Here is a 52,205-nt window from a genome sequence, read left to right on the forward strand (position 1 = left end):
AGGGGAGGTTGTGTTTTCCAGACATTTTCATAGGATTAAAATGGTACAGTATGTGGGGTAGCAAGTATAGGCACTTGAAAATCTATGTGAAAGTAGCTATGGGCATTTAGTGTACAAAGTGCCAATGTTGTACCATAGATAAATAAATTGAGTCATTGTTTTGCCCTAGGGCCAAGAATGAAAACCCATACTGTAGGTATACAATGTAACTCAATGTCATCAGTTTTGCACTTTTTTCTATATCTAGGGCCTTATTTAAAACTAATGAGCATGCAGTACAAACTTTTAATGGTCCATTCATATCGAGAACACGTATGTCTTCGACCCTACAAAGTTTGGGCAGGCTAGGAATAATACTTCTCAAGATATTAATGCCCAAACATGGCCTCCAAGTTAAGGCATTTATGAGAGCAATTGTTTATGAAATGCACACATTTGCACAAAACAAATGCAAAACATTGGAATTTAACACAAATATTTTACAGGTCTTAGTTTTGGGACCTAAATAGGTAGACAAACTTTGTGCAAAATCTGAGACGGTGCAGAAGCCATTTTCCTGGATTTTGTCTGATTTGACATGGAATGACTGGTGTTCATTTGCAGTGGCATTGCATACTGTAAGCACTTGCCAAACCAACACTTGCCATTGGCACTGGATGTGAAAAGAAAGTTGGGGAGTTAAAATAGCATAAGTGGCTTAGTAAGCCTCTCCAAGCCTTGCATGGTTTCAGTGCTTGTCTTTTGGGATTAGCACCCGACAATAAGTGTTGCAAATGTATCATCCTGACACCGGGGTGGAGTGTGTGCATCTGTCTGCTGTATTATCCCAACCTGTGAACGCTCCTGTCTGAGTCTGTGCTTCTGCTTACCCTCTTCAGCCTGCAGCGTCCTCCCTGGAGGAGCAGGGCGCTGACTGTGACGTGCATGTGGCTCCTGACAACACAGTGCACAGCGCAGCTCATCTGAGCAGGCCTGGAGCCTGGCCCAGACTGCACTATGGGTCTGGAGAGACTCAGCCCGGCCGCACCTGCTGCCTCCCATGCCTCAGCCCCACAGTGCTGCTCCCTTCCCTCTGTGTTCCAGGGTACATCTGTTTGAACAACATTCACTTAAACCATGCCATGTTATTTGAGTTATGCCTTTTCTATATAGAAGCAGACTGTAGACTGTTGTAAAAAAAAATCTCTCCTTTAACTGCATTTATTTTCCACTGCCTTTAACGTTTTATGTTTATTTCATTTATTTTTTTTATTTCATTTTGTTTTATTTGTATTTTATTTTCATATATCTCTTGATTTGTTTTTGTTTTTAATCATTATTATATTGTTTTTGTAGTGCTGTCTACATATTTCTTATTTTCATCATTGATTAGATAAAGTGCTATGTGTCACTGATCAGATAAAGTGCTATACACATACATCTAATCTTGAACTTGAACAACAGCAGCCTGTTGCACCAGTCAAGAGTAAGTTTGATTGTAAGTTTAGGTGTAAGGTGTGTCTTAAGCCTTACGTTGAAACCAACTAACGGCAAAATGTTTTTTCCTGCATTAAATATCCTGCCTTGGACGTCAATCTTGCCATTAAACTGTGCCGGAAAAACTTGTGATCCATGTCAGGATGTTGACTGTATATTTTTTTGGAGCTACTCACATGAGATTAGCATTTGATTAATTTCAAACATCCCCCTCCATCCCTCCTGGGACCCTGTTGTTCTGGCAACACCTCCCTGCTCTCACAACAGGCCTGTTAGTCTTTTAATTACCTTTTTCCACAGGCACTCTACAGAGCCGCCTCCTGGGCGCCTGTGTGTCTCTATAGGCCCCAAACACTCTGTATCTTTCTTTAACCGTTGTTTATAGGCCATAGTTTACAGGCCGTCACTCTATGGCACTCACTCCTCTGCTGATCTATCTATCCATCTATTTATCTATCTATTTACAGTATCTGTCTATCTATTTATTTATCTATCTATCTATGTACAAATCTGTATTTCTTAGTTTTTTTAGGTGTCCTTATTCTATGTTTGTTTTCGCTGAATGTTTTGCCCACTGATTCCCCCTACTCTTGGGTGGGATGACACAGGCACTCAGTGGCTCTTAGCCACTCCAGGCCTGCTGCTGATATGGCATGGTAATTGCAGGTACACGAAGCCAGTGGGAGTGAGGACAGTCGAGATAGTGGGAGAGAGCAAAATAAAGTGCTGGATTTGGTCTTTAAAGAGGATTTAAGTGTGTGTGTGTGTGTGTGTGTAGGGGGATGGATTATGTCACTTGTTTTCTGAATACATAACAGATAAATGCTTAATTATGTGTGTGTGTGAGAGAGAGAGTGCTTGGGAGAGAGATCAAACATGGCAGGTATACATGAGCTGAAGAGGTTTCTCTGTGTCTGCCAGCTTAAGATGCAGCAGTGTCTTGATGGGGCTCAGTCAGTGCCTGACTTTAGGCCTCTCTCTTTCTGTTCAGCATAAACATCATTTCTCTCCTTCTACTTTCCCTCAATCTCAATCTCATGTTTCTCAATGCATACCCCATGGCAACAGGATGGAGATCATTTTTCTCTACCTCTCTCTGGTTCGCCTCTTTTTCCTCTCATTCTCTCTTGCTCTGACACATGTTCACATTATTTGTTATGCTCTATTTAACTCTGACTCAGCAGGGCTGGGAGATGCTCTTGGCTGGCATGCATTTTTCACAACGTGCAAAACACACATCAGAGGATAAACGTGTGTGTGTGTGTGCGTGTGCGTGTGACCATGTGTCCTGGAAGTGTACTCATATGCATAACATTACCTATCTGTGTCTGCCATGCATGAAATGAATATAGAATAATAGAGGATGCACATATAGGTTCCCCTATTAAATGATCATATTCTGCATTTTACAAGAGACAAACCATCTTGATTCATGACCTCATGTAAAAGTCTGCTGTCTGATATGGTCCAGCCAACAACACCTTGGTTTTCTAGAGAGACATAATCAAGGGAGTGTGCTCAATTGATATTGGTATCTTCCTTTCTTTGAAAATGTTTCAGAAGTCAGATTAGACCTGATCACTCTTGACAATGCCATGACAAGAGAGATAAGAGAAATTAGCATCAACAACAAACAACAACACACTGCATTTATATAGCGGTTTATTAGATTCTACCCAAAGAGCTTCACAATAAAGGGGGCACCTCACTAACCACCACCCACGTGTAGCACACCCACCTGGGTGCTGCACGGCAGCCATTATGCCCCAGAACGCTCACCACTTAAAGGAACCGTATGTAAAACATGCATTTCAATTAATCATAAAATGGCCCTGATATGTCACTAGACATTAAGAAATCATGTTAATTTCAAATACTTATATCACTGACAACAGTAGTCCGGGCAGGATATTGTCATTTAAAAAGTGAAGTTGCAGCCCTCAACTGATGTTGATGTTGTGTTTTGTTATGTCATGTTGTGTTTTGGCCTGATGCAACACTCTTTACCTATCTACTAATCACAAAGTCAGTAGTGTTTCGGCATCCAGGTTTGCAACCTCGAGTCAGCCGGGAGGGGGAGGGGATACACCACTCTACAGTAATTTGAAAGTGATTGCAGTATCAGTGTTGGCCACAATCTTACATATGGTTCCTTAAAAGCTTGAGGTGGAAAGTGTTGGAATATGGAGAGTGAGTGAGGGACCATGTGCAAATTCAGAGGTATGTTCAGGGCAAACATTGTCTGAGTCACAATCACTCTTTTGATTCTTTCTTTTGGTGTTCATATTATGTGAAATCAATCTTTAAAGGAACCATATGTAAGATTGTGGCCCAAACTGGTACTGCAATCACTTTCAAATTACTGTAGAGAGGTGTATCCCCTCCCCCTAGCCCCTGACTCGAGGTTGCCAACCCGGATGCCGAAACACTACTGACCTGTGATTAGTAGATAGGTGACGCATCAGGCCAAAACACAACATCAGTTGAGGGCTGCAACTTCACTTTTTAAATGACAAGAACATTGGAATTTGCCCAGGACTTTTCTAAAACTTCTCGCTATCACCCGCACACCGCACTAAAATGACGAATTTAGCAGTCAAAATCCTAAACATCTAAACATGTCGGAGGGGGGGGGGGATGAGAATCGTCGGACATCCATTATTTTTGTTATTCAGCACCCCTGGTAGGTTCCCGCGCGCCTGTGTTTATTGTAGCCTACAGAAAATAAATAGCCTATCATACTGTCAGTTAATTGCCTACAGTGCAGTGAAGAGTTTGGCGAGTAAAGTTATAGGGCAACTTGAAGTTTTATGAAAATAATTTACGAACCAGAACATAAAGATCATGACGCTTCTATTTCTTGCAGCTGTTAAAACACCAGCTAGATAATTTAAATAGGCTACCCACCAACATTCGTTTTTGCAGTACAGATTATTTCTAAAAGTTATTTGTCTACTAGGCCTATGTATTAAACGAGTGCTTTCTCGTTCGTCCTCCGCAAACTACAGGTGTTTCGGTAGAGAGCCATTGAATAAGCGATGCCAAGCAATTTCTGTAACACTTTTTGTGACATTCAGCAAATATCTCCTCATTTAATGTAAGTTCCTTCGGACAATAGGCCTACGTTCTACTCTACGTGCAGTTGTCCTCCATGTCAGTTGCATCAGTTTTCTAATTTTGAAGGTTCTAAAACATTATTATGCTTCACTGAATCCTTCTCGTTTTCTTTCATTTGTCCAGCTAACTTTTCCATTGAAACTAGCCATTTATGATGGATTACACACTCGACATTCTGAAATGTCCTGCACAATCAAGGTTATCACGCAGCCACTGTGTCAGCAGCATTAGTGCTGACGGTGACGGTGCGTTTCTGATGTCAGATTATTATGTAGGCTAGCCTACTAGATTGTTCTCACGTTGCAGCGCTTTACTTATATTAAGTAGCATTAATCAATATGAGGGGCAGAGGGGGATAAATGTTGTCCCCACTGGGGATAATTTAGCAGAGGTAGGGCTAGGAAAACCAGAGGGGGGAAATCCTCACCATCCCCCTTCTACAAATCGCACCCTGAATCAACAAGTTTATAGAACAACATGCAGCTACTCAATAAAAATGGCTTTAAAATAGCCTGGTTAACACTAGACCACTTCTCAAATCTCAAATGAGACTGAGAGTGGGCCTGGAAAGGCTTCATTGACTTATGACTTCAAAGAGTGTAACCGGCAGTGAAATTAAACCATTGGTGCATGAAATTCCTCTGTGTTTTCATAGGCTAGCTTTAAAAGGCTTCCTCACAATTGTGTAATTATATGCAAACAGAAAATAGACGATGTTTCCCAGATTCTATTTCCATTCTGTACATCTTATATTGTTTAAACAGCCGTCATGACAGATAACGAAGAGAAATGTAGCCTATATTCCATAATATGTGTCATTCTGTGTTGAGATATTTTGAATCTTTAAATACAATCCCAAATCAGAAAAAGTTGTGTCAAATGCAAATAAAAACAGAATGTGATAATCTGCAAATCTCATAAACCCACGCTTCAACCAGCCTACTAGGCCTACAGGGAAGATTAGTTAAGATAATCAAGAATTATCGCATAGCCGTCTATGAGAACATACAGACGCCTTTCACACCCTCTCCATTTCCGCAACGGATCCACCGCTCTGCTGGTAATTAAAATGACGTGTTTCTTTTTGGCATACCTACCGGGTGTTAATTGAACAGTCCTATCCCGAGCTAAGCTACCCCGTCTTGCTATTGCGACAGGGCGGCAGGCTACATCAATAATTAACAGGCTGTAGCCTAATATTAATAGAGCAGCCAGCTTGTAGGCCTGGTGGTATAATCTAGAATAATGCATGGGGTATTTGTTCTTCGTATTTGCTTATTAGGCTTACGTCAATAAATTAGGGTTATGTAGGCAATGAGAGAGAGAGAGAGAGAGACGAGGGTGTCAATATGCGGCAGGCAGCTTCCTGCTATAGGCATACATTAACCTAACATGTATGAACGAACCGCCTATCTGGTATTGAACAGAAGCTGTGAAGTCCCTGGTTTAAGTAGGCCTAAGCAATATGCATTTCAAACAATCCAGAATAGTAAAAATGGGGAATACATTTCACATTATCAACATCCATTTTCTTTTTCTCATGTTTAGGTCCAGAATATGGTATACACCTGCTATTTAAAAGTCTAAAACAGATTAAATTAAAACTAGAACAGGCTATTGACAATACTCTCCTTGAATTATTTCATAATAATTGAGTTGAATATAGTCATGTAGTACCTTAAGCTTCAAATGATTGTAAAGCCAAAATTGATTGGCTAATTTTGCTCCCCCTGAGGCAGTGTGCAAGTCAATCAATGTCCGAGCAGTTAGGCGATACCGGTCAGTGAAAACTGGAGGGATAAGCACAGGGGAGATTGACCAACCAGACCCAGAAAAATCTACCATCAACCACTCCACTCAACCCTCATCATTTTAACCAACGTGACCTAGTTGAAGTCAATGGCTCTGGTTCTTTAAAGCTAACCGCATAGATTTTGTCCACCACCATCAATCCCTCATTCATCAATAAATTAAAGCCACGCCACACACCTCCGTCACCATAGCTACATCACTTAGGAGCATTTCTGGACAAGTCGTGTCAGGTCTGGCGGTTACGCAAATATTTGCATCATCCAACCCCTCCCCTGCCGACTGTTTATTTCCGTGCAAAACAAGAGGCCCCAGACGGGAAGACTAGTGCACAGCCCCCAGATCACGAGGTTTACATTCCACTACGATGTGGCCCAGTATTTGCCACTAGCAGTAGGCCTACAGTCTACTAACACAAACACTCGGATAAGCGCAGAATCGAAGTTTATTGTATGGAGCTGGAAATAGAGCAAGCAGGCATTGTGTAATGTGTAGGAACCTCACTGCGTCTCTCCCTTTGCTTAACTCCAAGCGTTCAATCAATAAGATGGAGGGAAGAGAAGAAGCGTAGAGGTTTGAGAGTTCACCAGGAGTGACTCAGAAGCCCGCGAGCAGCCCGGCTCCGTGCTCAAGGAGCTGGCGGAACATAAACAATCCTGCCCGTCCTAGTGGGTTCTGCCGGTGTGCTCTCTCTCTCTCTCTCTCTCTCTCTCTCTCTCTCTCACACACACACACACACACAGGGATGTAAACGTAGCAGGAACTAACCCTATATAAAAACGCACGATTCCTAAACGCACAGTGCTTTGGCAGCAATTAAAGTAATATCAAGGCACGTTGTCTGGCCAAGATGCATTGTCTGACATCGTCCCTCATAAAAATGCATATTGTTTAGTTGTCTGACTGTTACTAAATGGATCTTAGGCTGGTTTATATCATCAACCTCTAAGGTAGGCTAGCCTACTATGCCGTGTTTCTGCATTAAGATATGCCCTAAATTATTATCTTCATTTTAAGAATTAGTCTTGCCAGTCATGGTAGCCTAATCCACATCCACAGATATCCTATCTTAACACAGTCCATATAGACTTACCGCCTATAGATGTTCAGAATATTGTTAAGAAGGTTATAACAAGAATGTTTATTCCATTAGGCTAGTAGGCCGAATAGTCTTAGGATAGCATAGGATATGGCAGGATTTGAACAAAGATAATTGATGATATTGAAGCATTCCGAAGTGCCTTGAGTGCGTCAGGTTTAGAAACTGAAATACTCCATCTTAACAACAGCACACTTTTACAAGGACTTTTATTTGCCTTGTGGTAATATACTGCAGTACAGTAAGTTTCGTACATGGTCATAATAAAAAGTATCTAACAGACCTAAAAGTTGGATCGGGCCAAAGGCATGTACAGGGTTTGCTCTAGACTAAGAGCTATGTACATGACCAAATACACAATACATTTACATGATTATATGCACATACCTGAGCTTTACTCAATTAGGGTTCCTGGACCTCAGGAATCCTGATTAATTAGTATACGAAGATATGTAAAACCAAATGCAATGTGAAAAGCGTTTGTTACACCGCTGAAAATATGTTTTCCTTACATTTAATATTAGTTTATGTCATAGCCTATATTTGCATGTCTCTTGTTTTAAAATGCAACCGTCCTTTCAGTAACAATTGCCTGTGGTGACCACGAGATCATCATAGAGAAGTCCATATGCATCGGGTTGCTAAATGTCCATAGCCTACAGCATTATCGGCCTTGCTATCATGTCATTACAAGGACGTGCAATAAGGCAAAATAATCGTAGGCCAGTGAGAATTAAACGACAAAACCGAAAACAAATAATCGTGGCATCAAATGTCAGCTGTGTATTCCTGTTGTAATACATATATATTGATGTATGACGTGTGGGCCTTATAGTGTGTTATCAAGAAGTTTGTACGTGCATTAAGTGTGCGCATCCTCTAAAGATAGCATCCTCCGCGTTCCACAGTTCCATGGAGATTGTTACATGTCCGACCCGCGGCGTCTGTACTTTTTCCAACACTACTTCAACCGAGGAGCGACTTTTAGGGCCTGGTCAGTTTTTATCTGTGCGCTGTCCTTTCTTGTAGGTAGCGGAGGATGCGGGGGCCGACGGGGCAGCAAGTGAGGATAGTCGGGTACCATCCTCCGCTGCCTGTGCAGACTGGCGCTCTTTCCCAACAGCTGTGGTCGTGCGATGCACATCTTTTGATTGGTTTTGATCGTTGGCAACTGGCACCAACGTGTCATAGATATGCTCTCCATCGTCCGAACGGGTAGCAGATGCTTGCCCTAATGCTCCATGATTTCCTGTGGCTTGCGAGGGCGTGTAGCCGCGAGGCGCCGTGTAGAGTCCTCTCGGTTGAGGATGCGCATCCATGCCCTCTGATACAATTAGGCTTCTAACTTCTGACTGAAAAGCCTGTACTGAAGTCGCATTTAGTCCATTTGACCCCGTGTCGTTGAGCGCTATATCCAGGTGTGTGGAGTTAATGTCTGGAGCGTTTGTGGCGCTGGTGACATTTGTAGAGATGTTAGCAGTGGTGGTGGTTTCGGGCAGCTTACTGCCAGTAGAGGAAGCGGTCGTCGGCTTCCATATCAGGCTGTAGTAAATGGCCAGAATTATAGCTGCTAAAGACACAGATAGCACATAGGCAAAGACGGTGGCCAGCCTTACCCATTTTTTGTTGGTTTTCGCTGCCATTTTCGCCTTTTTGTCCCCCGTGTACGTAGCGGGTTTACCTCTTTCCATGTTGGGCATGAAGTCCCGCTCCCTCATATTGCCCCTGTGTTTGCCTCGATGCTCCAGCACCCCGTCCGTCTTGAAGGTTTTTGGTTATCCACAATCCAAGAATAGGTGACAAGACGCAGGATGAGGAGAGGGGAAGTGATGTGCCGCGGTTCTATTTTGCTGCTAAATTGATCCCTCTCTAATCCATCTCGCCTTGGAAAGCACAGCGGTCTGTCTTAGAAATCCATTACGGCATTGCACCTCATCATGGATGTTGACCGTTCTTGCTTGCCTCTGGTGGTTTCCAGGCATCCAGTCACAGACCCGGTGCGTTTCCAGTATTTGTTTCCAGTGTTCGTTTCCAGTGAATAAACAACACAGTTGATCCACCAGAAGTAAAAATTGTATGTGATTTATTTGAATGATCAAGCGAAACCACAAGGTACACACTACTGTCCGTCTTATTCAACAAATGAAGTGGCTTGCTCAGCTAAAAATACAGTAGAGGGGGCGGGAGAAGGTTCTTAAAGGGGCGGCAATGGCTAAGCAGGGTGCATTAACTGATGAAACGGGTAGCTGACGAACATCGGTATTTATGCACTTAAGTGGGTTGGAGTGCTGCTGCTGCTGCATCTTTAGGAAATTGTGGGCAATTTTGGCAGTGCTTTAAAGTCAATCATTCAGTTTGGGTTTTATTATTTTGTTACTAATTTACAGTCCTGTGGTAGCCTATTATTTAAACATCTGCAAACATTGACCTATTCTGAAGTACGTTACCTCTGTGATGATGACTGTATAATAAGTGTGGAGCACATTAACTTTGTCCTCTGTTGGTTCAGTGGTTTTATTTAGCTTACACTAACGCTGAGCTCATGGATTGCCTTTTATACATCCCATATGTCTTTAGAACTGAAACGACAGTAGCTGACTGGCTGTCAGTAGGCTATGTGCCCTCTTACCAGACTCTCGATGAGGCCTACGACACGTCTGGCCCAATCAGGACCTTGGACAGCGCCGCATCGCCCACCTGTTCATTGCAAGGGGAAAAGGTGAACCACTCCCGCTGAAAAGGTGAAAACGTCTTTTTAAAAACACACGCTGACTTCTCTCTAAATGGCAGCTAATTCTGATTCTGATTCAGAGATGATTCTTCTAAACGTCTAGGTGTTATGAATAAATTACGGGATTGTTTGTTAAACAAATACTTTAAAGAAGTAGTTTAACTTATATTTCCTTGGACCTGCCAGTGGACAAATGCAATACCCTAACCTCTTGTCTCTTGAGAAATAATACTTCACGCTTTCTTAATTTTACACATATGATGTGAAAATGTAGGCTACAGGCCTTGCCAGTATGCACATTTTGAACTGATTAACTCAGTTACTCTTCATACTGCCTGTATAAATGATAAATGGAAGTCACATTTTTTTTTTCAAATTTAACCTGAATTTTTGGGACTTTGAGAATTACTTTTGGGGAGTCTGGCTAAATAATTTACACACAAGCTGTTTTATAAATGTTTGACATCTTATGAATTAAAGTGCTTCCTCTACAGTATGCCTTACAATATCTTACCAAAGTAATTAGTAAATCCACTGAAAGGTGTTCAGAATATAATTGTGCTTTGATAATGTATTATTTCTTTGGGAAGATGACATGGTGTGTCTTACGTAATATTCATAATGCATATTGACAATTGGTCAGCCTGATTGTCGCCACATCCAGACACGACTTTTTTTGTCAGACATTATGAAATGGCAAGTCAAGAACAAGCTAAAAATCTATATTTTAGAATCAATACATGACCTGATTTTGAATGTAAACATTTCCACCACCTTAAAACCACCATATGTTACATCCTTTAGATGTTTAATATGGAATGTTGAGTTTCACTTAGATAATATCAAAATACATATTGTAGAACTTGTATTGTATTCAACTTGTAGAAGTTGAATAATACATTCCAAAAACTGTGCAGCACTCTATAAATTGTCAGGTAATGTTGATAAAAAATCTCTTCCCTGTAGAGCTCCACATATAGTAATGCATTAACATAGTTAGTACACAGGTCCATGATGATGATCTAGGTCCATATTCCCCTGCTGAACATGCACTGACCTGCCTGCCATATATGGAGACAACAGCGCTGTTAACCCAAAGCTCAGTTCATGTATGTGGCTGAGAGAGATCTTAGGGAGCCGAGGAGTGGATGAGGCCTGCTTGAAAACTCCAGTGAAATGCTCATGAAGTCTGCCCGGTTGGAAAGCCCAGTGAAATGCTTATGAAGGCTGCCCTGTTGGAAACCCAGTGAAATGCTCATGAAGGCTGCCCTGTTGGGGGTATTGTTTGTTCCTGCTTTGGTTCTTGCTCTGGGCAATTAGGATATTAGCTTTACTTAGAACCCACATACAGTACGCAGGGCACTTGCAGTCTTGCTAGTGAAGCCTGCTAGCATGAAGGCTGCTTCATTGTTGATTTCATGTTTGCTTTGGTTCATTGTTGTTGTAGATGTGTAGTTGTAGTATCCCACCTTCTGGCAGGTGCAGGACAAAAAAACTTACTCCAGTGAAAAAATATCTAATATATTTGGTGACCATTTGCCTGAAGAAGACCCAGCAGGGTCGAAACATTGCGTTTGTACATTAAATATGGGAGCTTAAATAGTGTTGCGGACATTATTTATTTTTTCACTAGTTGTAGTATCCCACCTCATGTTTGTGTAAGGCGTGGTGGTTGCTTGGCCACAGTGGGAACTGCTTCATCTATAGCACAGGGGTTCTAACATCTCTTCTGTGTATACCAATCTGAAATCCTGCACTTTGTTCATTCTTTTAACGCTGTATTCTGTTCTAATTATCTTCTTTTAGTATATTCTTCATTCTTCTCTGTGTAATGCACATTGAATTGTCTTTTGTACTCTATGAATAAACATGCATTGCCTTGAATCAATAAATCCCATTGAAGTACATTGGCAAAGGCTTTGATGTGACAGCTACCAAACACTCATTGGACCAATCATGATGGGACACAGACCTAAACCCCTTCTTAGATGGGCTTCTGAGAGGTAGCAGAGACTTTCTAATGAGGAGACACAGCACTCAAAGAATCTAACATAGAATGCAAACGTGATGTATGTGAATACATCATGACAATCATGTGGTATTTTGTAAATATGTTGTTCCAAACAGGTGTTGTGATCTAGCAGCTGGAGCGAGGTTGGTGTCGTGAAGCCTTGCGCACGCGCATTTCTTCATGTAAGGGATACCCGATAAGTGCCCAAAATGCACTGCAATATGGCCGCCAAGTGGAGGGACTTGCCTAAAAGGACTTTGGAAATAGGCATATTAAATTAAACATATTAAACATATTAAATACATAATATGTTTAGAACACTGGTTGCTTGAAGTCTTTGTGATATAAATCTGGAGGAGACAAGGAAAAGCAAAAAGTCTCTTAGTTAGAGCAGCTACAGCCTACTTGTTAACTTAGTTAGGGCAGCCGTGGCCTACTGGTTAGCACTTTGGACCTGTAACTGGAGGGTTGCCGGTTTGAACCCCGACCAGTAGGCACGGCTGAAGTGCCCTTGAGCAAGGCACCTAACCCCTCACTGCTCCCCAAGCGCCGCTGTTGATGCAGGCAGCTCACTGTGCCGGGATTAGTGTGTGCTTCACCTCACTGTGTGCTGTGTGTGTTTCACTAATTCACAGATTGGGATAAATGCAGAGACCAAATTTCCCTCACGGGATCAAAAGATTATATATACTTATACTATACAGTATGAGTCATGTCATCTCCATGATACACAGAGGGATTCTTGATTGTCAGACTTGATTAAGAGATTATTAGTCCAGAAAACAATGAGTCATCTCATGATCATGCAGACAAGTATTGTGTTAGGCTCAGTTTGTCAGGTTTCAGTGATTTTAGCTCACAATTGCAGCTTAATGACTTATTATACAAGCAGGAAATAGCATTTCCTATAGAATAAAAAGATGAAAAATGGTAATGAATAGCCTACACAAGCACCTCTTACACAGTGAAGCACTTCCTATCTAGGCGTTTCCCAGTCCTTTTTCCTTCTCTCTCGTGGTTGTGGATACTGCATTTCTTGAAATGCTATGAACATAGAGGTATTTTGAAATGTTTACATTTGACATGTGAAAAAGTATAATAGATTAAGGAAATCATGTGGTATAATGGGCACACAGACCTACACACATACACAGACATTCAGATACACATGAGTATGTATTTGTGCCAGTCCTTCAATCTTTCTCTGTCTGTGTGATTTCCATATGGAATGGCTCACTAAGTGTACATTTGAATACAGTATAACCCTGACCACAATGGGCTGGGTAGCCTGACTCAGCTCAAATAAATGCTGCTGCTTGACATTCAGCTTCATGTAAAGGCATAACCACCAGTTACAAATCGATGCACCATCATTAATGCCTCATAAATAAAATATCTTCATTTACACATAACACATTTCTAAATATTTCTTATGATGTTGCACCGTAATGGGTTTAAGTGGATGTCTTTCTGTGCAGTTCTCACGTGTGAAACCTATGCTTCTCTCATTTGCAATGCATATTGTTGTGTGGCCACTCGGCAAGTGATTATGGGACTTTGATGGTCCATCACTCCTAGTTTAAGGTATCAGTGATGACAGGAGCAGACTATGGTGAAGGAATGTAAGGGATTCAGTGACAGAGTACACGGATAACTGGCAGGATGATTAAAAAGAGATACTTTCTTCAGGAGCCTGAGGTGAAGGAGTACCTGGTCAAAGGGGAGAGGTTCATCAAGTGGAGTGATGTAAGTTGCTTTTTACAGTTGGAAGGAATCAGATCACTTTCTGTCATTATTTTCCTGAAACATACACTGTGTTCTATTTCTGGGTTCTCGAGTGAGGAGGTGCTGTTTGACAGTGAGGGGGAAAAAATCGATTTCCCATTTGTTGGTTGTGGAATTCAGCTTTATAAAAAGTTCAAAGCATATTTGCAAGTGGTGCTGGAAAGAAAGAGAATATAACAGCTGGCTGGTGGAGTATATTGTTGCTGGTGCTGATGGTTATTGCTTTTAAGATAGCAAACATGATCTCAAAATAAGTATTACAGCAAACTTCAGATTTAGGTCTCCATAAGCAGTCAGGAAAAAGAAAGTAATGTATGTTGAGTCCATGGTTGTAAATCTTTGCTTTTTATTTTTTTATTTGTAATTCTTATGTACCTATACGCTCAATGACAAATGAGCTAAACATCTGATAAAAATCTCTGATAATCATCCTTTGAATATTCTGCATGCATGTGTTTGTTAAATGTATTTGATCAGGACTCGACACACACAGCACCTGTAACTCTGAAGATGGACTCAAAGGGTTTCTACCTCTACTGGACTAATCAGAGCAAGGTCAGAAATGTCCTCCAACCTTTCTTTCATTTTAAGATGTGTATGTGTGTGTGTGTGTGTGTGTGTGTGTGTGTGTGTGTGTTTGTGTGTGTATTTTAATTCAGACAGATATCAACTGTATCAACTGCTTTCATACTGTATCCTATGGTCTAGAAAATGTTCAGATAATTGTCGATGCTAACATAAATCCAGTGTTCACCAGAAGTGGTAAATGCTTCCTCCTCCTGAAGACAGTGCAGTCCAGAACGTTAAGCTCTAAAGACACCTCAGCTTTGTTCATACCAAGCCCCCCCACCCCTCCAACCTACCCACCAAGTCTCCCTTGTTCTCACCCACCTTCCCTCTATGAAGTATATCGATCAGAGCTCAAGAGCTGAGGTGGCTTAAGGGGCTTCTTCTGTCTGATACCTCCTCTCATCCCTCTCTCAGCCACACACATGAACTGAGCTGTGCATGACAGCTCTGTTGTCTCCATACACTAGGCAGGCAGGTTAGTTAGTGTATGTTCAGGAGGGGAGATGCACCCAGATTGTGTTTTAACTATGTTGAGTTGTTAACATATGCTGGGTTCTACAGGTTCTACAGCTTACAAAACAAGTTATAGAGTAAAGCATAGGTTTATTAGGTTTAGCCAGATTTATTTGTAATTTATAATTAAGAACCTGTTGTGACAGTTTTATTTGCTGGACGAGAACATCTTTAACCAATAAAAGGTTTTGCTAGCAAAAACATGGCTCTGATTCAAACATTATTTAGCTTTATACCACGATGTCTATTGTGATATTATCTACAATAGTAACTAAACAAAGAATACTGTATATTTCTATTAAACTTTTCCACGATATAAAGTACCAGGGCTTTAAAATGCTTGAAATATTTATTTATATTCTAAGTCAGGTATCATATTGATTTTAAAATATAGATTTTTAGCTTCTTCTTGACTTGCCATTTGATTATGTCTGACATCACCCTTTTCCTTGCAGGAAACTGAGTTTCTGGATGTGGCAACTATCAGGGACACAAGATCAGGGAAATATGCCAAACTACCAAAAGTAAGATACAAATCTCAGCATTCCTGTGGGTCTAAAGCCAAACTCTTCTTTGTTTTAAATCAAAATCTCTTTAGTCCTCAGTGGAGGAAGGTGTTATGGGATGTTTGTTTATGCATTTGCCTTGCAAACCATTTACAATAAACACAGTGCCCTGAGTTACGCACACACACACGCACACGTACACATGTATGCATGACAAACACACACACATACACACAGAGTGAGAGAGAGAGAGTGAGAGAGAGAGAGATGATTGTTTGCAGAGGCCCTCTGTGTGATCTCTTGGGCGCATCAGTCGTTTAGGGGCCTAATCAAATGGCTGAATTTATCCCACCGCTTGCTCCCACTCTAATCTGCCTCCTCTGAGACTTTCCCTGTGGCCGACCCCTGAGCGCTGGATCCCGTCAGCTCACAAATGGCACAAAGGACACAAAGTCAACTTACTATATAAACATGTACCCCACACACACACACACACACCTCCCCTGATGGTAGTGCTTTCCCATCTTTGTGGATGTTTATCTTTGTCAGGGTGGGATGACTGGCCAGTTTATACCACTCAGTGTGCCAGGTCACATTTCACATGGTAGAGTTTTGCATGGGTTGTGAGGTGCATTTGCTTGTTTGTTGAGGTGGTAGGGCTGAAAGGCTCTGTATGGAAAGCAGGTGTGGTGTTGTGAATGGTGTCCTGCCTTTAACCCATTCGCACTGGATGCTGCATGACGCAACATTGACCCTCCCGCTGGATGCTGCGTAGCGCAACATTGACCCTCCCGCTGGATGCTGCGTAGCGCAGCATGCTTTTTATTTCATGTTTCTAGGTGCTACAGAGGCTTAGATATTACATTTTGGTAGACGTTGACAATTTTTAGTATGTTTTCAGAAAACCCTCAGGAAATAAGGTTATTTAGTCTAGAATGCCATAGGATTCTATAGGCGTTTTTAGCAGGCATTTTAGGAGTAAATGGGTTAATTATAACATTTGCTGTCACTGAAAATGTGGCAGCTGAGCTGGCAGAAGAACCATGAGAATGTGTCATTAGAATATATCAGTGGGATTTGTGATAGTCTTTTTTACTGAAAAAAAAAAGCTTTCCACAACTTCAGCTTGTCATCTCACAGGATAGATATTCAACTGAGAAGGTCCAAGTGTACATTTCAGAGAAAATGAGATTGAAAATCTAGAATAGTTATCATTCTTTTTATTTCATATTATTTTAGAAATTGTATAATAATATTTTGCTCAACTTTTTAGGCTATAGTGGTTTATATTACAAGATGTTTGAGTCTACTGAAATAAATCAACAAGATGTTTAAGTCAACTTAAATAAATACCTTATTTTTATTTAGTTATACACAGTTTTTTCAAATAACTATTATTTGGTGATATTTTTCACTCCAGTCGATTTAAGTCGATTCATGATTTGATAGACCTGGTTCATTCTCGGTTGATGTGGATCCAGCAGGTCTGGCCCAGAACAGAACCAGATCTGACTGGAATTCCTTCTCAGAATCTGCTGCCATCTTTGATAGGAATGTTCATTGAGACTTTTCCCCTTTCTCCTCCTGTTCACAGCACCCTAAGGTTCGGAATGTCCTGAACATGGACTTTCCTGACAGCAATCACCTGGCCAAAACCATGACTGTTGTCTCAGGCCCTGACATGGTCAACTTGACATATCACAACTTTTTTGCCAACAAAGAGAAAGTAGTGCAAGTAAGTTGACATTTATTTACAGCCATGACTTGGTCAATTGAAGCAGAAGCCTGCTAAGGTCTCTCACAACATTAATATTGTTATTATTAATATCCTCTAGCATCTGACGATAAAAATTACAGGTTTGATCTCATCGGAGAGACGAGGGCAGCTGGTTTGTTGATCTGGTATTGATTATAGTATATGACACAGATCTAGTCATTGTGGGAGGCCCACATCACAAGCACAGGGAATGAAGCATCTTGTCCCAGCATCTTGCCCCATGTATACTGTAGCTGAAAACAAGTGCATGTGCAGGAGCATTCTTATGGGACAATATATCTTTCCACTGCAACACTTGGGTTAGCACAGAAACACTTTAGATGACAACAACTTTCCTCACAGCTCACAGTATGTGGAATAAAAAGATGTGTGATGCCTGCAGAAGTGTCATATAAGCCAATTACTGAGTGAAAGTTTAATGTAAATGCAGTTTTGTTTAACCACACATACACACTGTGGCCTATCACACAATGCAGTCATCGTCACTAGAGCAGGCTTTGGGCCCTATCATCGTAGTCAAAATGCTTTCACTATTGACTGACAATGGGTTACCATCGAAAACATAGCCTGGAAAAAGCAACACTTACCCCAATAATGTTCGAATGACTGAATAAAACGTTTATCCTGCAGAGGAGTTCTTACATCTGACAGTGCGTCTTCAGCTGTGTTTCATATGTGCCTCTGGCCTTATCACTTTTATCCGTCATCACCAATTTGCAAATGATGGTGAACAACTACTCATTGTGAGAATGTTTTGCATGGATGTGCGCTGGTGCGCGTTCATGGATGAGGGAAGCATGGTGCGTTGTGCACCCGCCCATATCGCTGTTGATAATGCGCTCTTAAAATAACATATAAACAACTCGCCATAGACTTCTGACCAGGTGTCTCTTGGTCAGTGGCGTAGTGCATTTTAGGTGGTGTATGATAGCGATTTTTAGACAACATGCCAGACCACTCCTTGCCATACCCCGTGGCGCGTTGCTCAAAAAAAGAGACAAGTGCAAGATAAGAATAAACTTTGCTCTGGGATAATAATCCACTTTCTGCTATGCGCCAGGTAGCGAAAATAGGGCCCTCTGTTTTTACATTGTAGCCAAATTCCATTTATGACTTTATGAGTTGTATAACTCTAATCCCTTATTCTAATAGACTACCCTGCAGATTGCAGCCCTGTGGTAGTGAGGGTGATGTCAGAGCCCACATGTCATTTCCTCTCAAGGTGAAAGTAATCTCAAAGGCCCTCTAGTGGGCAGACACACTGATATGCTGATGTCCTCACCTACAGCAGCGTGTAGCAGAGTGGTGGTGCAGGCCGTTGAAATCTGTTTTTTTTTGGGGTTCTCAGGGAGCTGCAACAAGGATCTTTACCTTTTACCACATGGTTTACAAATGGTGTGTCTGTTGAACCAGAGGAACCATGAACAAGAAGGGCTGTGACCAAGCTTTTGTTTTGACATTGAGATGTTGGTGAAAAAGCTACTCGTCGCACTTGTTCTCTCTGCGTATTGACATGTTGTTTATTCACTGTCTGCTGCACATGTAAATGGTTGCATCTTTCCTCACTAATGCACTAGGTTTTCCCTCTCAGTATTAGTGCTGTTTATGTGCTGGTGAATGACTCAGTACTTGTGGCCAATGTTTTGCTCTTCATCTGCTTTAGAACTGGGAGGCTGACATCTTGGCCATGGCCTATAACCCACACAGAGCTAACGCCTGCAGACAGGTCTTCCTGGATAAAATGTGAGCGAGAAAGCAGCATGACAGCAGTTTTTGTTCAATGCTTTGTAAATGACTTTGACTTTACTTAGATTCACTTAAGTTTCAATGTCTTAGTTCTATTCACCAATATTGACTCAATTTATCTTAAATTGCATAATGACAGAAGTCCAGAAATACCAAGATCAAAGCTCATATCCCTAGTAGTCATTGGGATAAATGATGGGCATGATTAAAATAGGGTTAAAAGAATGGGCAAAGGGCAAAGACACTCAATGAGTGAGGAGTTTTGTGCATGTGGGAATATTGTGTGCTGTGTGGGAATATTGAGCTGATACACCAACGTTTCAGTTTAGGATCTTGCTTTTGGTATTAGGTCAGATAAATAGATTTTGCCTCGTTATTGTATAAGCTTCAGTTAGATTTTGTCTTTACACTTGCCCAATATTTTAAATTAGGCCCCTTAGTGTTCCATTGTGAAAGACGCGCAATTTAAACATTTCAGGCTCTTGAGAGGGGACTTCATGAATTGGATTAAGGGTTGCTCTCTTTACATTAAATCTGCCTTTCACAGATATGTCCGACTTACTCTGCAGACCAACAAAGATGGCAAGATTCCTGTCAAAAAGTGAGTTTGTAGCATTGCACAATGTCTTTCACACATGAACACGTAAAGCAATACAGTATGGGAAGGAATGACCCTTATTGCCCAATGCAACAACATTACACAGTGCAATGCCACTCCACTCCCCTTGTTGTAAGTCAGTGTGGAATCAAAATGTGTTGGAACCCACTATTTTGACATAAAAAGAACTATATTGATACAGCCATTCAGCTCTTTAATCATGTATACGTTGTGTGTAAAGCTATTTAGAGGATATTATGCGATCACATGTTTAATTCCATTTTTAATTGGTTGAATAAGCTTCTATAAGATGTTCCGAGCTGATAAGAAGAGGGTTGACAGCGCATTATCTGCATCTGGCTTACCCAAAGGAAAAGTAAGTATGTCCATCTGTCCTCCAGTGAAGCCAATTTGAATTTTAAAAAATAGCTGGCTGTTAAGATGCATAAATGAATATACATCTGTGGCTTATGGGAATGTGGGTGTGTGTGTGTGTGTGTGTGTGTGTGTGTGTGTGTGTGTGTGTGTGTGTGTGTGTGTGTGTGTGTGTGTGCTTGTTTGCATTGTCTCAGTTTGACAGTGTCAAGCTGGAGGTCTTCACAGAGGAAAAGTACAAGGAGTTTCTCAGTAATTTATGTCCACGACCAGAGATTTATGAAATCTTCACGTCATAGTGAGTCTCCATTTTCCATTTGTACACCATAGTAACAGAGAGACACATAGATGCTTTTATTTGGATCCATAAGGAAAAGCAACATCCAAGTATTTTGGGAGGAGCCAGTGGGGAAGTAAATGGTTTACATTGGCCGCAAATTTACGCTTAGACCCACACATCTACGTACACACACACACACACACACACACACACACACACACACACACACACACACACACACACACACACACACACACACACACACACACACACAATGTAAAAACACAAAGGCACCATCTGCATTCTACAACTCACTGGCTGAACAATTGGCATGTGGGTGGGAGAATCTATTATGGGCATCGGTCTCCTGGCAGAGCAGCAGTGGCAGCATACACAGGCCCTCACACACTGAATTCGGCCAGGCGCTGTTTGTCACACACTCCTTTCTGTAGACAGAAATGGTATTTTGTACTATGGCATGGAAGAAAGTGTTACATTTTGATGAAACTCACCCCCAAAAACAGTGCAAAAGACATTGTATTTCCTCAACAAAATGCACCATTTAAGCACAACATACCAAAACTAGATGTGCCGCATAGCAGTCCATAATATGACCATGGTTTGGTGATCTCATGTACTACAGTATCTGAAGAAATAAACTTCTCAAGTTCTCTCCATCCTTTACTCCTGCCACTCCTTGTAAACTGCAAGTCTCACATGATCTCCTCTTGGTTGCTCAAAGATTGCAGGAATTCTTGCTTAGGTATACATGTACATTTTACAAAACATTATTTTTTTACAAAGGTCAAAAAGGTCTTTGACTAAGGTTATTGATATATCCTTCACATATTCAGACAGTGTATTAAGAGTCTATAAACGCTGTATTTTGATCCATAATAGACAGTATACAAGTAGCCTTAGATCATGACCAACTGGTTGCTTATTAAGGATTGAGAATAAATGACCCATTGATTAAGAATAACAAAATTGTTCAATAGACTCAATAAATGTGCAGTGATGCTTAATACATAACTTGTTGAGCACTAATGTCTAATATATACACGTATAAGTTATGGTCCCTACAGTATACCAAAGTGTTGCCTAATTTTGCACTAAAGTATACTATTGTTTCTTTTCCCCCACACACACACACACACACACACACACACACACACACACACACACACACACACACACACACACACACACACACACACATATCCACAGCTCCGCCAAAGCCAAGCCCATCATGTCAAAAGAGGTCCTGACCAAGTTCCTGAATGAGAAGCAGCGTGACTCTCGACTCAACGAGGAGCTGTACCCTCCCCTGAGGCCGGACCAGGTTAAAGCCCTCATGGAGAAGTACGAGCCCATGTCCACCAACATCAACAGGGGTGAGTGAGGGGCCCGGGGCCAGGCCACCAGCAGAACATTTTCTGAAATGTCTGGCCTAGTTTGTTCAGCATTAATGTATTAAGATTTTTAAGTATATGTAAGTGTGAGACTATACTGTAGCTTTCCTCTGAGTCCCTTAAAAAAACTTCTGTAATCATGCACTGCATTTACCAGACCCACTAGTTTTTGTTGAGTACAGAAACGTGTGTGTGTGTGTATGTGTGTGTGTGTGTGTGTGTGTGTGTGTGTGCGTGTGTGTGTGTGTGTGTAGGCCAGATAACTCCAGAGGGCCTTCTGAACTATCTGATTGGGCCTGAGACATCTGTGGTGGTCCAGGACAAACTGGCCCAGAGCCACGACATGAAGCAGCCGCTCAACCACTACTTCATCAAGTCCTCACACAACACCTACCTCACAGGTAAGCTCAATACAAACGCACACACACATACACACACACACACACACACAGGCACGCACACAAGCAGCATGCCGCGCCGCATGCCGCATACGCATACGCGCCGCGCGCGCATGCGCACACGCCGCGCATACTTGCGCCGCATTGCGCATCGCAAAAAAGTGGTTAGAGAGAAACAAATTGTTTCTGCAGTTGAAACTCTATAGGCCTATTAATATACATGCCCAACTGCCAACCCCCAACACACACACACACACACACACACACACACACACACACACACACACACACACACAATATAGTTTCTTTGGGAAAAGCAAAGTAAATTGATAGTAGTCAGTAATTTCTGTCTTTGGTCAAATTAGTTTTACTGTAATAACCATGGTTCTATGTATGTATGTATGAAAGGGACCTTATGTATTGCAAATAATACTGTATATGGTTGTTAGTCCCTGTGGGTGTTTTATGACTATAGTAAAATGAATTGCAATTTCAAAATTTTTAGTTAAGATAATAATACATTAATACATTTATAATACATAACAAAACATTTAATTTATATAGTGCCTTTCTCAAACCCAAGGTCGCTTTACAGAGAGATCCATTAAGATTAAGTTTAAGTTTAGATTAAGTTTATTTATAAGATTTGTTATATATATTATTAATTAGCTTATCACACACACACACACACACACACATTCTTACCCTCTCCACTCTTTCCCCACCTCGCTCTCTCCATTTCTCTGCCCCAGCGGGCCAGTTCTCTGGCGTGTCGTCCCCTGAGATGTACCGCCAGTGTCTGCTGGCTGGCTGCCGCTGCCTGGAGCTAGACTGTTGGAAGGGCAAGCCGCCCGATGAGGAGCCAATCATCACCCACGGCTTCACCATGACAACCGAGATCCTCTTCAAGGTTTGACCTCTGAGCGCTGTGTTAAAGGTCCAGTATATAGGAGCACCTTGTTAAAGATACGAGCCTTACTTCTGATGAGATGTTGTTGCTATTTGAGCTCAATAGACAACACAATGACACCCCTGCCTCCCATACTGCATGCACATTGGCTAAAAGAACACTGTGAGCATCTGTTGTGTTCTTTTGATGTCAGTGGTTGCACCTGAAGTTACTTGTATAAGCCACGAATGTAATAATGATCAAGAATAGCTCCTTTATAATCAAGAACTGTTAATGTTGCAGAGGAGTTCCCTGAGGATACTAGATCAGGAGAGGACACTGAAGAGGAGGGCTATTTGTTTGGCCATTTATTTATAAATGTTAGCTGCTCGCTTAGATGTGTTATTTGAAAGCCAGGCTGATGGAGAGTGTCTGTGTGGTAGTCTGGCCAGCATTTGTTCCCATCCTCTCCCTCAGGAAATTCCTGGTAAACATTTGCGTCTGTCAGCTTCCTGGAAGTCATGCCCAGGTGGCACCTGAAGCGCCATTAAAAAGACCAATGTTGGCACACCCGAGGGACTCGTACCTCTCCATATATGACAGGGCTGGCTGGCACTACCACACGACATCAGCCTGGCATGGAAATAGCCATAAAACTCAATACGACTAGAGGTAAAATGAAATTCTGAAGACACATCAGTGCCAGACATATTAATGGTTGCTGACACGGTCAGATTAGATATCAGCAGAAGGATAGAGCAATCACCGATGTCAATACATGATGATGTTTCCCCAAAAGTATTGTTGCTCCATCCATTTTAACTGAAGCAGTGTGTTCTAAACGATAGTCTATCCATCATTTAACGATGGTCATAGCGCAGTGATGCTTTTAGAAAGTGCAGGGCAGGCCAGGTTTGGCCAACAGTGTCCATCTGGGTAATAAATTGTGTTTGTGTCTTTGGCAGGATGTGATCGAGGCCATTGCAGAAAGCGCTTTCAAAACCTCCCAGTACCCCGTTATCCTGTCCTTTGAGAACCATGTCGACTCGTAAGGCCTGTTCTTTATTAAACCCAATCCGAAATGTCTCAGTTATCTTTATCAGAAAATACAGGATTAGGTAGATTGCCATCTAGTTTCATAACACAGTTACAGTTTAATATACTGGAGTTACTTTTCAGAACTTTTATGGGAGCTCTGTGCCCAGACAGACCCTCTAGACCATCTATACTTGGATATCCACATGCCTGTTGTTGGCAAACACAGTGCATTCTTGTACGTTCTTGACTTGTTGACTTGTGAATTTTCCAGGGTGAAGCAACAGGAGAAAATGGCAAACTACTGCAGGACAATATTTGGAGATGCTCTGCTGACCGACCCACTGGATAAATACCCAGTGAGTCCAGCACTGTGCTCATGATGTATCCAGTTTGACCAATCTCATACAGCCATGGAGGACTGCACTAGTGATATTTCACTTTATATTTCAGTCCTTCTAATTTATCTGCCTCCTACAGTACCAGATTAATCTTTGCCAAACAGCTGATTTCAAACATTTGCTCTTTATGCTATCAGCATATTTCCACCCTCTTTCCTGAAATCTATTTCCCCCACAGCCTCTGCTAATCGCCCTGTGTAGTGGCTGTGTAGTGATGGCGAGGTGAACCTCACCTCAGTCGCCCCTCCCCCTTGTTTCTCGTTAACTTTGGTGTGACCTTCATGGTGCAGAGCTACACCTCCACTGATTCATTTTCACACAGAACCCCCTGCGGACAGCCTCCCTGTGTATGTGTGTGTGTGTGTGTGTGTGTGTGTGTGTGTGTGTGTGTGTAACACTACAATGCTGCCAAGTGGGGGGGAAATTGTGCTCTCTCAGTAATTCTGTGTGCAGTTGGTCCTTTGTATTTACTATCTAATAACATTCTTACCTGCCGTGTTTATGTGTCCATGTGTGTCCCTGTGGTGTATGTATTTACATGTGTGCATGTGAGGTGTTGATGTTGCTGTTAAAGTGTGTGTATATGTATGTTGTGGTTTTCTGCAGAAGTGTGTCTGTATGTGTGTTTAGTATTTCTGCATTCTTGCGTGTATACATGTGTTTTCCCTTGTGCATGTGTGTTTGCCTGTGTCCAGCTGAAGCCGGGTCTTCCCATCCCACCCCCCTCTGAGCTCATGGGAAAGATCCTCATCAAGAACAAGAAGGGGAACACTGCCACCACCACACCCAACGCAATGAAAACACCAGCCCCAGAGCAGGCCAGCAAATCGGCAGAAACTCCCCCTGTTTCTGCGCCCGAGCCGGCCACTGATCCTGCCCCAGAGACAGCTTCTACGCCCAGTGACTTGTCTGAATCTGCCCCTGTCTCACCCTCAGCTGATGGGGCAGTAGAGCTTGGCTCAGATCCAACTAACACCACCTACACCTCCCATGTTGGTCAAGGTGGGCATCAAGGGGCAGGGGTGGGGGGGTTTGGAAATAATGTTATAGGCAGGATACTTTTGGCTGTATTATTGGACACTTGCAGTTGTACATTTGCCACAGGCTACTTGTAGATACATCTTTGTTGTATGTGTGAATACCTACTTCATGTATATTTTATTGTGTGTATGTCTGGGGTTTCTTTGTGAACGTCAGAGGCGGATGAGGAGGAGCAGGAGCAGCAGGATGAGCAAGACGAGGAGAAGATGAAGAACTCAGATGAGGTTCGTTCATCTCGTTAACATTCCGGCTGAATTCATTCAAATTATCAGACTTTACACTTTGACCATCATTGAAATGAGGGCCTTTTATGTATTTATGTATTGGACCAAATGTTTGGACAGTGATATTGGCACATTGGGACACTTGGCCTCATGTTGCATGTTGACTTGAGATTTGAGCATTATACATGCTCACCCATTCTAAATAACAGTATTGATTCAAGTGGACATGAATGGCCTCTCTCCCGCTCCTTACACCCCCACAGTCCTGGAGGGCCACACACTGACTTCCTCTTCCTGTGTTTCTCACACTCTCCCAGGGAACAGCTGGACAGGAAGTGACAGCATACGAGGCAATGTCATCAATAGTTAACTACATACAGCCTTGTAAATTTATCTCCTTAGAAGCTTCCAGAAGTAAGTCTGGGCACTTCACTCTATCAGAGATCTCATGGAAGTGTGAGATGCCCAAATAAATCCTTAATAAGGAGAAATCATAATTTTGCTTGAATATCAGATGGAACATGTTGCAATACATTACCCTTATTGTGTGCTAAACACAGATTGTGACTGAACATTTTGTTTCAAAATAGTGGCCCATGGTAGTAAATCCATAATAGTGTTTACTGTAATGTGTGCATATGCATATCATATGTCTAATAGTTCTATCAGTGCAAATTATGGTGAAAATATGAATTTCTGATCATCTTATACTGTACATGTACTGTATATTTAAAGACTCATTACTCAGCACTGAGTTCATTGCTATGTGCATCTATTGTTTTTGCTTGCAGGGAAAAATAAGAGCTATAACATCTCTTCATTTGTGGAAACCAAAGGAGAGAGTCTCATTGCCAAATCAGCGGTGGAGTTTGTAGAGTATCCTTTCCTAAAGAGGCTGCATCTCTGTACACAAACCATTACTGCAGTTAACCCATAAGCACGTACATGTCTTAACTGTGCATGATTTATGTACAATAGATGTAGAGATGTATGTTATGTAATATGGGCCCAGAATATGATTTATTAAAAGCAGCGTCACACAGAAATAATTCAGTGCATGTTATATATTTTTCATGCATTTTCTTTTATTCCTGATATATATTGTGTGTGTTCCTAAGCGTGGTGTTTCAGATACAACAAGAGGCAGATGAGTAGGATCTACCCTAAAGGCACCAGAATGGACTCCTCCAACTACAACCCTCAGCCCTTCTGGAATGCAGGCTGTCAGATGGTAGCGCTGAACTACCAGACCATGGGTACAGTTTTGCTGCTCTGCCTCTGTTTGTTTACGTCTTAGGTTTACATTCCAAACAGCAGCAGCAGTGGCAGCAGCAGCAGCATTCATTATTCATTCTGCAGCTGCTACCCTTTGGGTGTTGTTTACTTTGGCTCTTGACTTGTGTTTGTTGTTGATAATCAGAAGGCTTTTAAGGCTTTGTTTTATTTATAGGGGTAGAGAGAGAGAGTAGTGTTCAGGTTTTGATCACTAGGTGTCACTCTAGTATAGGCCAAGCCAGAACCATCAATACATACGGCTTTGGGTCAAGCTACCTCTTCATTGGGTGCAGAGGGTTCCATGTTGGATGAATGGTGATGGTGGGAGTGGGTCTGCCATATAAAGCAAACAGGACATGATTACACTTTATGCTTTTTCATGGAGAATGTAGTTTACGTTGTCTAAGGGTGAGCCCTTGCCACATTAGCTATTTTGTCATTGTTGTAATTGTTTAATTTTCTGCTTCAATGCTTTCAGATTATTCTGAGTGGATGGGTTGGATGGATGGGTGTTGTGGTTGCATTTTTAGTTTTATACTTTATTTCTATATTTTTTGTGTTCATCTGTGTTCTCAATCTCCTCCCTCTTCAGATTTTCCTATGCAGCTGAACATGAGTCTATTTGAGTTCAATGGAAGAACTGGCTACCTCCTCAAGCATGACCTATTGCGGAGGAACGACAAAACGTTTGACCCGTACTGTGATAGGCTTGACACCATTGTGGCCAATACACTGAGCATCAAAGTATGTGGGCCAGTTCATTTCTTTACATGCCAACTCACTTCTTTGCATGCATAGACACACACACACACACACACACACACACACACACACACACACACACACACACACACACACACACACACACACACACACACAGAGGACAGCAGAATCAACAAAACCATGTATGTGGGATAAATGAGGTGAAAGAAGGTATAGAATGGCTACAGTTCTTCAATCACGTCTTTCATCTGAGCCTCAGCATCTTTGTGAACTCATAGATGTAGAGCATGAGATCAGTTTCCCCTTTGCTTCCCATGGAACCTGATTTCACACAGTTGTTCCAAATAGACATCTTGTTGGCAACACTTTGAATAGTTAATCTACAGAGACTTTACAGGTTGTTAATAGATCACTGTAGTAAATGAATGTCAACAGATAGTTAAGCATCTGAGCATCTGCATAGTTTATAGGAGACCATCCAAGTTAATCTGACCTGACCATCTTGTCTCCTCTGACCACACAGATCTACTCAGGTCAGTTCTTGTCTGAGAAGAGTGTGAAGACTGGGGTGGAAGTTGAGATCATAGGGTTACCAGGAGACCAGAAGCGCAAGTTCCGCACCAAGTGGTGTGTGACTCCCAACTCAATTAACCCTGTATGGACTGATGAGCCGTTTGTCTTTGAGAAGGTTGGTGACGCCTTGTCACAATACATATCACCAGTATGTCAGTATATTAATAGGATCTGAAAGTATTGCACAGTATCTGGTCAGTGCAATCTAATCAATGGATCTTAATGTAAGGTATATACTGATGATATAAATAATTCATATAGTTATAGTATAATTGCACAGTAACAGTTCATATAATTATCAAAAACCTAAAATGACTTTAGTTTAGTGGTACTTGCAATGTCATCTTAGCTGTTTTCTCTCCATCCCCTAATCCTGCTGCTCCTTGCAAACCGTACAGAGGTGGTGTGTGGCCCCCGGAAATAAGGCATTATGCCCACCAAGTGTCATATTTCCTGATGTTTCCGTGTCCCGGGAATCATCGACTAAAAACGTGTGGAAAGAAAAATGAAAAAAAAAAACGTTGACAAAACCTGTATGACTGTGCTGCTCTATCGCTGGCAGCAGCCATAATGAGTGAGAAGTGGGTAGTTATCCATCGCACTGTGAGCTAGGATTCATTTAGCTGGGTAATGCAGTTTAGGAGAAGGCCGGGTAAATGACCATCTGAATGTTCAGCATAATCACTTCCATGCAAAGTGCATGAGTGGATGTCATCCACATGAGTTGATGTCTTCAATCTGCTGAGAGTTGGTTGTTGTCCGTGTGAAGATCTCGTTTCCTGAGATGGCTTCACTGAGGATCGTGGCTTATGAGGAGGGAGGGAAGTTCCTAGGACACAGGATCATCCCAGTCGATGCCATCCAATCAGGTAAGACTATAATGGTAGACAAAGTCCTCCACACGTGTCAAAATAATAATAATAATAATAATAATAATAATAATAATAATAATAATAAAAACAGATCTAAAAATACTTCAACATAAGTGTCTATTTTTATAATCAGGCCCTGTATTTAAACATGACAGCCTCATTGCAATCAAAAATTGTATGGAAAATAGTGCAGAGAACTTTTAGAGGTTTAGAAGTAAAAGCTTTAAGGAGACATGTTGGTTTCATCACCACAGGATATCACCACATTGGGTTACGGAGTGAGAGCAACCTCCCCCTCACCCTTCCCTCCCTTTTCGTGTACATCGAGGTGAAGGACTACATCCCTGCAGCTTTCGCTGGTAACGCCCATTCAGACATGTCCGACCTAAAGTTCACCTCAGTCTCCCTGTAGTGACCATTATGACCACATCAGAGTTTAAGTGTTATAGTCACTGGGACTTGAGACCCAAATATACCCCCTGCATGTTTGCCAATCAGTCCTTGTGGCTGATTGCTTGATTGTTCAAGCATCTGAGTGATATTGACTAATGGTGTCTAATATGTGACAATAACACAATTACAGCCATTCAAAGTTACCCTGGAAATCTTCTAAAGCACTCTGTCTTGTTTGTTTTTCAAGATTTCACGGACGCTTTATTCAACCCAGTGAAGCATTCAGACAAGCCATCAAAGACACAGGAGGTAAATGGATATCAGAGGGAGAGAATGGCATTTTGAAGATGAGATATTTAATTTTTCCCTTGGCAACAACATCTCGGTTTTATGGCTTGTCAAAGTGTGACTGGTCAGTTTGTCATGAGTCACTGTGTGAGTCCCCTCTTTGTTCTCTGTCCAGTCATCAGCATATCTCTGCCCCTATGAGCTCCCCATGGCTACTACACCTGAGGTAGCTAAAGCTCCACCACCGTCTACTCTACCTGTGGCAGGTAAGAAAAGCATGTGCTCGTGGGCAGTCTCACTGTTGAGCTGACTTTTAGAGGGGGTTGAGCTTGGGAGTCGTGAAAAAGTCAGACATACCAGTCCAGTACACATTATTATTGGGACAGATGAATCCTGCTCCCAATTGCTGTCATTATGTATTTTCAAAGCAGATACAGTTATACACTACACTTACACAGTACTGTAAGTTATACACTAGCTTTTAGTGAACTTCTTTGGCTCTTCAATTGATTTGCTTTGAGGCAGTTGCTCAACTGTTTAGTCACCAAGGGAAATGACATGTAGAGTGTTAAATAATTGAAGAGTTTTGTTTTTAACCGGTGAATGGTATAGCATGCGAGAACACTGTGTGTGTTGACTCAGATGTTGAAGTCAGTAAGGATCCAGAAGAGGGCGCTATCCTTCCTCCACCACCTGAGGAATCTCCTGTAGCTGATGCTGATGCTACAACTGCTGCCGCCGCCGTTGAATCCCCCTCATCCCTGATCACGGAGGAGAGAAGCCCCACTCCACCTCCAGAGCCCACTACAGAGCCAGTGACACCCCTCATCTCCCCCCCTGACCCCCCCATTCTCAACGGGCCAGCTTTAGACTCCATCGACATTGCCCCCACCCCGACACCCCCTGAACCAGAGGCAAACATTGTGCCAGTCCCAGAGCTACCATCCCCTGATCCAGACATGGAGACTTCAGATGAGCCACCTGCCTCTGAAGCTCCCGCTGCTGAGCCTCTGTCTACTGGGAGTGAGGGGGAGGACAGGGCTGGTGACCCCCCCTCTGAGCCTGCCCCTGGAGCTGAAGCAGCCGCTGGTGAAGTGGCCTCAGCCACATTAGTTACCAACTCATCCATCGACTTAACAGGTAGGGGTGGTCACTTAACAGGTAGGGGTGGTCACTTAACAGGTAGGGGTGGTCACTCAGTTGTAAATACTTTTGCCCTCAGTAGGGAAGGTGGCGGGCCTATTGTAATCAAATCCTTCCACCTGTGTGTCTGTCTGTCTCTGTGTATGTGTGTCCCCACTCAAATAACTTACAAAGTACTGGTCCAATTTATGGTCACCTATAGGTATAGTCACCTGACTGCTCTTATAAACTGCATTGTTACAGTACTATGCTGAATGTTTAGTGGATGTCATTTAGTGTTTGCTTTTTTACTTAGGTATCGTCATCATACCAGTTTATAGACTTCATATTGACAAACAAGCACCTTGCGAGATGCGTTGAGATGCATGCAGTGATTAAATAGTGAAATATAGTACACTTGATAATATTCAGGTCTTTACGGCCTACTTCCAAATCTCTGCTTTTGAGAACCTCGTCAGTGAGTCTTGCTCTGATGATACTCTTCTGAGAACATGTCATTTCATTTGTTACATGACATTTCATTTGTTATGACTGTGAGAGAAACTTTTCCCCTTCTACCCACTGTGTCCGTCCACATAGAACCCTCCACTGTGTCCTCTGAGGAGCTACTCCAGCACAAGAGCTTCCTGAAGGTCACCAAGAGGCAGGAGAAGGAGCTGAAGGAGCTTGAGCGAAAGTTCCAGAAGAAAGGCGAGGAGCTGACACAGAAATACAGTGACCAGTTCAAGTCCCTCAAGAAGAAGACCTCCCTGAAGAAGAAAGTGTAAAAGTTTATTTCTTGTTTTTTTCTCTCTCTCCAACTCTCACGATGTCATTTTACTGTATGAAGTTCTGTCTCATGCATGTCACATTGGCCACAGCATGGGGGCAGCACTACCAGCAGAAAATGTGCTGCTGATGCTCTATAATTATCTCCGACAGGAGAGATGACGATGACGCTGCTGTTGTTGTTCAGAGCGGGTCTCTCTTAATTGGAGTATATTTAGACCCTGTTCTAAGGCAGCAGCAGCCACGATAAAAATATTCCATGCCTAATAGATAATCCACCTTTCAGAGAATGCAAATTGCTAATGGATCTTTCTTTTTAACCTGCTCTCTCCAACCTACCCACCTACCAGCGTTCAAGCAACACTGTTGTTGTAGTTCAGTGCTAAAGGCCCATCCTGAGTTAGGTGGAATTTCAGAGAGGGGGTCAAGTGAGTTATTCTAGAGCCGTACCGTAGCCGTGTGTTGGACCCTGTGAGGGTGGTGCAGTAACCCAAGAAGGGAGCTCTCAGTCCCTCACCAGTTAATGCATTTAAGCCTGGACAAAAGGGAAAAATCAAATAATCAATCAAAATGATTAGGTGCTTAGCTGCATGCTTAGTAGAAGTCTTCTCATTTAGAGAGACATTTTATATTCTAGAGAAATGACATCTCTTTTACAAAACAATAGAAAAAGCTTGAACAAGATTCAATCGTTAAAAGAGAATTCTGGTTATTTTTCACCTAGATCTAGTTTCTCAATGTCTCCAAGTTCTGTCGGTACAAAAACATGTAAACAATTGGTTCTACCTAGCTCCCCATGAGTTCCCATGTTCATGCCCCCACTGTAGTTGCCTTGCAGCTCTGTTGGCTGCAGCAACTCGAGCTAGGCAGAACCAATTGTTTTCGTTTTTCTTCGTTTTATTTTGGTTTGTCCCCATGTTACCATTAGCTCAATATTGTTTTCGGTGCCTCCGGAAATGCCTTAGGAATGCAAATGTTTGTTTCTACAGTTTAAAGGGTCTATAAACCTATCCATACATACATGGCCAACTGCACATTATGTATCACCTCACTTTCCTCTCAAACTTGCTTTAACTGGTCCTCTGTCACGGCACCCCCTGCAGGGCTGGAAGTGAACAGGCGAGTGGAGAACCTCAGATGGAGCGTGTGCTTGATCTGAAGGAGAAGATGCAGCTGGAGCTCAGGGCACAGTGGACTGAGCAGTATCACTCCACCAGGAAGAAGAAGGAGCAGCATGCTACCGAGGTACAACACAGGCTAGAGACATGTCATCATTACTCACACATCCTCTTCAATGTATAAAAGTAATATTGCCAAACTTTCTCACCAAACAGCAGTACAGTTATAGGCCTACTAATTATTAGGTGGGTAGGTATTTGTATGCACATGTAGGCTATGTAGCATTTTATTTTCCATTCTCATACACATAACATATGAAGCCATTGTTTAACCTACTATTGCCATTAGTTACCATTTATTTGCTTTTACTGTAAAACTATTGGAATAGTTCCAATATGTGACTTTTTCTGGTGTGAATGGTCGCTGTCTCGCTTCCCTCTAGCGTCTGTGAGCAGAAAAAACACAACTTGCAACTTTGGACCGGCGGGCCAACGGCCTCAGAGACAGAAAGTCTTGCGGTCTCGGGATGTAACGAATTGCTTTACTGCACTTCACACGCCAGGCACCAGCTAGAACAAGGTAGCGATGGAGTTTCTCAGACATTCGTCATGGCAGAGCCAGCGAAAACAAGCAGAAAATGAGTAAACCATGGTCTGGGAAAGAGGAAACTAGTTTATGTGGTCACAGTCCCAAAAGTGCCACATGAATGGGATTGGTATTGTTAAGCAGCACTGTACAATCAGGCCATGGTTTGGGGCGATTGGGCTTTTGCAAGCGGTGCATTCAATCACAACTTTCCCATTCAGCCATCTGACTGTAAGCCCACTCTGTCCAATAAACATGTATTTACAATCAGGCCTGGCAGCGCACCAGAGCTAGAGCTCCTGCTGAAGTAGTCATAAAAGTGAAGTAGGACACGCCGCTCACAGGAAGGGAGAACGTGGAGGGGGTGTAGGGCTCTGATCGGAACTTATCACCCACTTTATGGAGGAGCAGACATTAAAATTGCCCTTTTATAATCATATTTGAATGTGTATGAATCAGTGTTTTTAAATGAGGCCTCAAGTCTGTTTAGAAACATCAAAAGTCAGTTTTGAAACATCAGTTCTTCTTTGGTCACAGTGCTTAAGGCTTCTTGCCAAGCAGTTTACCTACATACAGGTGTGCCTGTCCTATGCTTTAGCTGCATGGTTGCACATATAACAAACTCATTCATTCAAAGCCAAATAAACTCTCTAGTCTTGAAATCGGACACAAACTGCTCAGCGTTTCTAGCTTTCCACTTTACTGCTCAACCTTAATTCATGATTGTAATTCACCAGTTCAGGTGGTTGACCTTAAAGGCCAGGATGGACTTTCCCATATCCGTGTATAGGCTTCACTGCTCCAGTCACAAGGTGTCCGGTCTCCTCTCTCTGGACACGGGCCAGGCTGCTGCCGAGGGCATTGATTCCTCATCAGTGCTGAGGGTCGACCGGCGCACCTCCTGGACTTTAATCAGGGGGGTCAGGAGAGAGATCACAGGGGTCAACCATGGCACTTAACCCCGCCCCCAAAGTGACTTCTGGGCCTCTTGACTCAGACTCCATGCCTTGTGGAGTCAACAGCTCTTTTGGACTCTCACACTCACACACATTTACTTCACACACACGCATACACACTCACGCTCCCTCGCTCCGGGAGCTGAGATTTGGAGTGAGTCAGAGGACAGTGGCGATAAAGTGGTTAGAAATCCAAGGCACAGATCTTGGCACAGAGTATTTATTGGACTAGGAAAGGTTTGGACATACGTCCATAGAATAGGACTGAAGAAAACCAAATAGAATTAAACAAAAAACATTCTATTCTACTTGTATTGTCCAAGTGCCTTGATTTCTTATCATTTGAAGTGTGCACTCAGATGCAGACCCGTGGAGTGGAGAGCATCAGTGCACCTGAGCACTTGTCATTTGGAGACAGGAAATAGGAACCAGAGCTATGGTTCCTATTGGCTATAGCATGTGAAGTATGATTCTTGCTGAGGGCCATGAATGAACATGCTGGCCATGGTGTTAGCATTCAAGCGGTAGTCATGAGAGAATACAGAATTGAACGGACATAGCGATACTGTTAGTGCTAGTCATCCAAGCAGAATGCTGAGTGAACATGCTGTTCTTAGCATTAGCGGTAAAGGGCTAGTCATAATAGCAGATCTTGTATTTTCATCCCATGTTGGATGGGATGGCTGGTACACAGATGGCCACCTTTTGTGTTGTTGGGCTGTGAGATGAGATGCTGTGATGTCATGTCTCCTATTTGCTGTTTCCGGTGTAAAAGTGCCTGACCAAGCTGCTGGAGATGGCCACTGAGAGACACTCCAGCGAACTCAAAGCTTTACACAGGTGAGGCTCATGCATGACCACAGACACACACGCACGCACGCACACACTCTCTAACTCCACTTTTATCGAAGACTGGCAGAACTGAAATGTATTTGAAACTTCTGCAGCTGTAGTTATTGTGCCCAGTCAACATGCCAAACATACAGCTCCATTCTTTCAGGTTATGCAACCACTGTAGACTGATTTATTATGATAATGTGTGGGCGGCAAGCTGCTTTTGTACCTCTTTTGCACATTTCTCTAAACATTTCTTTAATTGTGCCTGCTAATATTTTCATTTATCTGCAAAGTTTTTTCCAGCATATTAATCACAGTCTTGATGTCATTGGACCACATTGCAACAAATACCTGTTCCTCAGAGTGTGTGTATGTGTGTGTGTGTGTGTATGTGTGCACATGTGTCTGGTCATGTGCTTTGCTTTAAGCGCTGCTCTCCCCTGGTCCCCCACGCCTTCTCTCTTTCTTAGCTGGCCGATGGTCATCAGTGTGCTGTGAGATTGCAAATTGACCTGCTGCTGTTCATGCTGCAGAGCCTTGAATAGCACTCCTGGCCAGAACACACACCATTTACTGACTATATTTAACCCCAGTCATTTGGTCTGAATGTGGCCTCACAGAAATGTCAACCTTGCCAGCGGTGGCAATACCCTGCACATTAATTCAGATGAGTGTTTCTGAGGGGGAAAGGTACGGCTCGCAGGGACAATGATTCGGTAAGATAGAGTCTTGCTCTGGTGGTGCCATTATAAAAATGGACTTCGTTTTTCTCTTGTTTCCATCTCTGCTGCCTCTCCTCTGTTTTCTCAGTGAGAACAAAGAGATGAGGAAGAAAACAGACTCCAAGCGATCAGGAACAGACAAGTGCAGGTGAGATGACGGAGCTAGTGGTGTCAGGTGGCTTCAATGAATAGAAAATCTCCACTTGACAACAACCTATTGTTCAACACTATTTTGCTTGAATAGAAATAAAATGTAATAAGCATAATAAACAAAAAATTAACAAAATTAATAAAATGTATATGTAATGTAAAATGTATTTCTTTTTCAACCTTGTCAATTAATGACATTTTTTAAATATTAAATCAGTGAAGCATCATTTGGACATTAGTCTATTGTGAGAGGGGTGAATTACTTATTCTCTTCTTGAGTTTGCCAAAAAATACAGATGGTTGTATATCTACCATCGCCAGCGAAGACAAACATTGACATTTCACACCAAATCCCTCAGTTGCTAGCGCTGAGGATATCTAAAAACAACACTGGTGCTCAGAGGTAAAGTTGAGCTTTTTAAAGTTTAAAGCTCGTAGTCAGGGCTCGTAGTCTAGTTAGATCTAGTTAACTGTCAGTGGAAATCAGTGGAACAACAAAATTCAAGATGTTTATTTCATTCCCTCACCACACAGTTCTTCATAACATAAAATTGCTATCAAGCAAAAAACAAGATCCTTAAAAGGATTCTTGACAGAACTATACCATTTCCATAGACTCCAGCCTCAGAGCCTTCAGAGTTTTTTTCAAACACACCCTTCTCCTGGACTTTCCACAGAGCTCACAGTGACTTCATGTCACCTGGGCTGTCCCTCTGGCCCCTTCCGTTCTTGACAGCCTCCTCTATCATGTCTTGGTCTAATGCTTTGGGTGGCCATCACTCTCTCTCTCTCTCTCTCTCTCTCTCTCTCTCTCTCTCTCTTTCTCTCTCTCTCTTTCTCTCTCTCCCTCTCTCTCCCTCTCTATCACTATCTATCTATTATATCAATCTGTTCCTCGAAACCCAGCGGCTGCGTCTGTTTTTTCCACACCAGCATACACCTGGTTCCGCTTATTCAATTGAGCCGTGTCAGATTGGAGCCCCGAGCAGTTTCCACAAAGACGCCTGGCCGGCCACCTGCTCAGAGTGCTCTAGTGATTGGGCCGTCAGATTACACCACAAATGCATGGCATATGCATCTAATGTCAGCTGTTGCATAATCTTCAGCAGAAATAACATGCTGCTCTGTTTTGACATGGGATATACAGTATATTGTCAAACCTTGTAGTGCATTGGTATAACATGTTTGTCCCTATGCTGACACACTGATTTGTTCTCTTTTCCCCAAAAGACTGAAGAAGAGCAAGAGTGTTGAGCTGCTTGATGAAGATGTCCCTGACAATAAAGAGGTATGTGATTTTTTACCCACAATCTGTCCAAACCCTCTGCAACATTTCCGTCCTCTCCAAACACTGTGCTTGCCAGAGCCAATGGGTAGTGGGAACCCAAGAGGGTCATTATGGCCAACAGGGAATGCTGCTCTGGAATAAGCATGTGTCATGATCTGATTGAGCCGTGAGTCACAGCATGGTGGCAGAGCCTGTAGGTCTGCAGAGAGGAGGAGGAGGAGGGGACATGATGCCAGACCCTTAGCCACAATTATGGGGCTGCGCTTCACCAAGAAGCCCAGCAATTAGTCCTCCTCAGGCATCTCTGAACCAAGGGACACACAGTTTTGCAAGCTGTTAGTCCATAATACTTGCACTCTGATGATTAGAACATTCTGACCAGGATAATGGTCCCCTCTTACTCATCCTGTATGTATGGCTGTGTGTGTGTGTGTCAGTGTGAGAGAGAGAGGAGGGGTGTATGTGTGTGTGCATGTGTGTGGTGAGGGGGTGTTCAGTGGAGAGAGATGTGTGTGTGTGTGATTGTGTGTGTGTGTGTGTGTGTGTGTGTGTGTGTGTGTGTGTGTGTGTGAAGTGAGTGAGTGACTGAGAGCATGTGTGCGATGACTCATTCTGTGTTGTTGTTCAGCTCCCTCCTCACATGGTTGCTCATCAGCACTCAGCAACATTGTCAGCAGCAGCCTCTGTCTGCCCACCTGCCCCTTCGCTTCCATTTGCCACCGCTAAAATGTCCACTCCGCTATTCTTTGTCCGCTAAAATGTCCACTCGCCTTCACTCACGAGCAGGCCACAGCTCTCAGTATGCCGGCTGCTCTTCTGAAGACCTCCTCAGGCCTCTCACCATGCCTCTCTGTGGTCTGTTACAGGCTGAAGACTGTGTGAACGCCCAGGAAGAGGCTCTGAGGAAGAACCAGGCTGCCACTCTGGAGACATTCAGAAGCTTTGTTGGCAAGGTGGTGACATCACAGAGAGTATCAGCACTTCCACTGAATGTTCCTGAACATGCCATCAATAACAATAATTAGCACAGCAAATAACTGCAAAACAAGCAATACATACATTTTTTTACCATAAATCACAAGCATTATTACTAAGGCAAGCCACTCCTAGAATTACTCTTATGCCAACTCAAAAGGAAAGTCTAACCATCCTGTCCCCACTCAAACCAGTGTTAATATCATTTGGGTGTCATGTTTTATGGGAGACAGTGGTATACACTATGGAAACAATGTTTTTGCCAGTTATCTGATTTTTGGTAAGTGGATTAAAATTGTTTGATTGGTTTAATATTGTGTTACTGTCAGTATACTATGGTAGTCATGGTATTCATAGAACCGCTACTATCTTAGATTTAATGAGCACATGTTAAGGTAATAAACAACACATATTATTTGTCTGTCCCCTAATCCAACATAATCTTTAGGATGCAAGGCCTATAGATTGTCCTTATCAAATCCTTTTAATAGCTTGTAATTTATGGGCTACTGTAATCAGTGATCAGTCCTTGTCTTGGTGGACGTGTCTGGGATGGTGCCGCTTGTAGGCCTTTTCACATGCAAACTGAGTTAATGACACAAGTGCAAGTCTGAGCTCTGCAAGTGGCAACAGCTGATGGCATCTGATTAAAGCTGCACTTGACTGTGGAGCTGTCCAATCATCGTAAAGTGCAACAGCACACATTTTTCCCAGCAGGAAGCACAAACAAAAATATACTTTGTGCTCAGAAAGTTCTGATAACTTTGCCTTTTATCGGTGAAGCACATGGAACAGTGGCACAAGATTTCACTATTTGTGGACTTGGATGCACCCTGATGGCATTCCATCCACCATATGTATACCCCATCTTCCCAAATCTAGACTGGATTGGATGTACAAAGTATAAATCATCAGTCAGTGTATCTCTGAAGTACCACAGCTCAAATAGGCTACATTTTTAGATCTCAGGAAATTGTCAGGAATGATGTTTCTTTCTTAGAAAAAATATTTTTCTGTAGATAACTGGAATGTTTTGAAGAACTCTTTTTTTCAAGTTGATAATGTTAGCTGGCATGTACTGGCACCCTGCTGAGAATGTATAATTCTCAGCTTTTGTTTTGGATAGTGTGCCACTTTCTATGCAGCTTTTTGGTATGGTTGAACACCTTTTTTAAAAGGATATATCCTCTCTGTCTACAGGACATCTGAGATGTCCTTTTATTTGCACTTATATGGGTGTAACTTTCTGTGCAGCTTTTTGGTCAGGTCTACAATCAAATCATGTGGTTCATGATTCAATAGAAAACGATAACAGAAAAGGCTGAACTTTACACAGAATGGTACTTGCAAGTTCGTACATTTTCTCTGCAAAAGAGCCAATAAAAGAAGTAGTTTATGCAAAGTGCAGTCTTTTCTTGTTTTCTGTGACTATGCCATAAGTTCAGTGCAGCACTCTGAGAACTGTGAGAAAAGACTGAGTGAAGGCTGCTCCCATTTAACTGACTGAGTAAAGAGAGTGTGTTGTGATTACAATCCGGTCTTTTTGTCCCGTAGCTGGTCCGAGAGGCCCTGGACGAGCATGGGGAGAAGATGCGGACGCTGCCGTGTGACGTGAAGGTGGCGGTGAACACCTGCATAGGGGCACACTTCCCCGAGCAGGTGGAGCAGCTCGCTGACAACAAGCCGGAGAAGGTGGGCCAGTATGGACACGTCTTCCTGGGGTGAACGCATCCCCTTAGCCTCCGCACCGCAACACACATGCAATCATCTCTCTCATATTACCAAACTTATTTAGAATGTTTATTTTTAAGTGATTGCGTGGATTTTAGTTTACTTTAGTTGATTGTGTGGATTTTAGTTTACTTTAGCTGATATGTGGTATGTAATCCTCATGATATATCATACCTCTAGAGTACAGTGGTAGAGTGCAGTGCATAGAGCTATATTTTACATCTGCCAGTGGAGCAAAAGATGTTAAAAGGTGTGAGCCATTGTCACCTACAGTACAGTACATTTCAAACCTAAATAGTGAAAGGATTCCTTTTATGATTGAGAGGGTGATGTGGGGGTTGAGGGGGGCTAATGGAGCAATATGTTTTTAATGGAAGCTCAGGCAGTTAGCATCTCAAATGAATTTGCACATCAGGTGTCTGGTAATGTGGGGGAGGTGGAGGCAGGAGCTCAGTCTCTGCTGATTCATTCTGACCTATTTTTCAAAGAGTTCCATTTTTTTTTCTCCTCAGACATTCAAACAAATTCATTTCTAAATGGCCTGTAAGATGTTTTTTATTCTTGTTCATTACTTTTTGGCATATGAGCTAGAGCCTAGCATTATGTCAAAGAGGGAGCATTTTAGGTAAAAAAAGAAAAGAAAGCAAACATATAAAAGAGCCCTGTGGCTTGCCTGTCTAGCAAGGCTTTTTCATTCTCCTCTCTCTCTTCCAAAGGGCAAGGGGCTTATGGGTAATAAAGTCGAGCGGGAGAACATGGTGAATCAGAGTGTCTTTGTCAGTCTTCATTGCCAGTCACCGACTCAAATTGTCACATCCCTCAGATGGAGGTACCCGCCTGTTCTCCCAGCACCCTCCACCCTCTGTCCATCACAGATGAATGAAGAGAGGAGAAGTGCATTTACAGATGCACGGCAGAGCCAGTTACTAATAAGGGGCCTGTCTTTTGTACAAGATGACAGTAAATTGTCAAGATTTTTTCTTTTGTTCCATTGTTTTCTTCCTTTGTTCCATCCTGTTTGAGTATTAATTCTGTGATTAGCAATCATCATCATTAATACCACTTTGTCTGGAATTGTAATTCAATGCCCCTCCCATGCCTCTTAAAGAATCTCATAGGATTTTAGGATTGTAGAAATCCAGTCATTTCATATATAACTAAGGGAACATATGGAGTGTAGATGTATTGTAAGTGATGCACAATGCGCTTTTAAAGTACATGGTAGTGGTGTAGCTTACATAATGAACTGGAGGTGACAACATATTCAAAACAAGAAACAATTACAGTGCTCTGTATGTGCTTTGAGTTAATAACGATATTAATAATTCATGCTATTAACAATGGGTTGAAATAAACATGTTGGTAATTGAATTTGTCTCTGTGAATCTTGCTGTTTGAATATGGATGTGTACTTGTAGATTTCAGATGCTTTTGTTAATGCATAGTATACACAAACATACGGCATGTTTACAGGTAACAACGTGAAAGCTGAAGCCTACCGGAGTGCAGTTTAATGTGCAGCTAATGTCTTTTTGAATGCCATTTTTACAGGAGCTATTTCAGGGAACAGTGATAGATGGCAGAAGAGTTTTGTTTTGAAGGAGCGAGAGTGCACGACACGTGTAAACAAGCCCTCGTGCTGTCTGTGTGTGTCCAACCACCAGATCCAGTATGTCACGTGATGTCGTGCACACTGACACACACACACACACTGACACACACACACACACACACTGCACACTAGGGGCCCTACACTTAGGATACTGTTGTGCTGTTTTGTGGAGTGGAGCAATTCATGACATGATGGAACCTGGCCACATTTTCATAATGTCAGTTAATTACAAAGCTCTTTAACACGGCTTAATGACTGCATCCTGAAAGGCTTCATTCCAGATGACTCAAGGTGATGTGCACTGCACGTGTTTCTGTGCCAAGTGCATGCCTTCTGTAGACAGACACAGGAGAGAAAGAGAGAGGAGAGAAAGGGAGATGAATGGAGAGAGGATGAAGGACAGAGTGTGTTTCTATTCTTTGACACAAAAGAAAGGGAGAGAGGGTAAGTGAAGACCCTGAGATCTTGTCTTGTTTCTCTCAGCAAAATGAGGTCACTGCCGTGATGCACTCACAAAGTCCAAGTGCTGTGATCCCTATGCTCATTTGAACACACTAATCTTTGGGGGAAAGATCCATGTTCTCCATGTTCCAATTCAACTGCTCCAAACAAGCCAGGTGTGAAAGGACCCTTATATTCATCCTCTGGCCAGCAGCTGGACACAGCTTACACTGGATTCGACATGGACACGTTCAGTGGTGCAAAGCTGAGACTGATTTTCACCTTGAGCAGGAAAATGTCATGCATATGGCATTTGTCATATTGGTCATCAGTCCAGATACCCCATGTCCCCATGATACCCCGTGTGTGTCACCTGCCATTCAGTGTGTGTGTGTGTGTGTGTTGTGTCTGTATCAGAAGAAACGGCATGATGGAATAGTTAAGATAGAGAGGACAGGTATCATATCTCAACAGAGACACACACTCATACAGTACATACAGGTACACACTCAACACACAAACACGCACGCATGCATGCACACACACACACACACACACACACACACCCCGTAGGTTTGCTCAAACACACATAAACACAGCCACACAGACCTTGAGTGGGCATTGAGGGAGGAGGAATAGGGCAGAAACCTGTCATGTGTGGGCAGCAGCCTCACTGTGTGTGTGTGTGTGTGTATATTGTACAAAGATCATTAGGCTGCCTAATAGGGTGTGGTAAGTTGGCTCTGGGGGTGGGATGGGAATGACAGGTGAGATGGGGGTTTATTTTAGCGGGGTCCCATCTCCAGTAACAGAGGGAGAAGAGGAGGATTTCATTAGCATCAGAATTAGCTTTAGCATATTAGCATGGGCTCCTTCTCCCTCAGTGAGTGGGCACAAACACCCAGGGTTTCTCCACACAGTCATGCAGGCAGTGCTAAGCTAACAGCACAAGCTCAGCCCACGCATGACACACACACACACACACACACACACACACAGACATCACTGCTGTCAAGGACACACACAGGCCGCTATGGTGACAGGATGGCTGGGGGATAACTCTCTCTCACACACACACACACTGGTGTTCCACAGTGTCCCAGGGCTGGTGATGATGATGATGGCAAATGTGTTGTCAGAGCACCAGCTGGCATTGGGAACCTCCGCTCTGAAGAGTTGAGTTTCTATGTGCTGCTAGAGAAACACCAACAGCCAGATCCAGATCCAATGTGTGTGTCAACATACTTGGCCAATAAGACATGATTCTGATTCTGCTTTAGCCTTGCAGTCCAGATGGTTAAAATGTCATGTTACTGAGAAATTAGTGAATTATTGAAATTAATTGAAATTAATTTTACTCTCATGATTAAAAGTTAACAAAAACATGAAGACAAAAGTTAACATCAATATCAATGAAATTTATAATGGTCCCTTTTGTCATAATAAAGAGATCGATAGAGGAATTCATAAGTGTTTATTATTAACTTATGAATAGGTTTTAGTTTTGTATCTACTTATGTTACAGTGTTTCACAATTGCTAAAACAAATTTTTTGAAACCTGCCACCCTTTTCTCAAAATATAAACACAAATCCCAATCTCAAACTTCCTAAAACCTTTGCCAACCTCTGCAAAACAATCACCTCAAAACAGTTGTGCTCAAAACAATTCAGATCATGTCACAAAGCAATCTAAATGAAAACACTGACTGAGCAGTCATGATACACATACAGTGTTCAGGGCAGCTCATATAGCTCCAAGGAGTTTTTGATTTCATTTCATCTAAAAAACAAAACAAAGCAAAAAGATTTCCTAACTCAGTGGATTCAACATTTACTGTAAATCCAGTTAACATAATATATTGAGAATGGGCGTTTGTGTTTACAGTTTTGAGAAAAGGGTTCAAAAAATGTGTTTTAGCCATTGTGAAAAACTGTATACCGGAAAAGACAGGCATTTCAGTACTGTAAATGAGAAGTACATTGCAGTCTACAGTCTAATGCCTCACTGATAGTCTCTGTCCATTGTTGATATGAACCTGCACTGTTTAGAAATCTGTTCAACAATCTGAACTAGCTTATATTGGTTGTGTCAAGTTGTATTTAACGTGACATCTGTGCTCTATTGCCACGTGTGGTTATGCATCACAATGCAAAACGTCTTATTGCATGACAATGTGTTTAGAGTTTTGCCTATGCCTATTTTTGTCTATGAGATCTGCAAATTGTGTTTTATATGTGAAACATGTTTAAGGTTTTGCCAAAAAGGGGATCGATTTAAGAAATGTGTTCAGGCAACTGAGAATTTGGTTCAGAGAATGGAGTTGAGTGTATAAGCAATTGTGAAAAACTGTAAATGCCATTCTGATACTTATCAGAGACTATAATCCGTGTTTGCTTGACAGAAATGGCCTTCCATGTACATGTGTCTGCCAGTCTGAATGGACCAGCGATATTAATAACAGCTCATTAAGGACAATGGAGCTACCACGTGACTAAGCTGTGACTAAGTTCACTCTGTTTTCCACACATAGTGTTTACGATGGCCAGACCCAGCACATGTGGCTCATGCACCATTCCAGCGCTTGAGGAGCGCACAACACTGAGCAGAGATGGCCCATGTGGTTGGCATGGAGGGTTGGGCACTGTAGGCCGATCCGTACGCTTCATGCCAGTGTCCGTTTCCAGGCCACTGATTAAAAAGAATGCTTGCAATTCAGGAATAAGGAATAGACACAAACAATCCCACATGCCCATGTGTTCTGATTCATCTCCAGTTATCAACCTTATATTCTTATAAAGTTGCAACACCAGCAAAATAATGGTTGCATCTAAACTTTTATCCAGGCCTGTTTAACCTTTCTGTGGAAAATAATTCACATTCTGAAATCCTATTTGTCATGGTATATACATGATGACATACTGTATATAGGTTATCTTATACTCATGTAAGTAACCTCAGAAGAGTCGAACAGAGGTTTTTACAAAGTCCCAGTGTTTTGAACTGAATGAGTGTAGTCAGGTGGTGAGGACAAGCATGATGTTTGGTGCTCACGTGTCGACTGCCAAGAGGCCAGCCTAGAACTCAGCTGAGGGTCAAACGTGGCTCACACTGAGCGCACAACATGGACACACAGCCTCCAGCGGGGCACACAAGGCCACAACGAGACTAGAATAGAGACACTAGTCTCAGCCCCGTGGAGGGGGGAGAAGGGAGATGGGGGACCGAGGAGCATCCTTTGTGCCGGATCCTACACACACGCTGCTCTGCTCCACTGCAGTGGCTTTGCTTTGGCTTTCTTTTCTCTGGTGTTTTTCAGCCACAGCCTGACATCTGAGTCACCCGGCATGAGTCCACGGACCTCCGCTGCCACACACACACACACACACACACACACACACAAACACAAACACACACATACATGCACTTCCTAATGGGTACTCAGTTCCAGAAAATGGACTTGGATTCCAGGTGTGCTGAAGCAAACCTCAGAGGGCTCTCTTGGCAGTACCTAATTCTAATGGACTGGTTTTATCGTTACTGGCTGCCTCGCCAACAGAGGTGTGTGTCATATAGTCTGCTGAGGTGATTAGTGGGTCTAGCTCTCTTTCTCATTCTCTTCTTTGCTTGCTTTCTTTCTCTTGCTAAAACACTAAACCCCTTTCTCTGAACCAAATGCTCAGTTGCCTGAACACAATTCTTGAATCAATCACTCTTTTGGCAAAATCATAAACAGTTTTCACATATAAAACACAATTTGCAGAGCTCATAGACTCTTTTTGCAAGACACTTAACACAATCTCATGCAGTAAAACACAGTTTGCACTTTGATTACTTGTGTTTGTGATGCATAATGGTAATGTAACCCCTTTTCTACCTATATGTTTCAACATACTGTACACTGTCACGCTCATAAAGAAAACAGGATCCTGGGTTTTCAGCTGGTGATGGTGAACTTAGTTGGTGGAATTAGAATAATACAAGGATACAAGGAAGTTTATTGTCACATGCATATAGTTACTGGAAGTAAGAAATGCAGTGAAATTATGTCTGGTGTCAGCCTATTTGTGCATTAAGTATTATACCTAAGTAATAACAAACTAATACAGTATGTTAGCATCAATCAAGTAAATAACTAGCACAGTGCCTCCACTGAAGAATTGCTTTACCAGTGGCCCTGGTATGACGTGTAAATCCTCAGAAATGTGATTAAAAAGTTACTTTTGCATATACTGATAACTTGACCTAAATGAAGTAGGTTACTGTGCAACCACGTAAGGAGACATAAAAAAGAACAAACATTTTACTGTACTCTTAGTCTTTTAACTTTTTGAATTTTGGTTCAGTATGAAATAGCAAACAGCAAAATAGCAAACAGTTTTTAAACAGTAGGATATCCTCCCACACTCAAAATTAGAATACAATAGCCTGATGCTATTCCACTAAGCAGATGTCAAATCTATTGCATACCACATAAATACAATGACAACTTTCTTTAGTCTTTGAATTAGTAGAAAGTAAATAAAACACAAGTTATCTAATCAAATTTAGTTCAAACCCTTTTTTTAAGTCTAACCACTCACTTTCAATGATGCTTCAATTAATTATGACCGCCGCACAGTTAAGCGGCGGTCATATAGGTTTAGTCAGATTTTCTTTTTTTTTTCTTTTTCGCATGTCCAAATTTCCGTCAAGGATTCCCAGGACACTGAAAGATCGGGGTAGACGAAACTTGGTGGGCATGTAACCCCATATGGATAGCATGGAACCATCGTTTTTCGTTAACCACTCATTTCATGTATAGCGCCGCCTAGGTAAACACAAAAAAGTAAAAATGAGGTGTTGTAATCGCAGGTATCTGTGACCTAACATAGTCAAAACTGCACGAAATTGGAAGTGTAGGATCATTATGACACCCTGTGAATGCACGCCAAGTTTCGTCATTAATTTATGTTACTATACACCAACTGGCCTGTAGGTGGCCGGAGACAGTTTTCTGTGAATATCTCGAGAACTGTAGGGCCTAGGAGGTCCACCTTTTTTTTGTATGTTGGTCTTAAGGGGGCATGTCAACCCACCCCATTACCATTTATTTCATGTATAGCGCCACCTAGTTAAAAATTAAAAAGCAAACAATTAGGTGTTTTCACCACAATATCTCTGGCTGACATGGTCAAAACTGCATGAAATTGAAAGTGTAGGATCATTATGACACCCTCCAAATGCATGCCAAGTTTTGTGAACTTTCGTTCATGGGGGGCCTTACAATAAAATAATTTATGTGTACATTTAGTGACCGTACACCAACAAAGATTCCCGGGACACTGAAAGACCGGGGTACACGAAACTTGGTGGGCATGTAACCCCACATGGAACCATCGGTTTTCGTTTTGATCTGTAGCCCCCCCGCTGTACTGGACCCCCGAAAGGAGGGTAGGGCAGACACAGTTTTCTGTGAATATCTTGAGAACCGTAGGGCCTAGGATGACCAAATTTTTCCGTATGTTTGCCTCCAGGGGTCATGTTAACCCATTCCATGTGCACACATGTGCATAAACAGATACACACGCACACACATACATTCACAGTAATCATACGTATGACACATACTCACACAGTAGACATATGTACGCATGCATGCACATGCACAAACACACATACGCAGGCAAACACACAAGCACACACACACACACACACACACACACACATAAACATAAACATGTACACGCACACATGCACACAATTCAAGAATTTCTCAGAATTATGAACAGGCAAGATGGGGGTGGGGTTGTATAAAATGAATTTTACATGTGAAATCTATAAACTAATCATGTTTTGGTACTTGTTGTCTAGCAGATACCAGTGAGAATTGAGTGTGGATAATGCAAGTTAGTGAGACAGTTAGAATCATATAGGCCTTTCAGCGTGATTTATTTTTGTGGAAAAAATGTGCTGGACTGGGCGGCGGTCATATTTTGTATCGCTCTGCGGTACATCTAGTTGGTTTTCACTTTAGTAGAGGAGGCGGACACAGCTTCATTACTTGAGTAAAAGTACAGATACTCTTTGCTAAATTTTTCTCAAGTACAAGTAAAAGTACAACAGTCAGACTTCTACTTAAGTAAAAGTACTGAAGTACTTGTTTTTAAAAGTACTTGAGTATCAAGAATACAAGAGTAGTCTACATTTTCTAAATATTGCATTACTACTGCCACAGTGCTTACATTTATGTACAGAAACGTCTTACATGGAGTTATGAAAAATGTTAATGTTAATGTTGACATGTATAGAAATAAATAAGTATGCCCTCAATTGTATTATAAAATAACTTTTATTTGTGGTTAAGAATGCTGGTGGGTAAGAGCCAATGGTATACTTTAGTAAGGGCACGTGATACGTGAGTATAAAACTGTGCGCAACAATAAACACTTTCTCTTTTGCTGAACTTCCCACAAGTTGTGTGTCGAGTGCAGTTCTTCCGTCAAGTTGGTTATAGTTTATTAAGTGTGCTTGCAAAGCAGCACACTTATTGTTCTTCTTAAGTTTTATTATTATTTTTCCCGTCTCCCTAATTTTTTGTCAGCCCTAGCGCCTAGGCCCTTTGAGACAGAGACACCGTTCCAACTTTAAAACGTCCGGTCAGTACCGGTGTAAGTTGGTCGCGAAGATGACGTCGGGTGGGCGTGCCGTTCGTCCGCCATATTGGATTGAACAGAAAGCGAAACTAAATTTTCACAGGTCACAAATTTGGTCCGAACGCCACGAAACTTGACGTACATTATCCTTGGACCAAGCCTCACAAATGTTAGCAGAAGGATTTTTGATTTTCGAAAGCGTTTGCCCATCACAGCCAAACGAAATCGGCGGCGAAGCTCCTAAACAGGAAGTCGTCCATATCTCAGGAACACTGTCACATATCGATACCAAATTTTGTATATGAACTGGGGACTCTAGTGTGAGGGTGCATAGGCAAAAAAAAAAGAAATATTCCAAAAGTTTCCAAACCACCCACGGGTATTTGGTAACTCACACCATTCACCTTCTATCACAATGCCTTCCATGTTTGCACAATGTCTCAGAGCAGACACAATGTCTAAAAGCAACTTTCCCCAATCATGAAATCCTTGCTCTGCCATGGGATAGTATGGACTCACAAACTGAAATAGAGAACAGTAGCTATATATAGCTTACATAATGGAGTTGTTTTCACATTGACGGTATTCAAATTAAATTTTTCATTATTGTTACATATCATGATGGGAGAGTATTATTAAAAATGTTACAAGTATGCAAATGCATATGTTTACGGGAAATTAGGTTTAACTGGGTTGTTGTAAAGACATGCAAGGCATTCTGGGGCATCTAATAGACAAACAGTGGTCGGCAGCGTTAACTTGATTTCCTGTATTAATATGAATAGGTGTTTCTGTAAACCTAGAAACAATAAACAGCTATCTCTGTTACAAAAACGAGCTGGTAATCGCTCGTTGAAGAGGGAACTATGATAAAAAGATTGTTTTCCTAAAAGCATGGAGTTGACGAAAGAATAAACAAGCAATGTCATGTTAATGTTAAATAGCCTACCTATCTGAACACTAGGTGGCAACGTTGTATTACATTTCACTAGTGTAGCCTACTTGAAATAATGATTGTGAGATTCACAAGTAAGGAAGGTGCAAATATTATGTAATTTATCATGGGAAATTATTGGAAATGTTATTTCTTGTTTATTCTTTGCAAACCACACACATCCATTCGAATCACACGTACACATGTAATACTGAAAGACTATCATTTCCTTTTATTTGATGTTGCCTTAGCAACACAGCCTTCAGAGCAAAGATTCTAGAACAGGGCTTCAGAGAGACACGTTTTGAGTTTGTGGCCAAGAACCTAAAATATCGGTTTCCATGTGCTGGATGGTGTGCATCCTTTATGAAAGTAAGTGTTTTATACAGTTAACGTTACAGACATAATGAGTCATGTTGTAGTGGTCAACATAAATGTGCCCCCTTCTGTTATTAGAATGCTAAGCCGGAGAAGCATGCTAAGCAGAGATTTAGTATCATTCATTTCTTGTGTGGCTAGCTATAGGGAGGAGAGATGTATGCTTGCTAATTGGGATTTATGTTGTTTAGCCGAATGCCATGGCCATTTGATATGAGATGCTTGCACTCGAAACCGTCCGCGTAACTTTAGGACTGCTATTTTTTTTTACTAACAGTAATTCACGCACTTTAGCCCTTTCTGCCCTTAAAAGTAGTGGTAGCACCTAACGCCTGTTTTGAAATGCATCTACTATTGGGAACTTGCATTGTAGGCATAACTAAGGGATGCAATAACACCACCAACAACCAAAACTAGCCTACTCATTGTCAACATGTACATGAAATGTAACGCTTCATGTGGATCAAATTAAAATGTTTTCTTTGCAAACGTAAGCATAGGCATATGGTGACAGATTAATTTAATAATGCTGCTGTGTGAATCACGGTAAGCGTGCAGGAAGTGGCCACTTCTTAATGGGACCCACTGTATGGAAGTGGGCTAGGTAAAATAGAGATGTTTTAAATAAGATAGAACTGGCCTTTGGCCATAGCAACCATCCATTTAGAACGACTGGCCTTCATAGCAACCAAAGATCTGAGCTGTGTTGCAATGTGAGGCAAAGTATAGAAAGGTGATGAAACATACAGAGACAGGTCAAGAAATATAGTGTAGACAGTAGTATACAGTTGATTTACAGAAGGTGGTTTAGAGTAATATGACTTAAATATAAATATGTGCAGTGTATTAGCAGTTATCTCATACAATAAGTAGAATAATGAATAAACATTATAATAGTAGAAATAATAATATATGCAGTGTATTAACATAATATAATAAAACAGAATAAATATGGATATTCAATATGACAAATATATAACAGATATGTACATAACATACAGCTATGTGCAGTGTGGAAACAGTGTCATTGTAGTACAGAAACAACATTAAAGAGTAGTAAGAATAAGTTTATGTGATGAATAGTATAAAGATCAGTAGAATAACTATGTATAAATGTAATTACAGTAGGCCTATGTACATTTGTAAATAAATAGAAAACTATGGGTGAGAGGGATTTAATTAAAAATCTTTCCAGTAGGCTTTAATGTCACGCAAAAAGTACAACCAAAGCTGAGCTTGATCAACTAGAACGTCTAAAGAACCAGAACTTGAGTGTAGTTTTTTGCTGGGTCCCAGGCCATGTTGGTCTGAGGGGAAATGAGAAAGCGGACAGTGCTGCTAAGCAAGCCCTCAATGAAGAAGTCACAGAATGTCAAATCCCTGCCCCAGACCTTAAACCTATACTGAACTCTTACATCTCAGATAAGTGGCAATCTGAATGGGATTAATGTACCAACAACAAGCAAGGAATGTGAATTTTGGCACATTTTCATGATCCACTGGGTCGTTATGGGCCACACAAAATACGGTGTTGCTAAAATTACTCCTATTGTGGCTATTAGAGACATGCGTTCATGAGTATCCAGCTACATTCAGTGAGTTAAGTAAAATACATTTACACACAAAAAAAAACCCCATCACTAATGTTGTGGACATTCCTTTATTCTGAGATACATCAATAGGCTCTCAAAACAATCCCAAACAGACATAAGGTCTTTATAGAGCAAATCCATATAGATTATTTGTCAAATAAACCAGTAAAACAGAATTAGGGGATGGAATATATAACATTCACACTCATAGCTCATATTTCCAAAATAAATCAGTGAAAAAATATCCTGACAAACAAGCAGCATTTTAATGCCTTGGTCATATTTCAACCTCTAGGTTATTCCCAGTTTGAGAGGTGCCCACAATTTATTTTGCAGCAATCATTGTTGAATAGATTTGATTTTGAGAAGTAAATTGCCACTGCTCCAACACTGAAAGGCACTGTTAGAATAGAGCTTTTGAGA

The 52,205-nt window shown here is 41.9% G+C and overlaps 2 protein-coding genes across 2 annotated transcripts; one reads left to right on the top strand and one right to left on the bottom strand.

The window, feature by feature from the left end:
- Positions 1-7,693: 7,693 nt before the first annotated feature.
- On the bottom strand, positions 7,694-9,648 carry LOC125312326. Its single transcript, XM_048270796.1, has one exon. It carries the CDS (start codon positions 9,217-9,219, stop codon positions 8,497-8,499), a length of 723 nt encoding a protein of 240 aa, XP_048126753.1. The 5' UTR covers positions 9,220-9,648; the 3' UTR covers positions 7,694-8,496.
- Positions 9,649-13,905: 4,257 nt separating this feature from the next.
- Positions 13,906-40,575, top strand: plcb2 (phospholipase C, beta 2). The gene is made up of 33 exons (XM_048227920.1): positions 13,906-13,989; positions 14,506-14,583; positions 15,567-15,635; positions 17,212-17,352; positions 19,058-19,137; positions 19,688-19,741; positions 20,039-20,114; positions 20,311-20,411; positions 20,770-20,774; positions 21,632-21,787; positions 22,060-22,206; positions 22,956-23,113; positions 24,058-24,140; positions 24,402-24,486; positions 25,224-25,415; positions 25,728-25,793; positions 26,111-26,207; positions 26,585-26,669; positions 26,925-27,049; positions 27,661-27,812; positions 28,315-28,479; positions 29,134-29,233; positions 29,491-29,595; positions 29,877-29,938; positions 30,093-30,183; positions 30,560-31,057; positions 31,640-31,823; positions 32,932-33,073; positions 35,264-35,328; positions 36,136-36,195; positions 37,428-37,485; positions 38,352-38,438; positions 40,015-40,575. The coding sequence occupies exons 1-33, from the start codon at positions 13,906-13,908 to the stop codon at positions 40,183-40,185; spliced, it is 3,822 nt and encodes a 1,273-aa protein (XP_048083877.1). The 3' UTR covers positions 40,186-40,575.
- Positions 40,576-52,205: the final 11,630 nt, after the last annotated feature.

This window comes from Alosa alosa, chromosome 19 (genome assembly GCF_017589495.1).
Source record: "Alosa alosa isolate M-15738 ecotype Scorff River chromosome 19, AALO_Geno_1.1, whole genome shotgun sequence".
Classification (NCBI taxonomy): Eukaryota; Metazoa; Chordata; class Actinopteri; order Clupeiformes; family Clupeidae; genus Alosa; species Alosa alosa.

Excerpts from the sequence above, each read along its gene's own strand:
- LOC125312326 (XM_048270796.1), bottom strand. The coding sequence starts at position 9,219 with ATGAGGGAGCGGGACTTCATGCCCAACATGGAAAGAGGTAAACCCGCT.
- plcb2 (XM_048227920.1), top strand. The coding sequence starts at position 13,906 with ATGATTAAAAAGAGATACTTTCTTCAGGAGCCTGAGGTGAAGGAGTAC. Across the intron at positions 24,141-24,401 it reads TTTGAGAACCATGTCGACTC|GGTGAAGCAACAGGAGAAAA; the intron begins GTAAGGCCTGTT and ends TGAATTTTCCAG. Across the intron at positions 26,670-26,924 it reads TCAGCGGTGGAGTTTGTAGA|ATACAACAAGAGGCAGATGA; the intron begins GTATCCTTTCCT and ends GTGGTGTTTCAG.